This window comes from Dermacentor albipictus, chromosome 2 (assembly GCF_038994185.2).
Source record: "Dermacentor albipictus isolate Rhodes 1998 colony chromosome 2, USDA_Dalb.pri_finalv2, whole genome shotgun sequence".
Lineage (NCBI taxonomy): Eukaryota > Metazoa > Arthropoda > Arachnida > Ixodida > Ixodidae > Dermacentor > Dermacentor albipictus.
The window spans coordinates 97,453,116-97,525,204 of NC_091822.1; the positions used below are offsets into that span (position 1 = coordinate 97,453,116).

At 46.1% G+C, this 72,089-nt stretch overlaps 2 long non-coding RNA genes and 1 pseudogene across 2 annotated transcripts; all 3 read left to right on the top strand.

Moving 5' to 3' along the window:
• The first annotated feature begins 18,990 nt into the window (after positions 1-18,990).
• On the top strand, positions 18,991-34,273 carry LOC139055749 (putative nuclease HARBI1; annotated as a pseudogene).
• A 13,021-nt stretch (positions 34,274-47,294) lies between these two features.
• LOC139055484 (uncharacterized) lies at positions 47,295-50,214 on the top strand. Its single transcript, XR_011511792.1, has 3 exons — positions 47,295-47,587; positions 48,849-49,276; positions 49,359-50,214. It is a non-coding gene; the product is annotated as an uncharacterized lncRNA (long non-coding RNA).
• Positions 50,215-57,515: 7,301 nt separating this feature from the next.
• Positions 57,516-58,948, top strand: LOC139055485 (uncharacterized). The gene is made up of 2 exons (XR_011511793.1): positions 57,516-57,576; positions 58,779-58,948. It is a non-coding gene; the product is annotated as an uncharacterized lncRNA (long non-coding RNA).
• The last annotated feature ends 13,141 nt before the right edge of the window (positions 58,949-72,089 follow it).

Below are 72,089 nucleotides of genomic sequence, written 5' to 3' on the forward strand. Positions count from 1 at the left end.
TTTTTACATTTATATTAATGAGCTGCCTGATTCTGTTCTAACATAAGACTCTTTGCAGATGACTGCGTTCTGTACCGCATAATTTCTAATGAGTCGGACTTCCCCGTTCTCCAATCTGACCTAAATAAACTTTTTTCTTGGTGTGATACATGGCTTTTGAAAGTAAGCATTAACAAATGTAAAGCAATGAGGGTGTCTCGAAAGATTACCCAGTCCATTCTTCGGGGCTATAATCTTAATGGTTGCCCTCTTCAGTTCGTCGACAGCTACAAGTATTTAGGCGTCCATATCACTAATATTCTGTCATGGCAGAAGCATATCCACCATGTCATTAACAAAGCTAATAGTTCCCTTGGTTTTCTTCAGCGGAATTTTTGCCTCACTCCTGTTCCGTTGAAACTACTACTATATAAAACACTTGTGCGTTCTAAACTCGAGTACGCTTCATCGGTATCGCACCCGTACAGTACCTTGTTAACACTGTCCATAGAACTGGTTCACAACCACTCAGTTAGGCTTATGCTCTCTAACTACTATCGCTTAGCCGGCGTTTCTCGCATGAAGCAAAAGCTTGAACTACCTCTCCTTTCTACTAGACATCAAATTTCCTGCTTATGCCTGCTTCATAAAATATACTACACTAATAATGAGCTAAAAATGACACTTTTTTCGCCACCGAGCCATTTGTCATTCCGTATTGATCCCCGAATGAAGGTTGGGGTGCCTCAGTGTAAAAGCAATGTATACCACGAAGCTTTCATCCCGAAAACAAGTCAAGACTGGAATCGCCTTCCCGCATCCATCGTCACTATCAAAGACCATGATGTGTTCAAGTAGGCTATCTGTGACCATGGGCTGCCTCATTGGCTATTTTTTGTCTTTTGCCACTCCTCCCTGTAATGCATGTACGGCCTTGAGAGTGAATAAATGAAATGAAATGAAAGGCTGCGGAGGGCAAGAAACATCTGTAAACATGGCGGAAGGGATATGCGCCAAGTACCGCGCAATCGGGTTCTCCGCCGAAGTTGTCCGTGCAGTAAAATGCAGTAAAAATATACTCTTGAAGGTGGGGCCATGACGTGAGGATCTGACTTCACCAGCGCGCACCCCTCTCACAAACACTGGTGGAGGAAGGCAAAAGTTTGTTTGGTAATCCTAGTTCCCGTGGTAGGAGAGAGGAAAAAAAACTTGGAGAGGCAATGGCAGGAAAGGGGCATGACGGAGTTGCTTGATTTGGACAGCTGTAGCTCCACTATTAATTGGTTTTTTAAACATTAGTGGCCACGCGTTCCAGAGACAACCATCTAGTTAGAAAATATTTTAGGCTGGAAGGTGGTTGGCCCTTTAAGCAGGTTTCTTTTACATTGAGTACTATGGGAAACAAACCATATGTCTCGCATTGTTCGTCTTATCAAAGCATTTATCCTGACGAAGTTCATCTTAATGGGAGTCTACTCTATTTGCAATTATCCTCTCTCTGAAAGGCTGTTTTAAGCAGTGTTAACATGTAACGTATGGGTGCACCTGGTGGGCTCAAATAATTTTTAGGGGTACTTCTGTTAAGAGAAACAAATGTTCCGGTACCTTGAGGTTTGTCTTGAAGGGGTGTACTCTATATACAAAATAAATGACAAGCCTGCAGTCAAATGGTAGGTTGCAAAAGATAGTGATAGCACAGAGGTGCTTCACTCTGTTGTAGAGCAACCCACAGTTCACTGCAATTAATGTCACCCCTTTAGAAAAGTTCACTTTGTAAATATTTTTGCCTAAGGTGGATATGGGGTATGCAGCACAATATCAGTACTCCAGCTTGCCTAAGGAGAGCAGGAATCCTCAAGGCTGTGTTTGTTTTCAACTAGTAGCAGTCATTCTTTTTAGATTTCAAACTGATTACGTGCACTCCTGCTTTGTGTACGTTAACAAAGTAGGGAGACGGCAGGTACCCCACTTGTGCATCAGTTTAAAACAATCTGATGTGCTTTTGTTTGTTTGCATGTATCTTCTGCAGAGTACGTTGGGAAATTGCTTGAAATTGTTGAAGACCTTGTGAAAAGCAACAGATTTGGCGCTGCGCACCTGATTGCCCTACCCCCTGTGCCACCACCTCTTACAAACCGTTTTGAAATTGTGGATAAGGTAGTTCTAGTGCAGGACCACCTTTTACGGTTTCCACCAAAAGAACACTACCCCAGTGGCTTGGAAGACACAGATGGTGAGAGTCAGTGATGTGGTTACACATGGACGAGACAATCAATGTCATCTATTTCTAACAAGTATTTGTAGGAGTTAACGTCCTAGAGTGACACGTGCTGTGGGGATGCCATGGTGAAGGGCTCTGAATTAATTGCACGCAGAGTGTAGAGGTATTGCAAAACGTGAGATGTGACGACCACTGTATTGCCCCGAACGTTTTTAATGTTTGTTCTTGTTCAAAGCCACGGGCATGCGGCTTTATCATATTTTTTGATGAAACAAGCGGCTAGGTTTACATCAAGGGATTGCAGTCATGCACAAGCGGTTCTGTATTGTTTGAAATTGTTGTAGTTATATTTTCGCCTTATCGTGAATACCCTTTGCCAGCTTTAAATTGAGTGCAGCAGAGATTCCGTTCTTCAACAACCGGCAAGCATGTTTGTTGCTATCATGTACGACCGCCGATTCCTTCAGCTCTTCATAGGCGCAATTCAAGTCACTGGAGTTTCTTAAGGAAGCGTGCCATGCCTGCTGTACTATTATTTGTCGCCACTGCGTGACCCCTGCTGGAGATGTGGTGTACCCGTTCATGCTCCAGATGCCCCCTACAAGTTGTTATACAAGCCCTTTCTTGTGCAGCGCCAGAGAGCACTCCGATGCTGATGCGCTCTCTCGCTCCCTACTGACGCCTAATATGGCGTCTTTGTCAGCTTCCTCGTCCACACTGTCACCCTTGACCGTCACTGACATGCTCACAGAGCAGCGAAAGGACCCAACACTTGTAATGTCCCTTGACCACCTTGCCGCTCCATCTGATGTCCCTTCGACACGAGTGTTGCATCGCCAACCAACCCACTTTTCTGTGCAGGACAACATTCTATATCACCACAACTACATGCCAACCGGTTGGAAATGGCTCCTTGCTATACCACGTCACATGCGCTCTAACATCTGCGCATCTTTTCACGCTGATCCCCTAACCGCTCATGCGGGCGTCCTCAAAACTTACACAAGGTTGCGTCAGCGCTATTATTGGCGAGGCATGTACAACTTTCCGCAAAAGTATATTCAGTCTTGTACTACATGTCAACAAGGCAAGACACCTACCCAGTGCAGTCTAGTGAACAGGACGTCTGTTCTTCGTGTTTTCGTTGTTGGGTGCCAGAAACCTAACTCAGACTTATTTACGTGAAGCTTATTACTCGTTCCTGCGTCCAACAAGCGTTGCCAGTGGCTTCGCAGTTTGTTTCTGAGGAAAGGCTTCATGTCTGTGGCAGGGACTGCAGCAGAAGCAGCCGCTACCATGCCCGTCTCGTCCGTTCGACCTCGTCGGCATCGACCTCTACGGCATGTTTCCAAGTAGCGGGTGAGGAAATCGATGGATTATTGTCGGCGTAGACCACCTTACTCGCTACGCTGAGGCTGCAGCTCTGCCAGCAGCGACCACCCATGACGTTGGTTTTTTCATCCTTTGCAATTTTGATGATGTTTGGTGTTTAATGGCGCAAGGGCCAGGTGTGGCCAAAGAGCGCCATGCTATTGTTAATGAGTTCGCAGTGGACAGATGGGCTCTGTGATCCTAATGTGCCATGGCTGTAAAGGGGCCTAAAAGTGTTGACGCAAATTCAATAAAATGTACGGGTAAAAAAATTATGGGAATGACTATTGACGTGTACTATGAACATTAGAAGGCATTGAGAAAGAATGATGCAATATATAAAATACGTGAGATGCTAGAATGTCTGGAGCACTTCTGCCTCACCAGAGCCCTTGAAAGCCAAGGACCTAGAGGCATGTGCTATACAAAGAACACTATCGTAGATGTATCCTCTTGAAAGAGGATGCACTACGGAATAATGGGCTTGTCACGTGTAGCACAACATCTTTCAAGTAAGCAAGGACTTCTTTGGTCTTAAAAAGCGGTTCTATACCAAGAAACATGGCCGGATGCAGAGGGACGTGATGGCTGTATGCAAAAAGAAAATGTTTCCTCCTGTCTCTCTCGGCTTCCCGGCACTACAGGAAGGCGTGGAGGACAGAAAGCCTGTCGCCGCATCTACCACAGGTTGGAGGCTCGTTACCAGTCAGGAGAAAGTTATGAGTGCCGAACGTGTGTCCTATTCTTAGTCTAGTGAACAGGACGTCTGTTCTTCGTGTTTTCGTTGTTGGGTGCCAGAAACCTAACTCAGACTTATTTACGTGAAGCTTATTACTCGTTCCTGCGTCCAACAAGCGTTGCCAGTGGCTTCGCAGTTTGTTTCTGAGGAAAGGCTTCATGTCTGTGGCAGGGACTGCAGCAGAATGAGTACCCCCCGATGCCGTTCATTTGGCCATCTCGTCAGCAAGCAGATTTCCCTCGATTCCTCTATGGCCAGGAACCCAGCATATTAGTACATGTCTGTGTGATAAGTAGACGTTACATAAGTGTCTGTAAAGTTCATTGAATACAGGATTTGTATGCGTTTGTAAAGAAATTAGTGCTTTTACAAGACTTAACGTGTCTGAGAATATTATTGCTCTGTCAAGTTTCAGTGTGTTTATATATTTTACTGCAGACAGTACTGCATAGGCTTCTGCAGTGAAGATACTTGTTGGGGGTTCAACACGTCAGATTCAGAAAGAGAGTGACCAACAGCAGCGTAGGATACGCCAGCATGGGATTTGGACGCGTCTGTGTAAAATTTGTAGCAGGAGTACTTCGATGGAAGCTCTCGGAAATGCATGGCAATTTCAAGCTCAGGAGCGTGCTTCGAGACCTCTACAAAGGATGTATCGCATTCTATCACCTGCCACTTCCAGGGCGGTAATAGATTAACAGGAACCATTAGGCGATGTTCGAATATCCGGACATCCATTCCTTCACTAAGTTCTGTTACACGCAGTGACAAAGGAAGTCTCATGGAGGGTCTGTTACGGAAAAGTGTTTCACACGTCAAGTCGTTTACTCACACGTCAAGTCGTTTCGGCCACAGCTCTGCGAACTGTGGCCGAAACGTTGGCGTTTGAAACATCTTAGGGGATTTGGCACATATGGCCTAACGGAGCTTGGTGTACCCGGCCTCTACAGACTCGGGCAGAATACTTGAGCCGAATGTGAGTATAAGGTGTTTGGTCTTGATCTCTTTGCTGTCACGCCTGATCTTAATTCTTTTAACATTGATAACATTCTGGTCACTGAAGCCCTCCAAGGGTTCATATTCAGTGAGCTCCAACAAGTCATCGTCCAAGACAACACCGCGGCTGGTGTTCATCGTACGGTGCGGGGTTGCAATTACATGGGTTTCCTCAAATTACAGTAGTTTTGTCAATTTCTCATATTGTTTCTGATCGTCGAGCTCCAAGAGATCACCGCTTGCCATCCTCGACGCCTTATAACCTGGACCAAAGATTTCAGCCAATGTCTTAGCAACAAGGAATGGTGAGACAGTTCGCACTGGTTTAGTTTCAGAGTGGTTTCAGAGTGGATCACGTGAAAACGAGGGAAAGATTCTTTTTGCCGACCAAAAAACGAATACTTCACCGGTGCGCCCTCTTTTCTGAGGGCGATCAGGAAGCGGAGGGAACGAGGCTGCCATAAAGGAATTGAATTTTTGGTAATAACGCCAGCCACCCACCGTGGAGTCCTACAAGGGGACGCTACAGGGAGTGTAAGAACAAGTCCTGTAAATGCCAGCTGTACGTCATCATCATCATCATCATCAGCCTGGTTACGCCCACTGCAGGGCAAAGGCCTCTCCCATATTTCTCCAACAACCCGGGTCATCTACTAATTGTGGCCACGCCGTCCCTGCAAATTTCTTAATCTCATCCGCCCACCTAACTTTCTGCCGCCCCCTGCTACGCTTCCCTTCCCTTGGGATCCAGTCCGTAACCCTTAATGACCATCGGTTATCTTCCCTCCTCATTACATGTCCGGCCCATGCCCATTTCTTTTTCTTGATTTCAACTAAGATGTCATTAACTCGCGTTTGTTGCCTGACCCAATCTGCTCTTTTCTTATCCTTTAACGTTACACCTATCATTCTTCTTTCCATAGCTCGTTGCGTCGTCCTCAATTTGAGTAGAACTCTTTTCGTAAGCCTCCAGGTTTCTGCCCCGAAGGCTGTACGTCATCACTATAACCAAATATGAAATAACCTAGGTTGGCTATTCACAGAAGGTTAACCCTTGCTGCCTGGAAAATTGGCAGTAAAGGGAAGCCAGGAGAAGACAGGAAAGGCGGAAAGTGAGAGAAATACGAAGGCTGGAGGGAGAGAGAAACAGGAAAAGGCAACTACCCGATTTTCCCTGGGTGGGTCAGTCCGGGGGTGCCGTCTATGTGAAGCAGAGGCCAAAGAGGTGTATTGCCTCCGCTGGGGGGCCTTAAAGGTCTAAACACCCAGCATCAGCTCAACCCCCGGGATTCCCCTTTCCCCAGACAGGGCTAAGCCGCGCACGGCTACACGCGGGAGGGTCCAACCCTCGTGTGTTCGGGTACGTGGTGTCGCAACACACCAAACGCCCGCTGACGCAGACGCCCCTGTGGGTCCGCTGCAATTTTGTTCTTCGCCACGGTGCACTCCGAGAACTACCGAGTGATAGAGGCCGTGACTTCTGTCGGAGGACGTCCAAGCCCTCCTCACTGAGTGCAGGATAATTCACCACAAATCAACCGCGTACCGTCCCCAAACCAATTATCTGAGCAAACGGTTCAATCGCACACTTGGCGACATGTTGCGGATTTACATTTCATCCGATCGCTCCAACTAGGACACCGTACTCCCTTTTGTTACGTTCGCCTACAACACCGCGACGCAAGCGAATACCGACTTTCCCCCCTTTTTCCTTGTGTATGGCCGTGAGCCCTCATGCCCTTTGGACACGATACTGCCGTACCAACCTGATGCTACAGAGTGTACTCCGCTTTCAGAACTCGCCAAATATGCTGAAGATTGCCGTCAGCTGGCACGTGCCCTGTCTAGTGTGACTCAAGAATGACACAAGACAAGACATGACCGTACTCATCAACCACCACACAACTTTGCTCCTGGTTCGCTTGTGTGGCTTTGGATACCAGCTCACATTCCTGGCCTTTCTTCTAAACTCCCGGCACGTTATCACGGTCCATACCGTATCATCGAGGCCACTTCACCGGTCAACTACATTGTCGAGGCGCTCACTGTGTCACCAGACCTGCGTCGTCGTGGACGAGAGAAAGTACATGTAAACTGCCTGAAACCGTATTACGACCGCTCATCTTGTCCGCGCCCTGAGTCGCCAGGATTGCTATGCTTCGATCCCGGGGCATTGTAAGGAAGCAGACACTCCCCTGTGTATGTTCCGACTGAAGAAAAAGACGAAAGACTACGCCGTGATCGCGAGCGAGCCCCATGTTACGGACAGCCCTTGCAGTGCCTTTACCTAGCATTCCACAACGTTGTGAACGGTAATACACCTCGTCGCAATACATACAGTGCTTTCACCGAGTACAGACCACAAAATCGAGCCGGAAATTACAGAAGCAGTAGCACTGATGACAAATGGCACAAGATAATGTGATTAATAAAGAGAAAATCAGACATCCACCCGTTCGTAGCAATTGCTACAGAGGAAACCCATACGGGTTCCTCGAAAGAAAAGCCTCGCAGTGGAAGAATAATTTGTCCTAGTCACGGACTCGAACCCGGGACTACCGCCTTTCCGGGGCAGCTGCTCTACCATCTGAGCTAACCAGGTGGTTGGTAGGTGCAAGAGTGAAGTCGAATTTGTCAACAAAACGAAGCAAAGACAAGAGTTTGACCTAATAGTTCTGCAAAAACATGCAAGGTGGAGTGAAGTAATTAATAAAGGGGAAATCAGACATCACCCGTTCATGGCAATTGCTACAAAGGAAACCCATATGGGTTCCGCGAAAGAAAAACGTGGATGTCTGATTTTCCCTTTATTAATTACTCCTCTCCACCGTGCGGGTTTGCGCAGAACCATTACGTCAAACACTTGCCTTTGCTTCGTGTTGTCGACAAATTCGACTTCGCACTGCCATCTGCTAGCCGCCTGGTTAGCTCTGATGGTAGAGCGGCTGCCCCGGAAAGGCGGCGGTCCCGGGTTCGAGTCGCGAACCAGGACGAATATTTCTTAAACTATGAGACTTTTCTTTCGAGGAACCCGTATGGGTTTTCCTTGTAGCAATTGCTACGAACGGGGGGATGTCTGATTTTCCATTTATTAATTACTTCTCTCCACCTTGCGGGTTTCCGCACAACTGTTACCTCAAACCCAATGTAATCTCAAGAATCTGCGTAAAATTATGGCTGCTCACTGCAGAGGTTTTTCTTTTAAGCACAAGGTGGCAATTGCACCACTCGCAAGGCACTTAATTGAATTGAGAAACTCCCTTCCCATGACCAAACGCCCATATTGATCATCATATGCGAACTGGAGTTCACGACGAGAATGGCTGAAGAATACATCACACAAGGAATTGCCAGCCCAACTATGACGTTACACTGGGTTATCACGTGGAAGTTTGTCATTTACTGGAAAAGAAAACCACAGATCTTGGCTTGTATCACAGCAAAACCTGTTACTGTGTGTGTTGATTACATGTGACATCAGCTTATGGTGAAATCTCTCATGTGAAATGTGCTCACTGCTTCTTCGTCTATGTGTCACTATTTCCTTTGTCATTTTCTGTTCTGTGCATTGCCACAATGTTTTGCACTCCCAATAAGTAATTATTGTTACATATTTTGGCTTGTATTAGAGAACAACATATTACTGTGCATGTTGTGTACATGTGAAATCAGCTCATAGTGAAATCTGCTCTGCTGCAGAAGCCAGAAGCAATTTTCTAGTTTTGCTTTGGTAGCATGGAAAGGAACTAACTTTTAGTAAAAACTGTAGCTACATATGAAGGACTTGCTCATACTAACACAAAAATTTGTAACATGTCCTTCCCGGCACCTATGAAGTCACTTCCCTAGCCTACAGTTAAATGCATGGGGCCACGACAAGATTGTGATGCAAAGAACTGCTCATTCAATTCATGTTCGAAAAAAGAAGCCGAGAAGCACCAATTCACAGCAATTTAATAAATTGCAGAAATCAGCCACTATATTTAGCCCTGCTGTTTACCAGTGCATTGAGTGACATGCCCATTACTCCTACCTTACATAAGAAAAGACTGGTTATAGTTCCTGTGACACATTAAGTTTCAAGCAACTGCAAAGTCACAGAGCTCTCCTTTGTTGTATAAGGAAACCAAAGTTGATAGTTTTATAGCAAGGCGATTACAAGTGTGGGATAACTGCTTGAAATGCCTGAAAAGCAGTTTGGGTGTTTGTCAGAACATTGATTATAACTCAAACATGTACAATGTACCCTCACAGCAGTCATAACTAGAACAGTGGTGAAGAGAAATGGAGGTCTTGGTTGGGTGGAGATGCGATTTACCGGTATGAGACACAGGGTCCTGTGGGGACAAATGTTGGGTACACTTGGGAATGTTGTGCAGGACCCACATTTTGTGACTGGTGAATGCTCTTCAAATGTGGGTGCGTTGCAGTGCTGCAAGAGCAATGACGAACAGGCCGTCAGCATCATCATTGCTAGTTTGCTTTCAAAAGCGTGTGGTGCCCTCTGTCTCAGCGCCTGAACAATGCGGTTCTGATACAGTAATTGTTTCATCAGAGACCTGGAACTGTGCAGAAAGTGGACCACCTGTTTGGCTGCTGTCCTCTTCTGTGGTCACTTTCACAACCTCATCATCCAGCCCACATGCCTAACTAGAGTGGGTTGTGCAAGAAAGGGACAGATTTCTCAAACTTGGCTCCTGGAGCCAACGCTTCGTGCCGTGTTCACTTACAGCAATATTCACAGTTCAATATTCAATATTCACTCACAGTTTGGAATATTTGCGATTTGTTTCGGCTGCTGACAATTACACATTGAAGTCAAGTGGCTAAATGCAAAAGAGCCACTTACACATCTCCTTTTATTCTCGTCATCGCTGCTCGAGCTAAGACTACTGTGAGGATACAGCTTGCATGTAATTAGCCAGGGTATATTTCGCCACTATCGAACCACATTCTTTTTTAGATTTCTGTTCCCTTTTTGTTCATGTTGGAATGGAGTTGTGACCATCATGAATACAAACATCAAATAAAGTACGGTTGAAGTGTTGGCATTTATTTGTGGCAAAACAGACAACTTGACTATTATTCGGGGTATCTGAATCCTGCGCAGCGTGCTGATGGAAAAGCATTTCTTATTTCACTGATGACGCAGCTGGGCAATACTCTGCGATTACGACGGCCAAGCCAAATCCATATCCAGCGGACGAACTGCCTGTGGGCAGTATAACTGTATTTCCTATAACGAGAGACAAAAAAAAGAACAGATTATCAAGCATCTGGGACTGAGCTAGCAAGGTGTCACCACAAGCAAACAAGTGTCCTAATCGCACAGTCCTTATTAAGCGCACCCTTTTCCAAATGCTGACAGCTGGCGCTGCTGGGCATGGTAGACCTTGTATAATGGCAGGATTTGTTGTGAACGGTAGGCAGCAGAAAATAAAGAATGTATGGTGCCTCTAATGCCCATTCCTAATGTGTACGTATAAATTCCCGGATTTGCGAATAAAAATTGTAAGTTAGATGGAAAGTAGGCTTGAAATATCTGCATACTGGCAAGTAAAATTAACATTGCTGCTAAGCGACAAACCTTGCATCATTTTTACCGCTCATGACAACTGCAGTGGCAAACTATGCAACTATGGATGATCAGCCTGCTCTCAAATTCATCTCCCGACCATGCTGATCTCTGCAGAAATTTCGCGTTCCAATATATGTATCGGGTTTGTAACATGAAGCTATACTGCTGTAGTGCGCACAGATATAAAATGTAGCTCATCTGTGATGTTCAGCACTGCGTAAAACAAAAGGAAATATGTTATTAACATACAAAGCCAAGCTGCTGTATCGTTACAGCACGCGCAAGACTCGCCATGCGCCCGTGATAGCTGCTGCTGCACGTCAACTCGACACGCGCTCACGATCATAAAAAAAAACTCATGCACTGGTACGTACGCGTGGATATCAGGTGCGTTGACCAGTGAAGGTCGGTCCTCTCTCAAGGTGTAGCATGCGACCTCCAAAGCATGCACGTTGAGGCACGCGTGCACAAAAGTGGGGTTGTCAGTTATACACTTGGCCCCTTCCGGCACACCGGCTGCCACCTCCGAAATTTCGCGGCAGCACACCGATTCACGGTTTGTTTCCATCGGCCGACAACGACCACAGGTGCACATGCAATGAACATACATTTTATCGTTTCTCGTAATCTAACATACATCATGCGTACTTAGAAAGTCTCAGAGTCAGGACGGCATATGGTACAGACTCGCAAGTAAATATGACCGCAAAGTTCAGAACATATTGCATCGCTATTTTCGATATAAGCTGTAGCTCCCGATCAGCTGTGTCACAGTGCTCGGAATAAATATTCAGGAGAACAATTGCCGACCACCAGCTGTCTTGAGCACAATGGAGTTCAGAGCACGACAAGACAAAGGGCAGAAAACCTAGCTTACGTGATATGGGATACGCCATCTACGTTCAGAAATATAGGCAAAGCCTACAAAAACATAACGAGCGTATCTTACCAGTCAACGTTGCCACTCCGCTCAACTTCCTGCTCGTGAACGGCAGGCATGACATTCTCCTCTTCTTCATCACTGGCAAGCGGATCGAATCTAAAATGGTTTTCTGGATTTCGGACCGCGCTGTTTTCGTCACTTTCACTGTCGCCATAACACAACAAGTCTGTGTCCTCGTACGACTCCGACTCAGAGGAGGACGTGCTTTCGGTGAAGTATGATTCGTCGGACATCGCGACATGCACTTCGATTCGCCAGTTGTTTACCTCTGCTGGGAGAGCACGCGTACGCGCGAGCAGACGACGCAGCATCGTTTTAAGTCACTATTTCTTGTGGCCCACGTGACCAAGCCATGTTGAGTTTCCTCCCCTGTGACGTCATAGCATCATCATAGCATCCCCCGGAGCCCAGAAAGCGAAACCGACATCGCTCGGTATAATATTGGTATTAAATTATTTATCGGATATATATGAATCCCGCCGTGTGTATCGTGCATCCCTGAAGCATGACTCAACGTTTGAATCAACAAACGCATGAACGAAAATTTTGATGTCTCCACTCCTTTAAACGAACCTGAGCCCACAAAAACAAGCTACACTCCGGCGTAACTACAGGGACAGGATATGGATTGATTGAATCTGGTAAATGGCTCAAGCAAAGTGGGAGGCCGGACCAGTTGGTATGCGATATGGATATTACCAGCGTGAACGCAGACACAGAACACAAAAAGAAGCGACAAAAAAGGTGCTGACATCCAACTGGCAATTTTTGTGTGTGCTTTTGCACTGGTTATGTAAAACACGGGTCAAGTCCGCCGGCTATTTATGCATGACTCATTGATGGTTCTAGTCTAATGAAGGGTGCTCACGTGCATTCAAAAATATACACCACTATTCGCGTCGCGCATATGTAATCTGATCACAGACAGTTCAGTGACAACAGTCGAGAATATTCCGAACACATGCAGCTCTGTCTAGGGCCGCGAGAGATAGCTTTAACAATGAACAGAAAGCCAAAAGCTGTCACCGGAAAAATTGGAGAACGCTTAAACTTCGCCTTCAAGAGTGTAACGCGATAGCGTTAAGGCTCTGTTATAGACAAGAACGGCACCGAGAGCGGCGCTGCTGCGCCGGCGTTGAGAGCGCCGCATGCGGAGCAAAATTCTATTAGCCGGTGGTACCCCTCTCCCATCTCTCGTTCGCGCCGCCTTGATTGCCTCCTGCACTGCGCGTGTTTGGGCACGTTTCGCGCCGCGCGCGGTGTGTGCGCGTGGACATTTCCTTCGAAGGGCGGTGTACAGTCTCTCTCACATTTAGGGGAAAACTCGAAGCGCAGCAGCTGGCGCAGATGCTCGAGGGGCGGGATCTTGAACGGCGTCGTCTGCTACGGCGGCGCACGCTGGCCGCATTGTCGAGAAACGTTCTACTGTCAGGTGCAGGGCGCTGATCACATCGTTACTGCGTGAAAGGAGCCGGTATTCTTTGCTAAGCGTTGCGCGACGCCCACTGATACGCCTCGAATGTAAGTTCATCGCTGCATGGCAGTCATAGACGACGTACTGATTCCATACATTCTTGACTGCCCGTTTCTGGAAGGCGACTATATATTCTAACGCGATAGGACGCCGATCCACACTGCTCGTGCTGTGCAAGAACTGCTAGAAGAGCGCGCAGTCACTCTCTTGGAGCGGCCGCCTCAATCCCCGGGCGCCAACATCATTTAAAATGTCTGGGGCTCGTTGAAAGTATCGCTGGCGCAACATCCCCTCTATCAGTCGCCCGAGTATAGGCTTCGATCCACCATCGTCAGTGACTGAGACGTGCAGCGAATGAACACATCCCTGATCAAGTCATTCTACACTTCACTGCCTTCCAGGATGAGCGCTGTCATCGCTGCCGCTGGGGACATGACGAGATACTAACTGAAGTTCCGAGCGTGACGTGTCCAATTCCCCACCGGCGGGCAGGGTCTGTCTGGTGTAGCGAATGATTATCGAGAAAAATCACTTCCAGCTCATTGTCTGAACCTAAAACGTTCATTTAATCGTGTCCGTTTGTTTCACCGTGTTCGACTCCCATTGTTGAGTGCTTCGTTTTCCTTTCGAGTCAAACAAAGACTGAGTACGTTGCGCGTACATCTTGGTGCGTTTTGTCGCTGCTCATTACGGTAGCACACACAGTGAAGAAATATACGTGCACACGCTCAGTACTCCGGCCCTTCGAAAGAACAAATGAACCATGTTGTCAAAAGAAGTTTGTGGAACTCCATTAGCGCCAATGAAGGATCAGAGTGTGGCGACGCACAACGTTTAGTAAAGAATATCAGCTCAGTTCCCGCAGTACCGATGAAATCGGTGCATTGCCCCTGACAGTACCACGCTTACCGAAAATGCGGCCAGCGCGCGCCGCCGTAGCAGACGACGCATATCACGACACCGCCCCTCAAGCGTGTGCGCCTGCTCGAGCTGCTGCCGCCGCACGACTCCATTGCTTGCCGCATCGCGATGCAATACGTTCCGAGTTTTCCCCTTAGTGTGAAACAAACTGCACACGATATATTTGCCTTTAAGAAGATCGGTACGCTTGACGATTATTTTTATGGCTGCAATGCGGCGAAAGGGCAGCGTCTGCTTAACCATGTAAGGGTCGCTGAGCAGGTAATTGGAAACGACATCGTATGTGCCGCCGGAAAAATCGTCAGCACATACGATGCGGCACATACATACGGCACCTACGAGCTAAAGTCATTTTTGCAGTTTCTCACATTATGTTTGCTACAAATCCGTGTTGTCTCTGATGGCGACAACGGACTTCTATCGACACTGTGCGGAAATAAACAAGATATATCGCTGCATAGCACAAGTACGACATGCGCACACAACTTTAACTAGTACGTCCCCTACAATATGGAATAGAGGCAGCAATGTAGACAGCTTGGTCATTTTTAACAGTACTCAAGAGACGGAAGTTGAAAGTATTATTAATCATTCCTGCTTCAGCAATGCCGGCGCGACCAAGACGCGGGTGTGTATCGTCCAGTAACCCGATCGATCGGTGCGATGGTGAAGCGGGAATGAACTCCGGTCATGTTCAATGCATCATGCACATATTCAATTTCTCGGCACGCGTGAACTTCGGCCACTGCTAGCGCATACAACAGACGTGGTTTCCATTCTTAGACAGCGCACACACAAACGAAACACGAGAAAGAAGACAGGACAAGCACTCGTTGAACTTAAAGTTTTTATATGAATAAAAGGATTATGTACCGAGTAATTATTAATTTCACGTGGGTTAGATATAGAAACCGTCATACACTCAGGGGTGATCAATAAACGATCTCGCTTCGTTTGCCAGATGTTTACTTCGCTCGGCGCACCGCAGTAATCCATGTCTGTCGTCTGCTTCTTTCGTACCATTTTCTTGTGAATCGGTATAATTTCACTGGTGGCATCAACCTTTCCATGTTTACATTGCTGTCGTGACAGTTAACAACACAATAATAATTTCCGGTCATCCGAAGAGGCGCCGTCGCAAACAAGAGACGTTTCGCGCGCAGCGCGAACTGAACGCGGGCGCGACCGCGAAGGGAAGCGGCGATGGAAACCTACACTTTCTCGCGTGCAGCGAGCGCGAGAAAGCCTTCTCGCGTGCAGCGCGCGCTCAGCCTGGCCTCCTCTGGCTCAGCGCGAGCGAAGGGAACCGGCGGAAGCAAACCCCCGGGGGATTGGAAACCGTGCCGCCAGGGGAGAAACGAGCGCTGGCGTCTCGGGCAAAACTTGGCGTGCGCTCGTCTATTAGCCCCGAGAACGAACACGGGCGGCGCTGCGAGCGCCGCTCGCGTGACGTCAGGGCACGGACTCGCGCCTGTCGTCTGCTACAGTTCGGGCGTTGTCCGGGCGCTTTCTGCGGTGTTTTCGTTTGTTCGCCCTCGTTCTCTCTGCTTGTATACTTATGGTGGTCGTCTCAAATATATTTTTACGACTTCTTCCTTTGCGAACATTTATTCAAAGAGCTAATTTCTTAGACAACAATGCAGCTCTCGAAGGCAACGCTACAGTGCCAGCCGAAGCGACGCAGACCAGACCAGCCCATTGCGAGTTTTTCATACGCGGATAGACAATCGCAAAAGCATAGCCTATAGGAATCCAGTTATGATACCGGTGCCGCGGTGCAACAAGTATGTCACAAAGCTGGCTATATATGACTTCTACAGCAGTCACGTTGATTTTATTCCGCTAAAACAGGTTTGCTCACGACGAGTAGTTCATGGTATAATATCGAATTTTTGCATTTCCTCACAGACACGCTCGGCAGTAGCACGGGGACTTGACTAATACTGGAGCTTAGATTCTACACGCCTCACTTGCTTCTTTACCTGCTTCTCAACATTAGGCGGTTCTTCACGTGTTTATTTTTTTAAGCGGCGGAAACTTGAAGTAAAGTTAATGAAGGCTTACAGCTATTTACAGAGTACAAATAGGAATGTACCAATATATATTCCCTTTTCCGTGCTACACGTTCAACTCACCTCTATGTTAAGCGTTTGTTAATGATTAATAATGTATGTTATGTTCCTCTTTTTTTGTCTATGTTATCTAGTGTATATCATTTATTTATTTCAATGCCGTAGTGTGTTTTGCATTGTTATTGTGGAAATATTTCACTGTTCTTTCATATATTGTATAACTGCAATGTTTTATGGCCACTATATAAATGTAATTTATATGGCGCTTGATGTGTTACCCCATGCAGCCATATTGTACCTAAGGGGGTGAGGTTACCTCAAGCTGCGTCTGTGCGGCTTTTTTCCCTCATCCACCTCCATTTACCACTTCTCTGTACATGTGTGTGTGTGTAAATGAAAATTAATAAATCAAATCAAATCTAACTCACTCGAGAAATTTACTGGTGCTTGTTGCTTGAGGAATATACATGACGAATCTGTTTGGCGAACTGACACAGGCTGCTCGGCCCAATTTTTTTAGTGAAGCATGCCTGCTGGACCGCATAGCTGCAGCCAGAAAGAAGTCGAAGCGTCAACGACTAGTAGTATGGGACATATTCAAGATATCGAAATTCCCCCGGTGGAGGGTCAGAAATCAAGTTAAAGTATATGCAAGGCTTGTGGTGCTTTCTTTATGAATGTTCGCGATTGTATTGGCGCAAACTTAATTTAGCCTGCAAGGTTCTCTTTTATGTGCCGACGAAGCGAATTGTTATTCGTTTGTATAATTAAATAACGCTGGATCGAGACATCGTGAGACAGAAGGTGCTTGAATTTTCCTTTTGTAGGCAATCTAAGCTGCGGTGTAGTAGCTCGAGAATACTTTAGCCATTCCAGTTGGCGCTGTAAAAAATGCTTTATGGTTTTAATTCGAAGTTGTAGTGAACTGATGGGTTTCGCGAACATAGCGTGCCTCGCCATACGGACAGTCGTTTGCTACCGTTACGTGATCAGGGGTATGCCATATTGTCGATAAAGGCTACTGAGGGCCACTATGAAACATTTCATCACTTTCAATTGAGTGGCTCTCGATCTTAACAACGAAACTTTTCTCTCAGGTGATTGCTACTATGGTGTTTGTGAATTAACTATGTAAATACTCTACATGACGCGCCGTCGTGTTAGCAGCCATGAGCAATTCGTTTTTTGGAGGCCTGTTTCAGAGGGGGATGAAAGTAGCAGCAAACTTTTTCATAAGAAATGCGCGCCTAACTATTTTTTTACGCATTAATGAGTGGCCATATTTGAATAGAACAACACACCAGAGTAATAGGAATCATGATGAGAGCTTCGCTGGGCAGTGTCTTTCTAAAATCAGATAACATGTTGACGCCAATTACCAAATTTTTCTTCCACGTAAAATGCAATGCCTCTCATAGCTAAATACTGAAGGAATGTTAAATGTTTAGCGAAGCACCATACACAAATTCGCGCGTTGAACTTGCAGATATTCTTTTTTTAGTCAAAATTTACCGATAGACACGGCGCATATATGCATTGCAAAACCTAGTAGACCCCTTTAACGCTACTTAGCTTGCGATATCCAAGCCGCAAAGTTTCTCGACTCATACGCTTTTGAAGAAGAAACTGTGCTTAAGGCATGGCAGCTGAAAGAAGCCGACGTATTCTTCAATTCGTACGGCTCGAGCCACCCATACCCCAAGCATACACGAAGGGAACGAGCGCGCGCGGTAGCCGAGCGAGCCGGAGCGAGCGGCGTCCTGGCCGTGACGTCACTCGCGAGAGGGCGCCACTCCTAATTCTCGGGGCTAATACTCCGACGTTCTCGGCGCGCGCGCGAGCGGCGGTTGCGGTCGGATACGTCACGTCGGCGACGCCGCGCCAGGCGCAAGTCCGGCGCTCTACACTGCAACCACTTCCGACGCGGCGCAGCTGCCCCAGCTGGAAAAGCGCATTAGCAGTTAATGCGCAGAACGTCGCGCCACCTGTCGTGAACCCGCGAAACAATTTCACTCGCCATTTGGACCTGTGCCTGTGAAGTGTCTCCCTCGTTTCGTACAGATTTCACGCGCGTTTTTATGCGAAGCATATTACGAGGGCTCAACCCAGCTCCTCAGGCGCGGCGGTGACCATGAAATCACGTGACACCGTGACGTCACGACAGAGGAGAAGTGGCTTTGGCTCAACTCTTGCAAGACGGGCTGGGTGGGAATCGAACCAGGGTCTCCGGAGTGTGGGACGGAGACGCTACCACTGAGCCACGAGTACAACGCTTCAAAGCGGTACAAAAGCGCCTCTAGTGAATGCGGTGTTGCCTTAGAAACGCGCTGTTTCTAAGGCGTGCGTCTCTTGCTCAGGCGCACATTTCGTTGCCGCGCCGAACGCTGCTTTGCTCGACGCTCACCGCGTCCAATGCGGGGCGCGTAGTCGCTGCCCTGTAGCCCATTGTCTTACACCCCTTGGCGGGTCGACGGGAACGCTGTCGCGTTCCACTCTTGAAGGCGAAGAAGTAATGCATGAGTTGTTTCTTCGTCTAGCCGAACCAAATATAGCCAAGCAACAGCAGTTCACCAGGCTAAACAGTGGTTCAACAACTAAAATAAAGGCTAGTATGCTTCGCATCCTGGGCTTAACCTTACCTAAGCCACAGCCATTTTTCTCCCTCTTTGTGATCTGCTTCGTATTTGTTCTCGGCGATGGCGTGGACATACCCCGTACGAAGGAACATTATTCTCCGTTTGTTGGTACATCGTCTGCGTCGCAAGAGGAAGAGGTCTCTCTACATAAGAGAGATCTTCGACAAGCGTCCGGAGTACGGCGAGTACCACCACCTCGTACAGGAGCTGCGGCAGAGCGATCCTGAATATCACTTGAAGTATTTCAGGTAAATGAAAGCGAGTTACATAACACCTGTATTGCTTTCGAGATTGTGTAGCTCGAGCACGCTGAAATATGTTGTGCCTAATTTTCCTGCATTTCTTGAACGCAGGATGACAAAGGCATCGTTCGACAAGTTGTTGAGCCTTGTCTACAACAGGCTTATACACCCTCGAACGCACAGGAGGCCTATCTCTCCGCCAGAAAGGCTTGCGGTGACACTGAGGTAAAATATATGCTTTTCATAATTTCCTAGAAATTAGAAAATGTGGTGTTGGTGGTGCCGAACATTTCACCTGATTACAGAGATAGTGCGGTGGCGAGCCGACGTACGTGCATAGTGTAGTTACAAACATTACTTTCTTTTCTTCACATCTGCTTCAGAGGGCACATCGTATAATTTTAAACGTATTGCACATTTTTATTTTTATTCGCTGATCTTCAACATACCTGTAACAAGCTGAACCACAAGGCTTGTGAGCTGTGTGGACAAGCTAGCTTTAAACAATCTTGGCGCCGTGGCCATAGAGCAAAGAAATGCTGCGAGAACTGCATGCCGTAGAGAGTCGAAAAAAAAATTGGAGGACGCTTAAGCTTCGACTTCAAGAGTGGAACGCGACAGCGTTCCCGTTGACCCGCCAAGGGGTGGAAGACAATGGGCTACGGTGCAGCGACTACGCGCCCCGCATCGGACGCGGTGAGCGTCGAGCAACGCAGCGTTCGGCGCGGCAACGAAATGTGCGCCTGAGCAAGCGACGCACGCCTGAGCCTTAGAAACAGCTCGTTTCTAAGGCAACACCGCATTCACTAGAGACGCTTTTGTACCGCTTTGAAGGATCGAACTCGTGGCTGAGTCATTCTTCTTCCGGCTACCGTTCGGTGCGGACGCGGAATCATGTGCTCCAGCGGAGCGGAGATAGCGGCCTCTGCAAGTCGCTGAAACAGGATTGAAGACAATGATGGTCAGGACTACGAGATCATTTTGCCTACATTGCCCACCGGACGTGTTGTGGTTAATACTGTTTTTTTTTTCACGGCGACGTACGGGTTAGGCCCTACAGGGTTGAGGACTTCCGCGACGCCCTAGCCAACGCTGGTGCGCTTCCCGACGTGGTAGCGTTGGGGGCGTACCAAATCAACCGTGTTTGGGTGGTGACTCTCAACACCACCGAAGCAACTAAGAAGTTGGCCGCTCTCAAGGAACTGGAAGTAAAAGGACGCCGCTGCATTATCTTCGATCCAGCGATCCAGATAACCAACAGGTGAAACTACGGCTGCACTGGATGTTGCACGGCGTGGCGGACGACGACATTCGGGCGGCTCTCGCTGCTTACGGCAGCGTATCCGAAGTGACCCGGGAGCGATGGCATGTCTCAGGCGTCAAGTAGAAAGGGTCCACAACGAGGACCGTGCTCCTGAAGCTGAAACCCGGTTTGAAGGTTGATGACCTACCTCACCAGCTACGCGTTGCAGGAGAGTTGGCCCTTGTGGTGGCGCCTGGGCGGTCTAAGCAATGCCTACGCTGCCGTGGTACGGGCCACGTTCGACGTGAATGCAAGGTGCCACGGTGCTCAAAATGCAGACGCTATGGTCACGTCGACAGCGATTGCGCCCGCACGTATGCGGTGGCTACGGAGCCGGCATCGCAAGACAAGTCGACGGAGCTGCTGATGGACGTCGACGAGGTGGAGAAGGCAGCGAAAGGAGCCGAGGAAGGGGGCAAGCCAGCAGGAATGACCGACCCGCCGGGGCTTGCCAGTGGTGACACAAGCACGTCAAGCAACGGAGAGACGCACCCCGATGAGCAGGAATTGCCTGCCACCAGTGACACAACCAAGTCAAGCAACGGAGAGACGCACCCCGAGGAGAAGAAATTGCCTGCGTCTCGGGCGAAGGCGTCGGAGAATGGGAAGAGCGTTCCGGCACCCAAAGTCGTCGAACCAGCGAACAGCTCGCCGAACGCTGACCTGAGCGGCGGCCGTGCAGTCAGCGTCTCCGCGCCAGCCAAGCGCCCTTATGGCTACACCGGTAACGAAGGGGATAAGGTGGCAGCCACCAGCGTCGAGGAGCCGCCTGCAAAAACAACTCAAGCCAGGCGGGCCAGTCTCCGGCAGCGACCTAACGTTTTGTCTGAGAGGCGAACCGGTGAGACCGCACCAACGCTGCAAGGTTCGGAGCCTGCACAGGGTGGCTCCGGCATCAACGATGGCGTCTAGCCACGCGCTAGACGCGGAGGGTAAGCACCATGCTCTCGGCCTTTTCACTTCCTTGCGAAAATGGCTCCTGCATCTCCGTGGAAGGTAGCTACACTTAATGTCAGGGGCTTGGCAGGAAAGAAAAAGCAAAGTCAGGTGTATCGGCTTTTAACGGAGCACGACATTGATATATTGGCCGTGCAGGCAACAAAAGTTCACGAATAGGAAGAGACCGCGAGCATGGTGCGACGTTTCACGTCTAGATTCTATGCTATTGTAAGCCATGCCATTCGCACATCTGCTGGTTGTGTCCTTTTTATTAAGAAGTTGCCGGCTCTGGTCGTGCATGCTGATTTCTCGTGCTTGTCAGGTCGGTGTGTTGCTGTCGATTTCACACTCAGCGATACAGAATGGGGTGTTTTATGTTTGTACACACCAAATGTTGTGGATGAAAGGGTCGATTTCTTTAGAAGTGTTGAGCAGCGTCTCAGCTTCGATAAACAGCTGATTGTCATGGGTGACTTCAACTGTGTCCTGAGTGCTTGTGATAAGACTAGTGAGCGGGGGTTCAGGGACGCAAGTACTGTGGTACTGTCGCAAATCATAGACAAATGGAACCTTAGGATGTGGTATGCAAGGCGCGGGTGGTGTGAAGTACACACATTTCCAGCGTGCAAGTCATGCCCGTCTGGACCGCATTTATGTAACGTTGGACGCGATTCCAAAATGCAACAGTTATCAAGTAGTGCCGGTGTCTTTCTCAGACCACTGTTTAGTAGAGTACGGGATTGGGGCAAAAAAACGTGGCAGTGCTTTCAGCTGGGAACTGTGGAAGATAAATAACAAGCTGATTAAAGACGATGCTTTCAACCTTGCGGTAGTTGAAGAAATCGGCAAAATAAAGCGGAATAATGAACTGAAAACTTGGCAACAGTGGAAGCTTTGTAAGCAACAACTTAAAATAAAAGCAATAGAGCGGTCTTGTTCTATGGCGTACGAGGAGAAACTAACTGAACGTAATCTAAGGTCTATGCTTGCAAAACTGCTCGAGAAAGAATGCGAAGCGCCTGGTAAATGGATCGATGACATAAGGAAAACGACACAATAAGTTGAAGTGATAGAAGAGGAGCGTTATCGTGGTGCGCTGGTCCGGGCGAGAGTGGAGCATGTAGCTGCTGGGGAGACGCCGTCTAAACGAGCGCTCGGAATTGAAAAAGCCCACGCTTGTCGAAATCACATAGGCAACATAGAATGGGGAGGCGTCTTATCGGATGATAACGAACATATTAAGCGTGCATTTTTTCAGTACTATCAGGCGTTGTTCGCTTTACATGTTGCCGATACGAACATGTTTAACGATAAGTTCCTTGGGGCACTGCCACGACTCAACGATGAGCAGAAGGATAGGTTAGAGCTGGCAATAACCGAATCAGAGGTAGAACTGGCGATAGACAATTTAAATCCTGGTAAATGGCCAGGACCGGACGGGTTAAGCGCGGCGTTTTACAAAGCTTTTAAGCGTGGAATCGCGCCAATATTGACGGTAGTGTTTAATGAAGCTTACGAAATTAACGAATTGCCTCCGTCTTATGCAGGATCACACACTGTCTTAATCTCCAAAACTGACGATGCAGAGAAGTTACGACAAGTAAGAGCGTACCGGCCAATCGCACTTACAAATGTGGATGGCAAAATTTATATGAAAGTTTTAGCGCGAAGATTACAGTCAGTAATCCAGGAAATCGTTGGACCGCATCAAACATGCGGGATTAAGGGACGATCTATTACGACTAATATTCACACAGCAAGATGCCTGCTGGAGTGCTGCGATATTACAAATAGCCGCGTGGTCATCTTGCAACTAGACATTGAAAAAGCTTTCGACTGTGTCGCGCATGAAATTTTGCTTTGCATACTAGATCATGTTAACGTTGGTTCTGTTATTCGCGAGGGTGTCGCCCTGGCGTATCGGAACTGCACGACGAGATTGATCGTTAACCACAGTCTGGGGGCCCCCATTAGCGTGCAGCGGTCGGTACGCCAGGGTTGTCCCCTTAGCCCTCTTTTGTTTTGCATCTACATAGAGGCGATGTGCTTAAACATCGTGAAAAAACAGGCGATTCCTGGCTTTCGGTTGCAAGCAGCGGAAGTCAAGCTGTTGGCATATGCGGATGATGTGGCGGTTTTTTCAACCAGTAGGGAAGGTGTATCTGAGGCTATTAAATGTGTAGAGAACTTCTGCCAAGTCACAGGCAGCAGAGTGAACTTAGCAAAATCACTAGGGCTCTGGCACGGAGAATGGCAATTGACGCCCGACCGCTTTGCAAACGTGTCCTTGGTTACGACCCCAACGAAGTACTTGGGAGTACCTCTAGAATGCTACCGTGATAGCGCGACATATTGGACAGCGCAGACGCATGATACACGTGGAAAGGCGGAAAGGTGGAAAGGAACGCATTTATCGATTTTTGCTAGAGCCACCGTGTGCAATCTGTTTTTTATTAGCAGGCTGTGGTATGTAATGCAGGTGTTACATTGTGCAAGGCTCAATGTACAGAAGCTGCATCGAATTTTCGCCATTTTCGTGTGGGATGCGCAATGGGAAAAGTGCAGCCGAACATATTTGTTCAGAGGAGTCAAGAATGGTGGATTTGGCCTGGGACACCTTTTTTTGCGGCAGATCGTTAACAGGTTTCTTTTCCTTCGTGACGTCAGCGATCCTTTTTTGCGCACCGCATGCCAAGTAAGGCTCGGGCGCGCGTTGCCAGAATTTGTTGTTTCAACCGAAACACTCATGGGAGGCATTTTTGGATATTTTAGAGAAGTTGTCGCAAGTGTACGATTCCATGCAACGAGGTTTTCAAATTAATATTTATCTACTGTCAAAAAGAACAAAATTGTACAAGGATTTGTGTGATGTCGTTCTGCCAGAGCCAATGTACAGAGCCTTGTACAGTGGAGGCCCTGGTAGGGACGTGTTAAAGAGAGTTAAGAAAATGCAAGTTGCGCCAGGGGTTAAAACCTTTTTTTTAAGTTACACACTGGAACGTTGCCAGTAAAAATGTTTTTACAGGAAAAGGGCTTATTTCTTCCATGGGGATCTCACTGCCTTATCTGCAAACAACTAGAAACAATAGATCACGTTTTTCTTCATTGTTGGGGAGGGGTATTTTTTTGGGACGTACTACAAAGAACGTTAAAGAAACAATTTCCCCTCGACCCTCATGGAATACGGTATCTACCCATTGCTAACGAGGATGGTCTTCCGTTTGGTTTAATTAAGTTAATTTGCCTCCACAGTATTTGGCGCTCTCGAATGGCAGGATACTTCTGCGATCCCGACGCATGACCAACGCGAATTCATTTCCGTGAAACTGTGCATCGGTTTGTTGAGATTTTGAAGGCCGGTGGGGATACTCCCGAGTGGCTGTCAAGGGTGGAGCCATTGATGGCTCTAAATGAATTTTAATGTGGTGAAGCCAGCCTCCCACCAGTCTGTTTATGTCAATACGACGTGTTTATTGTATCTTTTATGTTTTGTTTTATGTATTGCTATTGCCGTTCTTTCTTTGTCAGTCAGGCAATAAAGAAAAAAAAAACTCATGGCTGAGTGGTAGCGCCTCCGTCTCACACTCCGGAGACCCTGGTTCGATTCCCACCCAGCCCATCTTGCAAGTTGTTTTTTATTCATGAAGTGCCTGCTGAGATTTATCGCTCGCGGCCAACGCCGCCGACACCGACGCCAACGACACCGGCTTTTCTGCGACACGAGCTCCTTAACGCTGTCGCGTTGATATGTGGCTGGACAGATGACTTTAAAAATTCGATAAATCGGTGGTGTGTGTGGCCGCTACTGGGTAGAAAAAGTATTTGCCACGCTCGATCATGTTGCTCGCAAAGGGCTCCATGTAAAATGACACCCTCTCGCATACTTTGCCGTGGAGTCTCCGTATTTATAGGCCCATCATATCAGCTCAGGTTCGGTTTTGTGATAGAAAAAGCACCGGCATTCCTTGCTCTGCTGACAATGACTATTTCTTCGTTTAAAAAAACTGATATGACATTGTCTTACCCATGGCTTCAACCTCTCCATTGACACTGCCCCTCAGACTGTGCTGGTTTAAAAATCTAAAGGTGCATTTCGATTACTGACTAATTTATTCCATTTTTGGCACAAATAATGTCCGTCGCAGCTAACACTTCTGTCCCGAAAATATTTTTCCTATTTGAAGTTCCCAATTTTTCAGAATTTCGAAAAGTTCTTAAACATCCGTATATTTGCTTTCCTGAACTTCCCCATGCGTTATATTTAGGCAAATACAGTTCTACGTTATTGGTTTCTTTTTGCTCAGTTGATTGCCTATATTTCAGAAATTCTATAGTAGGCCGACACACCGACAAACCATTTCTGTTACTATGAATGAATGTGTGGTTTTTATTGGCGCAAGGGCCAGGTATGGCCAAAGAGCGCCATGCAAGTGTTAATGATTTCGCAGTGGAGTGATGGGTTCTATGGAGTTGACTTGACGTGGCTGTAAAGGGGCCTAAAATATAGTCGCTGTATAGTGCCTAACATGTACGTGTCATAAAATCATGGCGATTAAAAATGACGCCTACTATGAGCATTGAGGGGCATTTCAAAATAATGATACGATATTAAAAATTGCATAAGTTTCTAAAATTCACTAGAGCACCATGGCCTTGTTAGAACCCTTGCGACACAAGGGCCTGGAGGCATGTGCTATATAAAACAACTATCACAGCGGCATCCTCTGGAAAGAGGATGCGCTACGAAATTATTGGGCTCATAACATGTAGGACAACCTCATTTAAAAAATTGAGGACTACATTGGTGTTGAAAAATGGTTCCTTACCAAAAAACATAGCTAGGTGAAGAGGTATGCAATAACGATATACAAGAGGAAAATGTTTCTCTTTCAGATTCGGCTTTGCGACACTCCAAGAGGACGTGGAGTACGGTCAGCCTCTCACCACATCGACCACAGGTTGGCGGTTCATCCCCAGTAAGCCGAAAATTGTGAGTACCAAATGTGTGCCCTATTCGTAGGCCGCAGAAAAGGACATCTGTTTGCCGTGATTTTGTTGGCGAGGGCCAAACACCTAACTGTTGCTTTATAACGTGTAGTTTATTGTTTATTTCTGCGTTCCACATGCGTTGCCAGTGTTGTCGCAGTTTCTTGCGCAAGAAAAGCTTCAGATCTGTGAGAGGAACAGCAGCTGTAGGAAAAGTGTTTAGTGATGTGTGTGATGTGGCCATTTCATCAGCCAGTACATTACCCTCGATACCTCTATGGCCAGGTACCCAGCATATCACTACATGTATATGTGATAGATAAATACTGCATAAGAGGGAGTAAAGTTCAATGAAAACAGGATTTTTAAGCTTTTGTAATGAAATTATTGCTTTTAAGAGACTTAGCGAGTCTGTGTATACAATTGCTCTGTCGAGTTTTAATTTCTGTATAGGTTTTACTGCAGACAGTACTGCATAGGTTTCTGCAGTAAAGATACCTGTTTGCGGGTTCAATAAGTCAGATTTAGAAAGAGAGACCAACAGAAGCATAAGATACACCAGCATGTGATTTTGACGCGTCTGTGTAGTATTCGGAGCAGCTGTACTTCGATTGAAGTTCACGGAAATGCATAGCGATTTCGAGGTCAGGTGCGTGCTTTGTGACCTCTACAAACGATACGTCACAGTCTATCACCTGCCACTCCCAGGGCGGTAATAGCTTAGCTGGAGGCATTAGGCGATGTTCGAGAACGGGGACATCCATTTCCGTGCTAAGTGTTCTTTCACGCAGTGAGAAAGGAAGTCTCATAGAGGGTTTATTACGAAAAAGTGTTTCACACGTCAAGTCGTTAACAGTTTTGAAACACGGATGTTCTTTATAGGAGCACACATTGAGAAAACAGGTAAAGCTGATGTGCGTTCTCTGAAAATGTAGTGACCACTCGTCTGACTCTGCATATAGACTTTCCACCGGGCTCGTTCTAAATGCGCCAGTGGCCAGCCGGATTCCTAGATGATGAACGGGGTCTAACATCCTTAGCGCACTCGGTGCAGCAGAGTGATATACTACGGCACCATGATCTAATCGTGATTTAACTAGGCTCCTGTAAAGATTTAAGAGGCGCCTCCTGTCGCTAACCCATGTAGTGTGGGATAGAACTTTAAGTTCATGGTTTTTAGACATTTTTCTGTAAGATATTTCATTTGTGAAATGAAAGTGAGCCTGGAGTCGAGAATAGCACCTAGAAATTTGTGCTCTTTCATGAAGGGAATTTGTTGTCCACCCAGTTCTACAAAGGGATCAGGTACCAGGCCTCTCTTTCTTGTGAAGAGAACACAAGAGCTTTTGTGCGGGTTGATTTTAAATCCATTTTGGTCAGCCCACTTGGACACCTTGTTTAAGCCCTGCTGTACCTGTCTTTCACGCGCTGTAAGGTTGCAAGATTTGAAACCTATCTGTATATCATCTACGTAGACGGAATAAAAAATGGCCGGTGGCAGTGAAGGACGAAGTGTGTTCATTTTAACGATAAAGAGAGTGCGACTGAGTACTCCTCCCTGGGGTACACCTGTTTCCTGTATAAAAGGTCGCGACAGTACGTTTCCGATTTTCACGCGGAAGCCACCATCCGACAAATAGCTTTCAATTATGTTCAGCATATTTCCACGGATGCCCATCTCCGACAGGTCTCGCAAGATCCCGTAACGCCATGCTGCGGCATACGCTTTTTCCATGTCAAGTAATATCGATAGGAAATACTGTCCATGTATAAATGCATCGCGGATATTTCCTTCAATTAACCCCAGATGATCGGTTGTCGACCGCCCTTCACTGAAGACACACTGATAAGGATCGAGCATATTGTTGAGCTCAAGGAAATGTATAAGTCTGCGATTTATCATTTTTCAAAAATCTTACAGATACAATTTGTAAGAGCTATCGGACGATAACTTGTTGCCAAGGAAGGGTCTTTTCCCTGCTTTAGAACAGGAACCACAATCGCTTCTTTCCCTGTGGATGGGAGGTATCCCGAAGCCCAAATAGTGTTGCATAGTGTAAGAAATGTAACTTGTGCGTCAGTATGTAGGTTTCTGATCATGTCATACATGACTCTGTCAGGTCCCGGTGCAGTGCTTTTGCATGTGTTCAAGGCAACTCTCAACACGGCAATACCGAAAGGCCGGTTATACGGTTAATTCTACCTGGATTTATGTATGATTGGCTTACGCTGTACTATTTCTTTATGTTTAAGAAAAGATTGGGAATAGTGCGTTGAGCTCGACACTCGCTCAAAGTGTTCCCCAAGTGAGTCTGCCTGGTCTTTCAGTGTATCGCCCTGTGTGTTTACCAGAGGGAGTGAATATGTCGCCCTCTTATCCTATTAACCTTGTTCCACACTTTGGCCTCCTCTGTATAGGAGCTTATACTCGATAAAAACTTCTCCCAATTTTCTCTTCTAGCCTGTCGGTGGGTTCTCCTGCCTTGGGACTTTACCTTCTTCAAGTTAATAAGATTCTCCGCAGTGGGAGAGGCGCAAAGCAACCCCCACGTTTTGTTCTGTTTTTACTAGAGATCCTACAATTGTCGTTCCACCACGGGACACGCCGTTCGCATGCCAGGCCATTTACTTCTGATATGCATTTTGATGCGGCATCTATTATAAAGGCTGCAAAATACTCAACAGCAGCATCAATTCTTAACGAGGACATGTCATCCCATGATATACTAGTTAGGGTTCGGAATTTCTCCCAGTCAACTGTGTCAATCTTCCACCTAGGAGCCTGTGGTGTATATTCGGTTTCTTTAGGTGATCTTAGCAGCATGGAGAAGTGATCACGTCCGTAAGGATTGTTGTTAACTTCCCATTCGAGTTCAGACAGTAGTGACGGGGAAACTAGGCTAAGATCAATTGAAGAAAGCTTTTTGTTTGCAAGACAGTAAGTAATATGTGGGTGCCTTCTTATTAAGCAGATACGCACCGGAAGAAAAAAGGAACTGTTCAACGAGACGACCTCGCGCACCGATACGAGAGTCTTTACACAGGCTGCTGTGTGCATTGAAATCACCCAGAACATAAGGTTCTGGCAATTGATCTCTAAAGGACTGAAATTCATGTTTGCTTAGTTTGTAATGAGGGGGTATATATAGCGAGCAAATAGAGATAAGTTCGTTTAGCAGTACAACTCGAGCCGCCACTCTTTCAAGGGCCGTTTGTAGCAGTAAAGTCTGACAGGAGATACTTTTATGAATAAAAATGGCAACACCGCCTGATGATACGACAGCATCATCGCGATCTTTGCGAAACTTGACATACGGTCGGAGAAAGTTTGTGTGTTGTGGTTTTAAGTGTGTTTCCTGTAGACACAGCACTTTTGGATTGTGTTTTTGGATAAGCTCTTGCACGTCATCAAGGTTCCTAAGAAGACCTCTGACCTTCCGTTGAATTATTTGTGTATCCATATTTGAAGTAAATAGGTGCTGTGTATACGGAGACAGAAGTATTAATTACAGTCATTTGAGAGATTAGATTACAGAGCTCTTTCGAGGCCCTGTAACCGGGGTTTTGCCCTTTTTGAAGCGTTCGAGGGAGCCTCGCCGCTCCTTAGGCGCTTGGTGCGCCTTCAGGATAGGTGTAGTGTCCATTGCCTCTTGTGAGGCGCCGGACACGTGCTCTTGCAAGCGAGAAGTTTCCCGAGAGAGTCCCGCCTTGGAGGGCAAGACCCCTGCGCCTACCAGCCCGGAGGTCGATGGGGCTCCCTGAGGGATTTGGCTGCGCCGGCTGTTGCCAGCGCTGGGAAAGGCCGGGGAGGTTGGGGCAGTCTCGGCTGCGCCCACCTTCGGGGTTGATACTCCCTTCTGCTCGGTTGGTGGAGCCGCGCTAGCTGCAACCACCGTGGGGGCATATGGAGTAACTTCCGACTCCCTGCTTGTGGGTCGGACAGCCGCCGGAGGCCGTTGTGACGCTGCCCCCTGACGCGCCACTTCGGCAAAGCTTTTCTTTGGCAGGTATCCTACCCGCGTGCGTGCCTCCTTGAATGTGATATTTCCTTTTACTATGATCGTTACGATTTCATTTTTTTTCTTCCATGATGGGCACGACCGCGAGTACACGGCGTGCTCCCCATCACAGTTTACACAGTGGAGAGCGTTCTCACAAGTTTCAGTGGTGTGTTCTTGGGCACTGCATTTAGCACAAGTTTGGCGGCCTCGGCAGCTCTGCGAGCTGTGGCCGAAGCGCTGGCATTTGAAACAACGGAGTGGGTTTGGCACGTACGGCCTAACACGGAGCTTGATGTAACCGGCCTCGATTGACTCGGGCAGGACACTTGAACCAAAGGTGATTATTAGGTGCTTGGTTTGGATCTCTTTACCATCCCTTCACATCTGAATTCTTCTCACATTGACAACATTTTGCTCACTGGAGCCTTCCAGGAGCTCAGCCTCTGTCAGCTGGTGCAAATCATCATCCGAGACAAGGCCGTGGGTGGTGTTCAGAGTGCGGGGTGGAGTTACTCTCAATGGAACATTTTCAAATGATAATAGACTGGGGAACTTCTCGTGTTGTTTCTGATCATGCAGCTCTAACAGGAGATCACCACTTGGCAGCTTTGATACCTTGTAGCCTGGACCAAGGACATCAGTTAAGGACTTGGAAACCAGAAAAGGGGAAATGTTTCGCACTTGTTTATCGGATTTTTCTGAGTGGATCACATGATACCGTGGGAAGTTCGGTCTTTGACGTCCAAGGAACTGGAAAATTTCATCGGTGTACCCTCTTTTCTGAGGGCGATCAGGAAGCGGAGGGAAGGAGCTAGCCATAAAGGAATTGAATTTTCTGTAATAACGCCAGCCACCCGCCATGGAGCCCTACAAGGGAACGCTACAGGGACTGTATGTACCGGTCCTCTAAACGCCAGCTGTACGTCATCACTATAACCAAATATGAAATAACTTAGGTTGGCTATTCACACAAGGTTAACCCTTGCTGCCTGGAAAATTGGAAATAAAAAGAAGCCAGGAGAAGACAGGAAAGGTGCAAAGTGAGAGAAAGACGAAGGCTGGAAGGAGAGAGAGACAGGAAAAGGCAACTACCGATTTCCCCCGGGTGGGTCAGTACGGGGGTGCCGTCTATGTGAAGCAGAGGCCAAAGGGGTGTGTTGCCTCCACCGCCTTAAAGGTCCAAACACCCAGCATCAGCTCAACCCCCAGGATCCCCCTTTCTCCAGACACGGCTACGCCGCGCACGGCTACACGCGGGAGGGTCCAACCCTCGTGTGCTCGGGTACGTGGTGTCGCAGCACACCAAACGCCCGCTGACGCAGATGCCCCTGCGGGGTTCTGTTACTATGTGTGGCCCTTGCAGTGTTTGTGAAATGCGATGTATTTATTTTCAAACGAGCCTTATAATGATGTTGGTATCAATTAATTTCAATGTAAACATAGTTATGAAAATATTTCAATAAGTAAAGAAACTGTTCCATTAACACATTTTCCAGATTCCTGGCTACAGGAGGTTCCGTGAAATATACTGCCATGAGTTACCGAAGGCATGGATCGACGGTGTCAAACATTCTGAAAGAGACACTGCCAGCAATCTGGGACTGCTTGAAGCCCTTTGTGCTTGCACGTACAAGTGAACAGAAGTGGCGGAAGATAGCAGCAGAGTACAATGATAAATGGAATTTCCCGAATACTATAGGCAGCATTGATGGAAAGCACTTTGTTATCAAATGCCCCAACAACAGTGGGTCCGACTGCTAGAACTATAAGGAGTTCTACTCATTACTTATGCTGGCTGTAGCAGATGGTAGTTATAGATTTATTATGGTGGATATCGGAGCACAAGGCCGATTTTCCTATGGTTCTTTTTTCAAGAAGAGTCCCATCGAGACTTTGAAGAGGGAGCATTGGGGCTCCCTTCCGGAATTTCCAAGTGGCCAGTGTGTTTGGTTGGAGATGCAGCATTTCCATTGCGCACCTACCTGATTCGGCCCTACCCTGGTAGGAAACTAAATGAGGCAAAAAAAGTCTTCAACTACCGCCTCTCCAGGGCACGCAGATGTATTGAAAATGCTTTTGGCATTTTAGTGTCATGTTGGCGGGTTTTTCTTGGAAGTGTGGAATGTGAGCCAGAGCTTCTCAGTAGCATGATTGGGGCTGCTGTCTGTCTGCATAACTTTCTGATGACAGACACTGCATATTGCCTTGATGGTTACGGTGATAAGTCATGTGGGAAAACATTGCATGATGGAGAGTGGAGCCATGCTATCACCCAAATTGGAACCCAGGCACTACCATCAAATAACCGCCCCATTTCAGCTGCCATGGCAATGAGGGACGAAATAGCAGATTATTTCATGTCTGCAGAAGGTTCATTGCAGTGGCAGTTGAACGTTCTCAGGCGGTGCTGAAATCCCAGTTCTCTCCCTTCATCTTTTGTACCCCTACAGCTTCTAATGGTTAAACTGCACCATTTTGTATATATGTATATATACACGTATTTGCTTCTTATTTTTCAGACGTATTCTATAACTTTTTCCTCTTTCAGCGTCATAACAAGTACTTTGGCACCTGTAATTATGTACAATTTTGCCCTTACTACTATTTCCTTTCTTGAGCTTTTTTTTCTATTTATGGTGAAGAACTACAAGTTTTATAGCAGTCATATGCCAGTGATTTGTCTCACTAAAATTGGCATATGAACTGTATTTTACATGTAAACATATGTATTTTTTTCTGCATTATTAAGAGAAGGGGAACCGAGGGGCTCGATTTTGTTAATCATGTGTATATGTTCTTTTTTTCTGCAGTGTCACTAAAGCTAACTCCATGTGCTTCTAAACAGGTGTGCCTGACAGGTTAACTTCAGGCCCTCTTTCTGTGCATGTCATTTTGACAAGAAGTGTACATCACTGTGTTACGTGAGCAGGTTGCTTAAGTAGCTACAGCATGTACATAAATAGGAAACATCACATAGAAGAAATGAAATTTAATAAAACGTTTAGAATGAAGCACAAAAAAGCAAGATCAATTACATTTAACGAACTATTCATACCAAGACTTATTTGTGTACAACAGATACAAAATGCTACAAGTGCAAGAAAAAAATGCAAGAACACAGAAAATTTCTTTTGGATGTGATATATGTGTGTTCTTTGCAACTGCCAGTTGGCATTTCCCTTGTCCTTTCTCTGTTACATGTAGATATTGCATTGGAATAATCTGTATAAATATTATTTAATGGCAGTAAAAGCCCTGAAATATGTGGGAGTTAGGAATGAGACATTCATCGTCACAGTGGAATTGAACATTGCAGTCTTATCCTGTGCGCTACTGTCGGAACAAATGCAGCTGTGCAATAGAGAAATGCTGTACTTTCGGTACTATATGATGCTCAATATACCTTGAATGCAACAGAAATAGAGTACTTCATTTAGTGCACAATAACATGAGAAATAAGAATGAAATATGTATCACATATTACGAAAAATGCCCATATTCGAAAAACAAAATAGTAACGCAAAACGAGCGCATGAAATAAATATTGCACTTTTCTGAATCGGCATGCTGAAAATGCCACACAAAAGACAAATACAACTCTTGATTTAATGCAATAATGAAATCTGGCATAGTAATGGAATACACATGACTATCAAAAACAAGTACCCGTAGTTACACACTATGTTGTGCTCAACATCAAGTTCTACCTCGGATCACGCAGTACAGTGATTAAATAATGGATCTGATTAAGGCATTGACCCAGTCAGATGTTGCTCTGGTTTACCCCTTCATAAGGTGCGAGCTCGGCACATCTATCACATGCATACACAAATAGTAAAACTGCACTCAGAATGACTAGAAATGGAATGGCAACTTTCAGGCCATTTCGACTGCTGCTTTTGTATAATAAAAGGAGTACGCATTTGTACCAATCACTTTGTAAAAAGTCATCAAATGTGGTACGTATCCATACCTAAGTATTTTTGTTGTATAAGGAAGCTTGCATTGAACTTGAAGATTGCTTGAAGAAGTATTGAGCCAGCTAACAAAAAAAGGCTGAAAAGCTCAACAGGTTTTGCAATAAACATTTTGCTGCCAATATGAGCCTTGTCAAAGAGTACACCCGCACATGTAAAAACACCTAGAACACCAAGGAGGCCCATTACTGAAAGATAAAATCACACTGCATAGTGTATTTGATTATTGGGGAGTATTCAGCGTGCTAAAATATGGTACGTAGGTGCCCCCTTGTCCATTCATCGGCACTTGAGAAGAGTGGGATGATTATGGCCCCACAAGCCATGAACGGTTAAATGAAGTGTCACTGAGTATGCAAAGGAAGTGGGCTATGAGGACGCAGTTTTGTACTTCGTGGAAATTAGGTTGAATATTGCAGCGTTATTATTTGTACTATTTTATCTCACCATTGGTTAACAGCATATCACAGCCTACATCGCAGAATATCACAGTCTACTCATATCACATCACAACATATCACAGGCTTATATCTCAAGAAATTATGCAGTTCTGGAGAAGAAATGAAAATGATAAAATTGAGAATTTTGTATTCTTTTTATGAATAAGCCAGGTATTAAAGCGTAGCACTTGTAAAAAATCAGCAAATATATGAAATAGTTAACATAAACAAAAGCTACATGCACACCTCCTAAGTAGTCAATTGGCACCTAAATAGAAAAATGGGGCTATAAACACTGCATTAATTAACTTTCAGGTTAATCAAATTCTTCTTCCGCTTCTGCAATGAGCTGCCTAATTTTTACTTATCGTTTTGATGCCATTTTACGTGGCAGCTTGTCCAAACTTAGGCCTATAGACAAACCAAACGCCTCATTCTCAGACATTTTTTTCTGAAGTGGCCCAAAAATTCATCTTCGAAGCTGTCCGTCTTTCTTGTCTTTTTTTTTGCTTGGATGGGGCCTCACCATATCGCTTAAAGTTACCAATATTGTTGGTACTGCCAATGATGGCGGCGTTGTTTGTGGTGGTAGCTCAGGTGGGGCATCTAGAAAACTGTCATCTGCTGATGGTGACGGTGGTGTGGTGCACATTTCTGTCAAGATGCTTTCGGCGGTCTCACCAACATCATCACTGCCCGAGTAGGAAGGGGCTTCCATGCTGCATGTAGTTCTGCAGAGAGAAGGCTGACAGTATTCGAGGAAAAACAGGTGCGCAAATGTAAGGCCAAACAAAATTGGTTTTGCAGCTATTTTATTTGGCTGCGTCGCTCTCTGAGAATGCTGAAGGCTGCTTTGTTTATATAAAGAGAATAATATCGCTGTAGACACTTCAGAAAAAAAAAAGTTTTAAAAGTCGCGTGCACAATCGTAGTTAACCCGAATGAGACAGGCAGTTCTGTCGGCGTTATCAGTGTTCAATTTACAGTTTTGTGCAAAGACTAAAGCGATGTGAGGAAAATAGCGCCCTGAACATTTCGTAATAAAAAGAAAGAAAAAGGCAGATGCGGCCAGCTCCAGCAAACTCACGTGTCTCAAACGAACAGAAAAAAAATTATAATGATACGCATTTGAAAAATGCAAAGCGCGAAGTGAATCACAACCGCGTAAAGAGCAAGGTAGGTTTGCTTCACTGAATAACAGCGGTGTCATGCGGGGAACATTTAGGAAAGGAATAAACGTATGATTACAGAATACAGCCACCAAAGTAGGCAAAACACTAAGCAGCAATGAATGTTATCGCAGAACTCTGAAAATGCATAATAACTCACTTTCTCGGACGGCCGCAATTTCTGTAAAAGGCCATCGACTCAGCGAACTCCCATGCTCGCCGAGAAACATAGCTGCTGCCGCTCCTCTTTGTCTGTTCAATCGCCTTCAATTCCCGTGTGTAGCGGTCCCTCAGCCCCTTCCAGAGTTTCAGACACTCTTCAACTAAAACAGGAAAAGCAAGGCATAACAACAAACGGTGATTGCATACCAGGTTCGGAAAAGTATCCACTTTTGAGTATGTAGACAAAGTATGAGTACGTAAACATCGACGCACCCATCGAGAGGCCGGCGAACGAACGGATCAGCTCCCAGGCATTGTTTTTGCGATCCACATCGCGATACTCTAGCCGTATCGTGTCATAGACACAGGGATGCTGCAGTTCGGCGTCCAAAAATCTCTCGATCACGGAACCAGAGAAGTCCACCACGTTTCCGTGAGAAGCGGCCATTTTGTACTGGCGGTGAGTAGCTACGGCGACGAGAGAGGGCGCTCGGTGCTGACGTGCTCGGCGCAGCCGGCGCGAAATGCAGACGGCTCTATTCGGAGCCGGACGACGTCCAAGCGCGTCAGGTGCCGCCGGTCACGTCGGCGGTCGGGAGCCGTCGGACTGTAGAGGGTGGCACTTCAGCCGACGTAACGTCGCCATGCTGCCGCGCGCACGCTACATCGGAGTATATCTGTCCCTTTATCGCACCCCGTTCGCACAGCCCACTCATTCGCTCAGCATGCTCTTCAGTCACACAAAGACGAAACGTGTGCCTGAACAAGCGGAACGAACCAAAGAACTCGGTGTCTCGGACGGAGAAACGATCTGCGCGAGCCAAACGTCGTCATCGGCACGGACAGCCGGGCCGCGACGAGCCATGAAGGCGGACCCGATCATGGTGCTGACGCCTCGATGGGATCGTCCTTTATGTCGCTTGGGAGCACCACGCAGACGCATGACTCCTCGCCAGCAGCACGGCACATATTGCAGGGGACGCTTTCCCACCACACGCGCTACGGCGCAGCGATCACGTCAGAGGCGTCCCGCATCGGACGCTGCAATAGGTATGGCGCCTAAAGCCCCTCCATCCACGCGCCACCGCCGGCGGTGGCGCGTGGATGTAGGGGCTTTAAGTCAGACTGGCGATAGAGACGAAGAAGAAGTGCATCGCATCAGCAACCACATCACGCGTGGCAGTTCTTTTAGTGCTAGTATTCCCTTTGTGTAGCGCAAGGACGATGATACGCGCAGGAGGTGGCGACAGGCCTGCGGCTTCCTCAGCAGGCAACAGGAAGAAAGTCCCAAGCCGTGGGCGCGGGGAATAGGGGCGCGGGGAAAGCGCCGCTTCGCTTGGTATGCCACCGAACCGCCGAGCAGAAGAGCAGCCGGTATCGAACGAGGTGAGAACATCAGCGCGATCATGCCGACTCCTTCGGACGAATTCGCATAGCGTGTAGTGCACGGTGCGGACTATTTCCTCTCGGTTAGTAAAGCAGCCTACGCGGAAACAACCCGAATCACGGGCAGAGATACGGGTCAGTGTGAGTGGGGGAGGGGGTGAAAAGGGGGCGAGAGATTTGGTTGCTTGCTTACATTCTCGCTTTCAGTTAGTGATTTTCTACGCCCGTATCTTCTTACGGATTCCTTGGCTCATTCCAGGCACGTGCGGTAGGTAGATTAGTACGTGACAAAGTTACTGCCTCGTTTTTTTTCCTTTTTCATGGAGGCCTTACGCACTTTGGCAATCGATGTAAGCGAAGCTGTTATAACTCGAAAGGGCGAAATGACGTATCTATACTAAAGACCTGTAGCGGAATTTCACTGCGGACGCGCTTTCGTGAACCAGGCCGGCGAAGAAACGCGACAGAGCACCACATCGGACACTTCGCATTGTACTAGAGCTTTTACTAGATTCTCATACTAGGTACTAGATAGGTACTAGATAGATGGGTACTAGATTCTTGTACCTATACCTTTATTGCACTGCACTGCCGACTTGTGTTTTACTCGTAATATACGTGCTGAATGTATTATTGATTTGTCTGCCTTGCTGTGTATGTATGGTAGGTTTGTCATTCTAGATTTCTGCGTGTTCCCTACGTGGTGTTGCGCGGGCTTTTGTATTGCGCTGCTCAGCTTCACATACGGTCAGGGGCTCAGTAAAGCTCAGTTGAGCTTCTTTTTTTCTCTAATTAGCTCCGCTTCTTTGAAGTGTTAATAAGTGGACTGATTGAGATTGATAAGTCCCGAAGCGAGGATGGTTCACTATATTATTTGTCCATTGCCCCTCTTCTTTAGGATCCTAAACCAAGCAAGCAAAAGGCACCGTGTCAAGCCGAGGACCTCAAACGACCGCCTTTTAGGCCCGCCGGGAGGTCAGGCATACCAGAGCCTTTCGTGGACGCTGGCTTCAAGGCTCGACACAAGGCCTATTACAGGAGGGTGAAGGCCCTCCAGCGGCGAGCCGCCACTCGGAAAACCATCGTGCGCCACAACGTGGCCAATGCAGAGGACGGGAAATCTTTCACGCCTGAAAATTACCAGATTGTGTTTAGGGCAGAGACTTCCGCAGCTCAGTACTTGTGGGACGGGCGAAGCGTGCGACAGCAGCACCGCCACTTCTCCAGTTCAACGCTGCCCACATGCAACCTCAACCAAAGCTGCGAAAGCCATCTGGTGCCTAATTTGAATTTCAGCTTCACTGGGGTTGTGCTCTGCATCATTTTGGCCACTCTTGCGGCAAAGATATTTGCCTATGCCTTGCGTTAACAGATGGAATGCTTATTCACCAAATCACAAAATACTTTCAAAGTCAATGATTTCTCTTGTGAGCTTCTCTTGCATGAAGGACACAACGGTGCGTCCTCTGAACAACGGTCCGCATTTACAGGAATTGCGATGAATTGCGAACCACTCGTCACGTGCATTTTTTGCATTGTTATTGCGTTCTCTATCATTAACGCCCGTCTGCCCAGTATGCTTCCTGCCAGAAGAGCACAGCTGCTTCCTGAAGCCGGTGTAAGAGCACACATACACTGAAAAAAATGTTACACCATTAAGGGTTTTTTGCTTGTCGCATGCGTAGCGCCCCGACCACTAGGGTTTTTAGGTAATTTTACAGAACGCGACAACAAGCTCTAACTAGATGTGCGATGAGGGAAAGCGTGGTTGAAAACTATGTAATCATTCTGACCGCCTCCGGCGCACAGAAATAACCGACAGCAGAATTTGAGAGCGATTGCTTTGAATCGTCATTAAATGCACTTTTCATGTCGTCTGTCACAGCTATCATCATTTTGTCTTGAGGGAAAGACTCGGCAAACAAGACATCATCAATGGTTTTCACCAACGATTCGATCTTACCCCTTACACGTGAAGGTGTTAGCCATGGGAGAACCGAACACCCTTTAACGCGCTTGCGCGTATTTGACGCCTATCTCGCCGTTACAAGGAGCCGACATGCGTGCGGTCGCGGCTTCGCGCGATATTTTAGTTGGGCGTCCGCAACCACCCACGTGCGCAGGGCAAGGTCAATTCAAATAGGTCGTGAAGCTTCGGGCGAAAAGCGGTTCAGCACAAATTGTCACCGACATCGTGGGAGCAGCGATTGAAACGCGACTATATGCTTGGAGGTAACAAACATAGGGAAAGAGAAAAGCGTTTATTTTTTTTTAATTCAAACGAGGCACAGTTTTGTTCATTCAACGAAAATAAAATTTCAGGTCAATATTATATATTGGTGACGAGTCCAGAAAATACAGGTTTATTTAGTTTTATTACTATTAATAAATAAATTTATTTTCAGCGCCCATTCTTACAGGGGCCGTTGACAACGCTATCACTCGCAATGTAATGCACCGCTTGAAATGTGCAGAAAGGCGCGCTCGTAAAGTTCAAAAGTTGAAATACGCCCCCCTCACATGTCGTGCTTTTTTTTTTTTGCTCGACGATTGTTTGATGACACCCGCCGTGCTTGCTCAGTGGATATGGTGTTGGGCTGCTGAGCACGAGGTCGCTAAAGCCCCTACATCCACGCGCCACCACCGACCAGGTTACCGCCAACCTACCCTCCTCCTCCACGCTCCTCTCCCAATCACCCCCTCAGCTTCCGGCGTCAAACGGAACTTACGTAGCTTCAGCTTCCTGTTCCGAGCGGAAGTGACGCTATGTTTTTTAGCGTTGCTTACTTTCGCGTCTACGGAGAGGCTTTAATTGCACCAGCTCCGGTTGAAACTTAATGCGATTCCATCCAAAAACCACCGCCTATTGTAATCGGCGATCTGGTCGTGTTCGCTGCTTCGCGTCAACCTGCGACGGGTTGTGCCACGAGAGACAACGTACAGTGGAGTGTAGTGCCTGGGTGCTTGGAGACCGCTCCCGTTTTTCGTGCATTTGGAAAACAGCGACCGCAAACTACTACTTCAGCGGAATACAACAGCTTGTCCCCTTTGAATTCTTCTTGTTTTGAAGCATACATCCCCTCCAGCCAGCACGTATGGAGGGACTTTAGTGAAGGAGTTCGCGACGCCAATTTGTACGGCAGACGCATAGAGTTTATGATGTTGATTCTGAGGTTGAACTTGTCTCGTACGGCAGGTCGAAGGTAACGAACGTCCCAAGTGCGTGCACTGCGTGAAGAACTGCAATGACGTGAAGCTATGAAATATAACAAGTTCAAATTTGCGTGGAGGGCATTCAGTGACATGGTGAAAACAAGTGTGCTTTTCTTGTGCGATATGAGTGGAAGTGTGCAGTGAATTGGTGCGTGCGCGCATGTTGTAACGCGTGCAAAGGTGTACGGCGAATTGTGTTCGTGTGTTGTGCCCCAGCCCATGGCTCTCCGCACTTTGTCAGAGAAAGGGGACGACAGGCAAAGCGTGCGGGCGCAGCTTACGCAAACAAGCACGTAGATGCCCACGAATGACGCTTGGTGGAATGGCTAGAGCGAGCTACTCAAAGTAGCACCGGTTGCTAAGCACGGGCGTCTCACCATCGTCTGCAATCACAGTGGAAATTCTCGCAGCGCAACTCCAGGAAGCGCAAACGCCGGAACCGGAAATCTTAAAACCGGACATGCCGGAACCGGAAATGGCGGAAGCGGAAATGCCGGAACCAGGTTTGGTGTGAGGGGAAAAGGAGGTTGTCGCTACTTAAGAAAGCGGCGGTGGCGCGTGGATGGAGGGGCTTTAGATTGGATTAGACCCAAAGGCAGCTTCGGCAGCTGACTAGCACGTTCGGATCCAATCCATAGTTTAATTCGAGAAAAATGGCGCTTGCGTTAGAAACTTCGGTTGTTGCGCTGGCGTTGCTTGAGGAGGAAGGAGAGCGGGTTGAGGTGCGAAATGCGTTTGAAGAGATGACAGAAGGCGAATTCCGGCGTCGTTTTCGTTTCTCGAAAGAAACGGTGCGTTGGTTGTGCGGTGAACTCGACCCCATCATCGGGTGCCAGCGAGCCAGCGGAATTTCTACTGAGGAGAAGGTGTTGTGCGCGCTGAGGTTTTTCGCAACTGGAAGATTCCAGCGGGGCGTCGGCAGTGAAGAATTCATCGGCCTGCCGCAGTCGTCCGTCAGCGACACTATCCACGAAGTGGCAAACGCCATTACTGTCGTTGGCAGGCAAAAGCGATGGGTGGACTTCCCCCAGACGACAGCGGCGAAGGCCAGAGCAAAGGCGGCGTTTGCGCGGCTCGGACGGATCCCCGGTGTACTCGGCTGCGTCGATGGCACACTTATCGCCATACAGCAGCACCAAGGCCTGAGCCCCGGGGATACACAGAGCTATATGTCGAGGAAGGGTTTCTGCGCCATGAACACCATGATCGTAAGTATTATTCTTGCATTGTATCCTTAGTGATATATTTTTGTTTGTTTGTGTCGCATTAATTTTTCATTTCACTCGGACTGTTGCAACAGAATGTAGTAGGAGCGGTATTCTCGATCTATCAACAACGGGAATTTATTCCTTTTGAGGGTACATCGCTATGGAAAAGTGACAAAATCTTGCGGTGCGGGACACACTGCGGCTCAGCGGTCTCCACAGCGCATGAAATTGACGTTGCTCGATGGCGGAGTATCCCCGAAGCCTGATTCACCATTTCGATGGATTCAAAACGCCGCTCCTGCTGGATTATGCCGTAGTACTCGCTGTCCTGTGCTGCCGTCCAGCACGTGTTTAATGATGGGCGCTACATCTTGCAGTACATGTGCCATTTAATAGCACTAAAGGAGCTTTTATTCCGGTTTTGTGCCTGCAATTTTTCATGTTGGAGGTGTTGCGGAACATTAGCTGAAACACGTAAGAGTAATGTGGGTAAACGCGGGGGTGCCAGCAAGTTGTGACGTTCCGAGCAGTTAACAGGCGGGCTAGTCTTTGACAGTGCCCTGACGAAAACAAGTCCGCGTGTTGAAACTAACTACGAAACGAACCATGTCCGACCGAGATTTGTCCATAGCAGTATTCGAACAGTCTGTCGCAGTGTGCGGATATTCAATTAGGTTCATATAAGAAAGTGCTTTAGAGTACTTGTACAACTGTTTGCACTAATTTTTAATCTGCAGACATGCGATGCAGACCTCTGGATTGAAGACATCAACCCCTGCTTCCCGGGGTCCTGTCAAAATTCATGGGTGTGGCGTAGGAACACTCTCCGTACATACCTTGAAGCAGAACTGCGCCCTGGTGAATGTTTGCTTGGTAAGTGCTGCAAATGTGCGCCACAATGAAGTAGATATCGCTTAAACAGTCACCCTACCCTTGCGCAGCAGACTCCGGCTATCCCTTGGAGCCGTGGCTCCTGACACCAGTGCCGGGGCATCCAGCTGGCAGCACCCCTGAGGGCCTCTGCAACAAGGAGCACACCGCCATGCGCAATGTTGTGGAGAGGTGCATCGGGGTCCTAAGGAGCAGGTTCCGCTGCTTGCAGCGTTACCGGACCCTGCTCATCAACCCCGATCGAGCGGCGACCATCACTGCCGCTTGTGCAGCTATTCACAACATTGCCTTGGCGGCACGTTAGCCTGCCCCGGAAGAGGAGGACGACGACAGTGACGTTGCTCCAGCTGTCAAGCAGACTGCAGATCTGGTCGACCCGCCAGCACCACCCATGCGGGTCCCACAACCGCGGGAGCTGTACCTGAGGGGCCAGCAGCAGCGCAACCACGTGGTGAACCTTTTTCAAGGACCACGCGGAGTGCATACTGACCACCTCCGGAGGGTACGCCGCCGCCTGCTGCGACCTCGTCGGCAGCAGCCAATGTAATGCTGCAACTGCTTGGTACGTTATTTTTTTTTTAACAGGTGGGAAAACAAAGTGAAACAAATGCTGTCTGTATGCCAATGTTTACAAACACACTATTGGCCTGGGCTCATTAGCCACGGTGAATTTATTAGTCACTTATTATCAAGTCAACATCAAGCAATACAATGCACTGTTTCCTCCCCAGAGCATCACGCTGCGACTCAGTTTACTATGTTCTCCAGTCTGGCGTAATATTTTTGGCATGATAACATCTTGTACATTAGCTACCCATCTCAATGAAACCATGTTCTTTTAGTTAATGACCCTATGGCTGCACAAGCTTGTGCACAATGCCATCCTGATGAACTGTGCATATTTTTATGCATCTCATAAGAAGCATAACATAAGCGCATATGCCATGTGCTTCTTTGTTGTCCTCTTTAGCACACAATAGCTTGCTATCCTTCCTATGAAGTATGTTGCCTAACACTTATGCACAAGCAGCGGCCTAACTGTGAATGGGAAATGGTGTCGGAGTTTGTCACCGAGCCAAAGTGACCACCCCACAAACTGGTGGGTAGTCCGAAAAAGCTTGTTTGAATCGGGACTGCAACGCCGGCAAGTGGGAATACTGGATCATGCTTAAAAAAATTAAAAGGGTGGAGACATCAAAATTTTCGTTCATGCGTTTGTTGATTCAAACGTTGCGTCATGCTTCAGGGAGCACGATACACACAGCGGGATTCCTATATATCGGATAAATAATTTAATAATAGCATTATTATACCGAGCGATTTCGGTTTCGGTTTCTGGGCTCCGGGGGATGCTATGACGTCACAGAGGAGGAAACGCAACATGGCTTGGTCACGTGGGCCACAAAAAATAGTGACGTAAAACTATGCTGCGTCGTCTGCTCGCGCATACGAGTGCTCTGCCAGCAGAGGTCAACTGGCGTTTCGAAGTGCATGGCGCGATTATTATAATTATTGCGAAGAGCGACAACAACGGTAAGAAAATATTGCGGCTTGTGAGAGTCGGTGATTCATTCCGAAGCGCCGTAAGCTTTAGCTTCGAAGTGAACCGGAAAAGGCCTAGCCACGATATCGGCGGCGCCGAACGATCAGAGGCGGTGAAGCTGCCGTCGGTGCACAGAGTGACCACTCCTCGGACGCTGATTGGCCGCTTCGCCGTACGGCTGCCGCACAAATGGGTCTCGGGACCGTGCTCTCTACAGCTAGAAAATCTCGCCGTTCGCGAGCAAAACCGCCGTCGCACGGGGGCCCGCGAACGGCAAACGGTGATGATGATGATGTGTGGTTTTTTGTGGCGCAAGGGCCAGGTTTGGCCAAAGAGCGCCATGACAAGTGTTAATGTTGACGGTGTATTATGAAGATGTGACTTGGCTGTAGAGTGGCCTAAAAATATTCGCTGTAAAGTGCGTAAAATCTACGTACTATAAAATTATGGCGATGACTAATGAATACTATGAACATTAAAATCCATCGTACAAGAATGATGCAAAATATAAAATGTATAAGATGGTAACATTACTTGGAGCACTGCTGCCTCGCCAGAGCCCTTGAAAACAAGGGTCTAGAGGCATGTGCTATACCAAGCAGCTATCACAGCGGCGTCCTCTGAAGAGAGGACCCGCTATGAACATGTAGGGCTAAAAACATGCAAGACAACATCTTTCAGAAAACTCAGGACTGCGTTGGTGTCAAATAAAGGTTCTTGGCCGAGTAACATAACAGGATGAAGGGGGATGCGCTGCCGGTAGGCTAAGGGAAAATGTTTCTTTCTTTCACATTCGGCTTCCCGACACTCCAGGAGGACGTGGAGGACGGTCAGCCTCTCCCCGCATCTACCGCAGGTTGGAGGATCATTTTCAGTGAGTAAATAGTTATGCGTGCCAAATGTGTGTCCTATTCTCAGACGACAGAATAGGACATCTGTTCGGCGTGATTTTGTTACAGAGGGCCAGAATCCTAACTTTGGTTTTATCACGTGGAGCTTATTATTTGTTTCCGCGTCCCATAGGCGTTGCCAGTGGTTCCGTAGTTTCCTCCGTAAGAAGGGCTTCAGATCTGTGACAGGAACTGGAGCAGTGGGATTAGCAGAAGGCCGTACAACTGACGTGGCCATCTGGTCCGCCAGAACATTACCTTCGATGGTCCTATGACCTGGCACCCAGCATATAGTCACATGCTGGTTAGATACATATGCTTTACATAGGACGGAATAGAGTTCAATTATAACAGGATTTTTGTGCTTGCAGAACGATATCAAAGCCTTCACAACACTTAGGGAGTCCGTATATATAACTGATTTTTTGAGTTTTGATTTCCTTATATGCTTCACGGTCGACAATATTGCGTAGGCCTCTGCCGTGAAGATACTAGTTTCCGGATGCAGTACGTCGGATTCCGAGAAGGATGGCCCGACGGCTGCATAGGACATCCCGTCATGTGACTTCGATGCGTCTGTGTAGAACTCCGTGCAGGAGTGTTTGTGCTGGAGTTCCCGGAAATGCATTTGGATTTCAATGTCTGAAGCGTGTTTTGTAACTTGCATGAAAGATATATCGCATTGTATGAGCTGCCACTCCCAAGGAGGTAGTAGCTTGGCTGGATGCATTAGGGGGAGCTCGAGGAGTGGGACATGCATTTGATCACTAAGCTCCCTCACACGCAGCGAGAAAGGCTGTCTAACGGAGGGACGATTGCGAAAGAGTGTAGCATATGTCATGTCATTGATGGTATTAAAACAGGGATGTTGTGGATTTGAGTGGACTTTCAGAAAATATGTTTGGCTAATGTATGTTCTCTGCAGATGAAGTGACCACTCATTTGATTCTACATATAAACTTTGTATGGGACTCGTTCTGAAAGCGCCTGTGGCCAGTCGGATTCCTAGATGGTGGACCGGATCTAGCATCTTTAGCGCGCTCGGGGCTGCAGAATGATAGATCACGGCACCATAGTCTAGTCGTGATCGAATGAGGCTCTTATAGATATTCATTAGACACTTCCTGTCACTACCCCACGTAGTCTGGGATACAAGTTTCATTATGTTCATTGTTTTGAGACATTTTTGTTTAGGATATTTAATGTGGGGGACGAAAGTGAGTCTGTAGTCAAGTATGACACCCAGAAATTTGTGTTCTTTGTTTACAGGTATCTGTTGTCCACGCAGTTCTATGCAAGGATCTGGGATAAGTCCTCTCTTTCTTGTAAAAAGAACACAAGAGCTTTTGTTAGGATTGATCCTAAATCCATTCCTGTCTGCCCACGTTGACACTTTGTTCAGGCCATGCTGTACCTGTCTCTCGCAGACTGCGAGGTTACAAGATTTGAAAGCTATTTGAATGTCGTCTACGTAGACAGAGTAAAAGATGGCGGGTGGTAGTGAAGCACGAAGCGTGTTCATCTTCACGATAAAGAGGGTGCAGCTGAGCACGCCTCCTTGGGGTACACCCGTTTCTTGCGTAAAAGGACGTGAGAGTGCATTGCCGACTTTTACCCGGAAGGTACGATTTGACAGATAGCTTTTGATTATATTAAACATATTACCGTGGATGCCCATTTCTGACAGGTCTCTTAAGATTCCGTAACGCCACGTTGTGTCATACGCCTTTTCCATATCGAGAAATATCGATAGGAAGAACTGTTTATGTATAAATGCGTCCCGGATATTCCCTTCAACACGCACGAGATGATCGGTTGTGGAGCGCCGTTCTCGGAAGCCGCACTGATAAGGATCAAGCATTTTGCTCTGTTCAAGGAAATGAATGAATCGCCGATTTATCATTTTTTCGAACACCTTACAAATGCAGCTTGTGAGGGCTATCGGGCGGTAACTTGCCACCGAGGAAGGCTCTTTGCCTTGTTTCAAAATAGGGACTACAATGGCTTCCTTCCACGCGGTTGGAAGGTACCCTGCATCCCAGATGGTGTTGAAAAGTGTAAGTAGTGTAAGTTGCGTGTCATTGTGTAAGTTTTTGAGCATTTCATATAAGATTCTATCAGATCCTGGTGCGGAACTCTTGCATGCGCTCAAGGCCGCTTTCAACTCGGCAGCACTAAATGGGCAATTATAGGGTTCATTCTGTCGGCATTTATTGATGAGTGGCTTGCATTCTTCTATTTCTTTATATTTCAGGAATGATTGCGAATAATGGTTGGAGCTTGATACACTCTCAAAGTGCTCCCCAAGTGAGTCTGCTTGTTCAAGCAGGGTATCGCCTTGTGGGTTTACCAGGGGGAGTGAATAAGTTTGTCGTCCTCTTATCCTGTTAACCCTGTTCCAGACCTTCGATTCCTCAGTATAAGAGTTGATGCCCGATAAAAACTTTTGCCAGCTTTCTCTTCTTGCCTGCCGGCGGGTTCGCCTGCCTTGTGATTTTACTTTTTTAAAGTTAATAATATTCTCCGCAGTGGGGGAGGCGCGTAGCAACCCCCACGCTTTGTTCTGATTTTTACGTGCGATCCTACAATCGTCGTTCCACCACGGGACACGCCGTTTGCAGGATAGACCATTTACTTGTGATATACATTTAGATGCGGCATCTATTATGAAGGCTGTAAAATATTCGACTGCAGCGTCAATTTCTAGCGAGGACATGTCATCCCACGAAATACAAGATAGAGTTCGAAATTTTTCCCAATCGGCAGTGTCAATTTTCCACCTAGGAGCCTGTGGTGGATATTCCTTTTCTTCGGGTGTTCTAAGCAGTATTGGGAAGTGGTCGCTTCCGTAAGGATTGTTGTTAACTTGCCATTCGAGTTCAGACAATAGTGACGGGGAGACTAGGCTAAGATCTATTGAAGAAAATGTTCTGTTTGCAAGAGAATAGTATGTCGCTTCCTTCTTATTCAGTAGACAAGCACCAGAAGAGAAAAGGAACTGTTCAACAAGACGTCCTCGCGCATCTATACGAGGGTCGCCCCACAGGTAGTTGTGTGCATTGAAGTCGCCAAGAACCAGATAAGGTTCTGGCAATTCATCTATAAAGGACTGAAATTCATGTTTAGTTAATTTGAAATGTGGGGGTATATAAAGCGAGCAAATAGTGATGAGTTTGTTTAGCAGAACAGCTCGCACCGCCACTGCCTCAAGGGGCGTACGTAGCTGTAAAGATTGACATGCTATACTTTTATGAGTGAGAATCGCCACACCACCCGATGATGCGACGGCATCATCGCGATCTTTGCGAAACGTGACATACGTACGGAGAAAGTTTGTGTGTTTGGATTTTAAGTGTGTTTCCTGTAAACACAGAACTTTTGGATTGTGTTTATGGATAAGTTCTTGAACATCATCAAGATTCCTAAGTAGACCTCTGACATTCCATTGAATGATTTGTGTATCCATATTTTAAATTTAATTGGTGCTGTGTTTACGGAAACGGAAGGGATGTCTTAGATTACAGAGCCCTTTCGAGGCCCTGTAACCGGGGTTTTGCTCTTTTTGAAGCGTTCGAGGGAACCTCGCCGCTCCTTAGGCGCCTGGGGCGCCTTGGGGGTAGGTGTAGTGTCCATTGCCTCTTGTGAGGCGCCGGACACGTGCTCTTGCGAGCGAGAAGTTACCAGGGAAGGGCCCGCCTTGGAGGGCAAGACCCCTGCGCCCACCAGCCCGGAGGTCGATGGGGTTCCCTGGGGGATTTGGCTGCACCGGCCATTGCCAGCACTGGAAGGGACCTGGGAGGTTGAGGCAGCCTCGGCTGCGCCCACCTTCGGGGTCGATGGCCCCTTTTCCTCGGTTGGCGGAGCAGCGCTAGCTGCAACCACCGTGGGGGCAGATGGCGTAACTGCCGACTCACTGCGTGTGGGTCGGACAGTCGCCGGAGGCCGTTGTGACGCTGCCCCCTGACGCGCCACTTCGGCAAAGCTTTTCTTTGGCAGGTATGCTACCCGCCTGCGTGCCTCTTTGAACGTTATATTTTCTTTTACTTTTATAGTTACTATTTCTTTTTCCTTCTTCCAGGAGGGGCACGACCGCGAGTACGCGGCGTGATCCCCGTCACAGTTCACACAGTGGAGAGAGTTATTACATGCTTCAGTGGCGTGTTCAAGGGCACTACATTTCGCACATGTCTGGCGGCCTCGGCAGCTCTGCGAGCTGTGGCCGAAACGCTGGCATTTGAAACATCTCAAGGGATTTGGCACGTACGGTCTTACACGAAGCTTGATATACCCGGCCTCAATTGACTCGGGCAGGACACTTGAATTGAAGGTGAGTATTATGTGTTTGGTCGCAATTTCTTTACCGTCTCGCCTCATCTTGATTCTTTTGACGTTTATGACATTTTGTTCACTGAAGCCCTCCAACAGTTCAGCCTCAGTGAGCTCTAGCAAATCATCATCGGAGACAACGCCACGGGAGGTATTCATCGTGCGGTGCGGGGTTACTACTACTTGGGTCTCCCCAAATGATACAAGTTTAGGCAGTTGCTCAAATTGTTTTAGGTCGCGGAGCTCCAAGAGGAGGTCACCGCTAGCCATCCTTGACACCTTATATCCTGGGCCAAAAACTTCGGTAAGAGACTTAGATACAAGGAACGGGGAGATTGTTCGCACTTGCTTAGCTGGTTTTTCTGCGTGGATCACATGAAAACGGGGAAAATTGTGGACTTGGCGTCCGAAAAACTGAAAAACTTCTTCGGTGCGCCCTCGTTTGTGAGGGCGATCAGGTAGTTGAGGAAAAGCATGTTCCATAAGTAATGTTGGGTTTTCGGCCGCGATGCCGACCACCCACCATGGAGCCCAACAGGGGGACGTGACAGAAGTTGCTGCTAGAGAAACCCTGCCAACGCCAGCCGTACATCGCTGCTATAACCAAATACAGCATAGCCAAGGCTGGCTAGCTACACATGGTTAACCCTTGCCGCCGGGAAACTAGGAAGTGAGGAGAAGTGATGAGAAGACAGGAAAGATGAAAAAGGCGAGAGAGAAAGACGAAGATTGGAGAGGAGGACAGGAAAAGGCGACTGCCGATTTCCCCCGGGTGGGTCAGTCCGGGGGTGCCGTCTACGTGAAGCCGAGGCCAAAGGGGTGTGTTGCCGCCGCCGAGGGGCCGTAACGGTCCAAACACCCGGCATTGGCTCAACCCCCAGGATCCCCTTTTCCCCGGACACGGCTAAGCCGCGCACGGCTACACGCGGGAGGGTCCAACCCTCGTGTGCTCGGGTACGTGGTGTCGCAACACACCACACGCCTGCTTGCGCAGACGCCCCTGCGGGGCGGCAAACGGCGTGCGGCGAGTTTCCGTGCCGGTAACGTGGACGGGCCTTCACATTGAGAAAGGCCAAGCGAAGGAGAGACCGCTCCGAGCTGCCGAACTATGCGACGATGCGAGGAGAGAAGCGGACAACACGAACACCGCATATCCTGGTCGGCCGGGTACTGTTTTACACTGAAACGTGCAAAGGCCCGTCGGCACGGCAACTCGCTGCACGCAGTTTGCCATTCGCGGGCCGCCGTGCGGCGTTCGTGTTGTCCACTTCTCTCCTCCTGTGTCTGTGTCTGCACGCCTTACCCCTTCTTTGCATTAAGAAAGGATTTCTATATGCCTGTAGCTCGGTCGCTCGGCTCAGCAGGCTCCGTAATCGGCATTTCATCGCTACTCATCATACGTCACGTTTTTGTGCTGGTGTGCTATGACGTCAATATTTTCGTTCCTCCTCTGTGACGTAGTAGCTGCCGCGCTAGCGATGGGTCTCGACTACGAGAAGGAGTTTTTAAGGACTTTTTGGAGCTGAATTAAAATTATTTTGAAATGTTTGCAGCGTCCGATACCTCGTTCTGGGTGTCCTTGCATACGGAAGCAGCCTACAACATGCTTTTTATAGCCTCAAAATTTGGTGTCCCAACCCCTTTAAATGCACGACATGAGCGCCATCTTAGAACTGAAATTGTATCAGAACTGCGCGATATAATATAGTTGAGTAAAAGAAAGTTGCCCTTACTGTAAGGTAAAAAGAAAAAAGTCATTTTTAATATACGTACAGAGGTTAACAGGCGTCTGCCTCTCCACTGCACAGACACATACACATAGCACAACAAAGTCGAAGCAATATACAAAAACAAACGCCCGCAAGTATTTCAGAAGTCGCGACACAAAACCTAGTGCACAGTCCAAGTTCTTAAGTGCCCTCATGTGGAATGCGATATTTTTGAAAGTATACAAAAAAGGCAACCTTTGGTGCTTGTTTAAACATATACACAACAACCTTCCCTGCAGGTTTAAAACTATACACAACAACCTTCGCTGCAGGTTTACACCTATACACAACAACCTTCGCTGCAGGTTTAAAACTAATACACAACACCTTTTGCTGCAGGTTTAAAAGTATACACAACAACCTTCACTGACGATTTCAAAAAATCTGCACTGCAGACTAAAAAAAAAACTGCAACAGCCTTTGCTGCAGACAAAAAAAACTGCAGCAGTCCTTGCTGCAGATAAAAGAAACTGCAGCAGTCCTTGCTGCAGATAAAAAAACTGCAACAGTCCTTGCTGCAGATAAAAAAAACTGCAGCAGTCTTTGCAGCAGATAAAAAATATAGCAAAATTTTAAATTATTGTGCAGGCTGCCGCAGTGCCGCTGCAATGGCCCGTGAGAGCGCCCCCACGCTGCGCAGCTCCTGCAAAGCCTGGCCCTGTTGCTGCAGGATGGCCTCCAGGGCTGTAGCCTGCTTCTCTGCAGCCTCCCTGTGGAGCCTGGCCTCGGTTGCCAGCTGTTCGAGGGCGACAGCCTGGCGGGTGGCCGCATCCCGGAGCACCGCAATCAGCTGGAAACGAAGAAATATGTCGCCAATGTCACCTCGGAATTCTTTGGTACCGACACTTCGCTGGGAGCTTCTGTTTATGGAGAGTCTCAGCGTGCACAACACATCTTCTCCGCTGAAAATCCGCTGACCCAGCGGCATCCGTCAATGGTGCCGAGTTCTGCGCACAACCGATTCCCGTTGTTTGGGCAGACCATAGTGGTGTCAGAATTCATTTTCTGTCACCTCCTCAAAAGCATCTCACACCTCCAAGCACCTCTTTGTAAGAAGAAACCAAACAGCCCTTTTCAGGGCTACGTACCAGTTTGCCTGGCGAGCGATTGTGCAGTAGCAGCCATTCTCTGTCCTGTATACTGCTCCAGCATGCAAAACATACCCCAACCAATGATCGAAGAAGGCGTGCATATGCAACATTATAATTGCAAAAATGTACATTTGTACTTGGTGACTATGCTGAGGATTTAGTTCATTACACACTTAGGTTTGGTTTTCTGTAGGAGTGTGCAAATAGTAAATGTTTGGTACGAATTAATTTTGAAGAAAATACCCGATAGAAAGACACTCCATCGAATATTGTAGAATAGTAAATATTCGTCCATAAATTTTCTTATGTTCCATTTGCCCAGATTCACCATAATGTTTGTGTTTAATTTCAAGGCAGAATGGCTGTTTATTGCACTTCAAAGTTATCGAAGAAAAGTTCTCGGCTACATCCATTTGCATCCTATCTCTTTTTGAGATATATCCGCAGTGCACAGAAATAGTATCAACGAACCGTGTTGGTTTGCTGCTGCTGCTCACTGCTCCGGGTGTGCAGTTCCACCAGGCGTGGGAGGGCTTCACGGGCACCCGCCGGCGGCACTCGGCGGTGCCTTTGGCGTTGTGGTGCTGAAAACATACAAGTTATGCTATTTTTTTCACAGCAGAAGCCTATGTAACTCATGTTTAAAAGGAGTGACATGGTAAGAAGCATCACATGCCGATGGGTGATTCCATTAAACTTAATATTGGTACAGCTAACAGGACAGGGGGACTCCAACTTACGAGCTGGAGCACTCAGGCACTCCTGGGCCGCATCCTGCTCGGCCACACCACCGGCACCGCGTACAACGCTCTGAAAAGCCCGTTCAAGTAAGACACTGCTTTATGCACACCGAGTGCAATAAACGAAAAAAAAAGAAATGTGATGTGTGCAAATTCACCTGCAAGCCACTGATGCCGGGCGTTTCGCCAACCAAAACTGTAGGCTGGGCGGGCAATGGCTGGGTGGGCTGAGGGCGCCGGAAGTCCCCAGCGAGAGCTCGCGCCTGCAGACTCTCATCTGGGGGGACCAACTGTAAGCATGTGTTGAGAATGTGTCACAAAACTTCTCTGCACGCATAGCGATGTTTGTACCAGCAGCTACTAATCATAACTGATACGGTGTAAGCCTTTAGAAATTCATATTTTCCCCGAACCATTAGGGAATGGAATTACTTCCTGCTGCGGTGGTTGCCTGCGACACCATCAAATCATTCTTAAAGCTGCTGAAAGAAATTGTGAAATTACCCGGGTACATCCCTGCCCTCCTTTCCTTTTTTTCTTTTCTTTTCGGCTTGTCCTTCCACATAACTGAACGCACGTGTTTTCCGATGCTTCTGCCACTGCTACACATTTTTACGCACTACCACATTATATTTGTCTGACAGGATGTATGTTGTGTAATCGTTTGCCACGCGTGGTATACATATATTATTCTAGTTTAGTTTTTCTGTCTCCTAAGTGTTTGTCAACTTGGCGCTAAGAGCAGTTTAGATTTTCTTCTGGAATAATTTCACATTGTTAGCGCTAATTGCTACGTTTTCGCAAATGACACGCTGCTTATATTTTCAAATTCAGTGCTACTTCATTTTTGCTCACGCTTCACACCTTGTACTCAGTCTTGCTCGTCATGTATGTAACCACTCCTGCTTAAGGCCTCTAACCAGAGGCTGGCAGTAATCTTGAAATAAATAAATAAATAAATAAATAAATAAATAAATAAATAAATAAATAAATAAAATGATTGGTTGAGCTATGGATTGATCTTAGCTGGCTAGATAGCACACGTACAGTCCTAGGTCTGCTTCTGGTTCTCATGGCACAGTTTAAACCATGTTCAGCTGTGTTTGCTATGTGCTACCTATTCCATAGCGTTTTTTTTTCTTAATTAAGAAAAGCCTGCAAAATTTTTCATTACTTTTTGGCCTCACGTAGTGCTTACTGCTATCACAAAGTGGCAAATATACATAACTCATGTTGCATGCAAGGCTCACTCTAGCAGTACCTTAGTGACTGCAAAGAGAAGAGCCCCATCAGATTCGTGTGAAAGTCACATTCAGAATGGAGGTGATTTAGTTTGTTCACAGCATGTCTGACCAGCACTACTGTGATTTGTCAGCAGCAGGCTGCACCTACCTTAAACATGTTGCATGCTTTTTCCTAAACTAATTAAAGAGTTTGACAGAAAGTATTCGGTTGCAGATGCAATGTTTTCATGTTACTTTCAAGCCTTGCATTGCCATGGTGACCATCAGATAGCCTAACAGGTAATGCTAATTGTAATAAACATTTAACCAAGGAGAACACAAATATTTCAGTTTTTTTCAGGGCGATAATTCGCACATAATGGTAGTTTATAGTTTAATCTGCATAGAAGCTCATTTAGTTAAATACTTTTTCTAACAACTGGGACAAAGCTCTTGCCACATTTACCATGGCACATTATACTTTTATAGCTCCTTATACAGAACAACCTGGATTAAACCCGAAAGCTTCAAGTAGACATTCATTGCTTAGTCTTCTGGCTTAAGTAAGCATCCTTTGCTGATTAGTTTGCTAAAGCTGCACATTGTTTATTTTATTCATTTCTTTTTCCGGATACACCTGCGCAAAATCTCCGGGAGCGAGTGTGCCATACCTGAAGAATAGCCTTTCCTGTCTCCTCTCCAGAGAAATAAAATGAGTAGGATGCCTTGTTTCTTACTATTGCGCTTGATGAGCATTACTCGACAACATGAAGTCATTACACTGAGAACTAAATGCAATGTAAATCCCATGATAAACAATGCTATGGAAATCCCACAGAACGACAACGCCATGGAAATCCCATAGAAATCCCACCAAAAGGCAACGCCATGGAAATCCCATGGAAATTCCACAAAAAACAACACCATGAAAATCCCATGGAAATCCCACGAAAAAACAACGCCACAAAAATCCCATGGAAATCCCATGATAAACAATGCTATGGAAATCCCACAGAACGACAACGCCATGGAACTCCCATAGAAATCCCACCAAAAGGCAACGCCATGGAAATCCCATGGAAATTCCAAAAAGAACACGATGAAAATCCCATGGAAATCCCACGAAAAAACAACGCCATAAAAATCCCATGGAACTTCCACAGTTTTTCTGTTGTACGCATCATGAAATATCGATGGGAAACCCATGGATTTCCAACAACATTTTTTGAAAGGGAATGGCATGGTAATTGTGAAAAATTACGCCATTAACGTTGTTTCTCGCTATTTTGAGTAAACGGTTTTGTGTTCATTAAGGTCTTCTGTTAATTTCAGAGAGGCAGATCTCGTAGGACCGTCCATGCGAGTCGTAGTTATGAAAACAGCACAGCTGCTCACTAGGCCGGTTTAAGGCACACAGTATCGTGGCTATATGTACTGGCAGCGTTGCTTCATGTGTGTCGCGTGTATGTTGGATGTCATTCAGAGTTCTGCTTTGGCGTTTGCCAAATGTTTATGTGTGTCATGATTTATGTGCTTTCATTGACTTTCTTCTTTGAATTTGACGTGGTCTTGTGCGTATTTCAAAATTTGAACAGTAGCCTCTGCATATAGAAGTCTTCATGCGAACTAACACGATACCTTTGCTCCCGTTGCACCTCGAGAAAGCTCCGTCCAGTGCAATGTAAAAAAAAATGGCTGTGGCTTAGCTAAGGTTAAGCCCAGGATGCGAAGCATACTAGCCTTTATTTTAACACGACAGCGTTAAGGAGCTCGTGTCGCAGAAAAGCCGGTGTCGTCGGCGTCGGCTCAGGCGTGGTGCGCTTGCTCAGGCGCAGATTTCGTTGTCGCGCCGAACGCTGCGTTGCTCGACGCTCACCGCGTCCGATGCGGGGCGCGTAGTCGCTGCGCCGTAGCAAAGCCACCTAGAAACAGTCTCTGTAGCACGCCGCAACCTTCGCTTCTCATTCCAACGAGCAGCTCTGTCTCCAGGAGTCATCTCACCTCGTGTGAGTGTCTAGCAGAGGCAAGCGCAGCTGCTTATATACCGCCGCGACTCCGCGAGCGACGGCGCGAGTTGGAGCCTTGTTTCTCCTCTGTCGTGACGCCACGGTGTCACGTGGTATTGAAGGCGACACCGCCGCGCCTGAGGAGCTCGGTTGAGCTCTCGTAATATGCTTCGCATAAAAAAAGACAGGAATGAAACTCCCATGGTTCCACGCGAAAATTCTGCTCGCGCGGAGTAAAAATTCTACTCCGATCATACGGTGCATAATAAACTCCCAACCGGCGGGTCGCTAGAGGACAAGCAATATACTCTCACCTGGTGGTTATTTCCGTTTACAGTGTAGCGTACCAGGGAGTCACAATAATCCCTGTCACTGAGCAGATCACCGTATCCGCTGTAAGTCGGGACTGCCAACCGTACAGCGGGGAGCGCGCATTTCGGGACAGCCGAAAGCGCCTTAACTGCCCCCGGAGTGACGAAACATTTCGCCGGGGTGTTGCAACAGTGTCTGTACGCCTGCTCCAAAGGGACCCGTTGGCGCGTTAGCGGCGTGGTCGACCAAGGGTGAACAGTCATCCTGCTCGATTAGCGGCGCGGTTTCCACAGGAATACCGGCCGACGCGCCGCCAGCCCCAAAGGAAAACAGGCTCCTAGCGGGGTGCGCCCGCTGTCGTTCACAGCCGCCACTTGAGGCAGCTGTACAGTCGAGCGCGATTTGAAAGTTATCGTGCGAGCGTCAACCAGCCCAGCACTCCAGGCACCTGGCGGCCGGTTTCGGGACAGGAAAAATCATGATTTCGCACACTTCTCTCCCTCGTTCGCTGTTACATACAACAACCATCACCCCGCGACAAACTCACCGCCCTTTCTCTCTATTCTACGCTTTCCATTTGTTCCGATAAAGTGTGGACTTGGTTACCTCGTATCTTCGCGGGCTTAAGCTAATGTTCTTGGTCACACATTCTTGGCAGTGTCTGCTGTGCCCGGGGCACAGCAGACGAAAGGTGCCCGAAATGTCTACGTTCACCCATGACGTCACGTCCGCTATAACCCGTGATGTCACATCCGCTCATTGTCATGGCGTCTGTCTTACGGAGCCGGCTGCGCTGCGAAGCGGTTCGTATTCCGTGCCCACTTAGAGCGTGAGTAATTCATCTTTCCACGCTATATGCGTGTAATAAAGGATTGGGGCTGTGAGCTGTTTGATGCGTTACCATTAGGTACCTTGTGCGCATATTTTGCCTCATAGCCGCGTCAAATTGCCGCCGGCATGTGGAATGGGCCGTGACATCTTATATGGAGCTGCTCATGTGAGTGGTATTGCCTCCATCAGGATCGTCAGTGCGTGCACAGAACCATTCAGTAGTCTGATTCAGGGGAGGGTGCGCGTAAGAACGAGGACGTAAGAAAACACTGGCATGACGAGCTGTTCCGTCAGATCGCGTTACATCGCGCTTTTTTTCTAAGACCATCTCGCTCGAGCGAGAGGATCTTAGAACAGCATTACTACTGCTTTTTTACAGCTTTGCTGCGGCTCATTTAATCATAACCTGCATTCTTTTAATAATACAAATGGCATCGCTGCGCGGAAAAGCGTCTCTTGAAGTTTACAAACAAGAGCCAATGCCGCCGTGCCTGCTGCATGCATACACGCTTACCAACGCAGCTACGACGCTGCACTAGCTCTGCTACTGCGTGATACAGGGTCACTGTGATAAGAAAATTAAAAAGAACAAACGAAATTAATGCAGAAAATGTCAAATGCTGCCAAGCGTGATAAACGGACCTGCCTCGCTAAACGAGTTGAATAAATCGGCGTCCTGAAGTCAGCTTCGCCGCGGTAGACTAGTGTTACGCGGTGAAGCATGTCAGAACTGAAGAGTGACCGCTTTCACCGACATATATAATATGTGTTCCTTAATGGTGTACGCGTGCACCTGCCGTCTCCTATTACATTACGCGCGCCGAGGCGCCTAAGTGTACTGGCCGGCCTTCGGCGCTATTTCGGACGTGGCTGTGGTGCTTTGAACCGTTGGTTTGTCGACCTCGTAAGCCAGTTAATGTGTACACGGCCATTTTTTTCTGAACTGTTGATTTCTTCCATCTTTCTTGTGTGTGAAAAGGTGACAGATACACAATATAGGGAGAACGCATGCACTTTCATATTTTCTCGCGCTCAAAAAAAGCCGGAGGAATAAGGTTTCTTCACTGTGCCATAGAAACTATATGTTTGCTCTCAAAGGTAATTCTGATTCATTGGATATGTTCCTGTGCTGTGTTTATTTTCTTGAGTGTGCTTTAGTTTTTGCACGTTAATGTTTCAAACTCGTTTTTATTTTCACAGACTGAACATCCCACGTCTTGGTTTGACTCCCTGGTACAGGATACTTGCACTTAGCATGGAGTGATGAAGCAGAGCAGTGTACTTTTATTAAATGTGCAGATTTTAGCAGTATAACAGCCATTCATTAAAAAAAAAACATGTGTGCTGAAAATAAAGTGTTCTTACCCACATTCCTCGTTGTCTATTTATTTATTTATTAATACTGTCAACCCTCATAGAGGGTCATAACAGAGAGGACAATACAATTACATAAATCAAATATGGACAATGTCAGTGTACGTAAAGTTGCTTAACACTTGTCAATTCACAGTGAATAAGATGTTCACTTGAATGCTGTTCAGCACACTTCTGACATTTATCAAAATACGTACAATGAATATCAAGTTGCACATATCACTTGGCACTTCAAAACTAAATCGAAAACTCCCATAAATATGCCTTAGCAGCATTTTTAAAGTCGGTGACATCTTTTAGGCTAACAATAGCGTTTGGCAATTGGTTCCACATTTCTATCGCATCCAGGAAAAATGAGTATCGATATGTATCACTGTTGGTACGGTCCGGCTTCATGACGTAGTCGTGGTTATTTCGCGGGTATCTTTTGCCTGGAGCATGTAGATATTTGAGCTTATCAATCTTAAGTTGATCCTGCATTATTTGATAAAGCACCTTAAGCCTATATTTTTTCCTACGTACCTCAAGAAGATAGAAGTTACAACGCTGTAACATAAGCGTGACCGATTCCTTCCTTCGGTATGTCGAACAAATAAAATGTGCCGCCAGACTCTGTATCCTTTCCAACTTCCTCTTAAGCGTCACTTCATGGGGACTCCAAACAACGGCTGAATATTCTAGTATCATCCTAATGAAGGCGGTGTATGCAATAAGTTTTACATTACGCGATACATGTTCCAGTTTTTTTTTCTCAGGAAATATAACTTTTGATAGGCAGTCATGCAGACGTTATCTATATATCGGTTCCATGTCAATTTTGCTTGTATTTCTGTATTCTCATCAGCAAAACCACTTATATGGGGAACTGATCATGATAAGTGCTCATGAGCATTTTAAAGAACAGCCTTGAACCCTACTCATGTACTGGTAAAATGTATAGATGCAGTGAAATTGAAACAAAAGGCAAAATAGCAAACATGATGCAGTATTTGTCAGACAATTATGTCAGCAATCTTTGCATAAAACAATTTACTTAGAGCATACTAGCACTACAAAGTACCCATCTTTCTTGTTAGGCATACATTACCACAAGCTCTTTAAATGTGGTCACAAGAGAGATGCTGGCTTTAATGAGGAACTATAGAGGTTATAGGCAGCCATGAAAATGTATTAAGAAATAATGCAATGCATAGCATTTACTCAGTTCAGAGAGCTTCCAAAGTTGCCATAAGGCCTTGATAGCTGTGGATGAGGGAACAGTTGTAGTCCAATTGGAGTATGAGAAATGAACATTAAGATCGAAACAAGTAACAACTTGTAATGCAATTAAAAAATCTTGCTATACCTTTAAAAAGACAGTGAAATAAAATTAGTGTGACAATTTCCTTTTACTTCATTTAGGTTCAATATACTTATTTTAGTAACACAAAAAAGCAGAGGTGTGAAGCACGTAAGAAAGATACTAGTCTGTTTTTATATTCTGCCTTCTCTAAATTCAAAGTTCAGTAAAGTTATCTCAGAAAGCTACAGTAAAGCCATTGCATCTGCCTGTATGGTGTATAACAGCAGCAATCGCCAGCCTAACTGCTTGGGTTTACAGTGCCTTATTTGTATTGTATACCTTTTAAGTGCTGAGCTATAGGAAGATCGATTAAGGTGGCCGACATGCTGAACCAGTAGTTTACTGAGTAAAATACATGGAGAAGGGTGGAAAGATGGGACAGAGCACAGGGGATGTATTCCGTGTCCACCTAGTGGAAATGTCCATTTCATCCGCTGCTGAAGTTCTGATTGGCTGGGCTGGGGTATGCACGAGAAGGAGACATGCTTCCCCAGCTGATTCAGCAGAAGAGGATATGGAAATGTCCACAAGATGAATACTTACAAAGCTATTTAATAAAGTACTTCTGTAACCAACATGCCTGCTATGCCATCCTTCCTTTCAATGTCTGTCTTAGTAAAAGTGTGAAAGAACCAGGTTTGTGCATAAAAAGTTTGCCTGAGGGTGTGTGCTTTGAAGCCCGTAGTGGTAATCGCAGGAAACGGGGGTGGATCCAGAGTAGCACCAAAGGGCAAGCCTTCATCGAAACAAATATGGAGGAAAGTGACTTCATGCTCAAACTTGTCAGCTCAGAAGTTTGCCAAGACCAAGTGATGTCAGAAGCTGATGAAGCCTACATGGTTAATGTATAACCGCTAAGGCCAAGATTATTTAGATACCTTTTATGAGGACTACGTATTTACTGGAAATCACAAAATAATGATATTAGTGCAGAATACCTTCCACTAGGTGTGACGTCCTTGAAAGAACGAAAATGTTTGAGTTGTACTTGTGTGGTGCATTAAGGTACATTAAAAAAAAACCTCAGCAATGGAAACAAAATGCAAAGAGTAGTATTCGAAATAAATTGCCACCTCTTGAGTGCTAGATGAATTCAAATAATAATAATAATAATAAGCAAATGAAGATCAAGCATACAAGATAGATGCTTCGGCTCCCACTTGAAAGCCTTGTTCGCAAAGATTGTGAACAAAGCTCCAGTTGAACCAGTTCTTATTTTTCATTTTTATGGTTAGCATCTAATTTTAAACTACTTACCGTGCCTCTTTTGACCAAACCAGACAGGCTGTCCTCAAACTCTTCACTACTTCAATGCAAATAATTGGAGGTTGGCAAATACATTTTTCTAATAGGAATAGTAGGTAACGAATAGTCAAACACTGATGCATACAGTTACAGCAGGCATACTTATCTTGGAATTAAGCACCATGCTTATATTGTCTAGTAAAAAAACGACAGCTATCAAGGAAGATTAGGATTATTTTTAAGCAAAAGCAATTATACCTCATATACTTGAAGCAGATGTAGTGCTTCTCAAGAATCACGTCCAAACTGCACACACTAAAACATTAAGCTGGGATATTCAAAAACACAAGTACATGTTTTGCTCGCCAAGTGACTTTTAATGTGCTCAATTACGTAAAGTGTGCTATTATATGATTAATGTAGTTTGCTAATGTAAAGAAAGAACAAGCCAAGATTTCTTGCTTCATATATATGCGCTGAATCAAGAAAGTAATTAAGGAAGAAGAACACCAGAAATAAAAACAAATATTTGTGTGCTTTCTGGCATAAAATAATTCTCATGTAAGCCACATACCTAACTTAACTTACAGCTGCATCACATGAAGGCACTTTCTAAGAACACACATGCTTCATGATCATTCACTGTGTTAGTGACTCCCACTGAAGTAGACTGAGAACATATCTGGGCATTACATTCAATAGCTGATGTAAAGTGAAAAGACTGCTGCTTGTAGGTACGAATGAACCAAGTGAATAAGTAATTTAAGTTCTCAAACTTCTAGTAGTAAGTGTGGCAGCACTTAAGAAGAACATATTGCAACTAAAAATTGCAACACATTATGAAATAGCTGAAATAGCTAGGGAGAGTTTAATAGACCAATAAACAGGAAACTGCAAATTCCCAACATTTCTGAATACTTTTCTTCACATGTACTCACCTCATAAGTATGACTTCCCTTAATGCTCGAACCTCTGCCTTAATTTCATAATTCCCCATTCTCGCTGCTTCGCTCATGCTGATTGACATCTAGCACAAAGGTTGGCAAAAGTAGCTGAGCATGTGCATGTGTTGTGAGGCAAGCTGCCCACATCTGGTAGCCGCATGCCAATTTCTCAGAGTAGATGAAAGGGAAGCCTTGAGGGTAAGCCATAGAGAAGACGGATACCTTGGTTCAATGATAACTGAAAACACCAACATGGAAAATTTGGACAGCCCACAGAATCAGCAGAATTGACATAGTTTGGAAAAACTGAAAAGATGCATTATGATATTTATGTTAAACAGGTTCCAGTCAAGTTGAAGATTTTCACTGTCTAATAAACTTATAAGACAATACATGACCAGCAATACTGTATGGAACCTAAACAATTTTAATAATGTCACCTAGAAGTCAGGATGGAGAAGTAACTGAATTGAGGATGCTAAAATGGATGAGGTGGAGGCAGATTGTGAAGACGTCTTAAAAAATTAACATTCAACACACTTAAGTTGGCAAAGATTGGACTCAATGTTCAAGAAGAAATTGACTAAGATAATTGATTGGTATACATACATGAGAGAGCAGCAACAATACAGCAGAGATAACTGTCATGCAAGAGGAAAGGATGTCAGTCTAAAAATTAACATTTGATCAGAAGAATGGTTATACATGGGCTCAGGGTCACGTACAATTCTGTATGGTACGCATGATGTCAGAGCTGCATCACATAAGGAACTATGGCCTTACGTGCCTTGATTATGAAATGATGTGGGCCAAGAGTGGAACAAGGATAGCATCAAGAGGGGGCCTCCTCCAAAAGGAGAACGGTAGGGAAACGGGGCGAGAGAGATTTTCTACGCAACACATACAGAGTCATATGAGTCATAGTCATAGAAACCATGACCCAAGGAGCTGCACAACAAGGTATATAAATTCAACCCTCTATACAGTTAAGCCTCAGTATAACGAAATTCTCGATATAGCGAAGTATTTAACTTTTCATAACCTCTTCTCCATTGAACACCATGCATTTAGAGCCTCAATGTAAAGAAGTGTGTTTGTGTGCAATTTCAATATAACGAAATTTCGCTTCTGCCGCAGAGGAGTGCCAAGACAATCAATGGTAACTTCCGCGGACGCAGATCGTCAAATGATTGAATTACAAGCGGCTGCTTGCAAACGCACCTCTCAAACTGCGTGCAGCCCGACAAGAACAACAGCGTGGAGCCGCATCATGTTCCATATAAGTCCAAGTGCGATCAGATCCTATCGCGCCCCGCGCACTTGTGCTTTAGGTGCGAGGGTGAGACAAGAAAGATGGTGGCTTCGTAAGGTCGGCCTTCCCACACGAGCAATGGCAAAGTGGGGAAGGAAAGCGAGCTCGCTGTAACGCGATCAAGCGCGCGCGAGGGGGCGGAGTGGGGGGGTAAGTTGGCGCGCGTCTCGGCCATTACTGCGCGTGGCTGTAAACGCGGCTGAGCGCATACGCAGCCGCGCACCCCGCTCTAGAGGTAATCTGCTGCGTGTGGAAAGAGCGGACATGCCAAGACGGCGTGGCATCATGTAGGCTGTTTTCCCGCACGTTTAGTATTGAAGGTTGCGCAATCTTGAGTTTTGATGACCCGTTGGAACGAGAAGCAGACGAAGCATTCGCTCCCAGCTGCTGGCGCTTTTCATGATAGCGTCGTCGCAGTGCGACCGGGCGACGCTTTGGGGGCGGAGTGCACGCGAAAGCATATGGCGTCACTTAATTCGTACGTACCGCTGATGTGAAGATATCAACGGGGCATGAAACCGTATCATTCATCACTGACTCCTATATTCGTCAAAATAAAATGTTTTCCCATTCAAACTTGCTTTTTTTTATTGCCTAATAATTCGGAAAATTGCATGGCCCCTTGCCATGCAACAAAAATTGATTGGCGACTGTATTCATTTGCATAATAGATCGAATTTCAATACAAGGAAATTTCTATATAACGAAGCGAATTGCCAATTTTACCTACTTTGTTATATCAAAGTTTAAATGTATAAAGAAATTACCTGTTCTCTACACGGGGGCGGCATGTGGGCTTGTTCGTTGATCATCATGGAACAGCATGTAGTGTAGCGCAGCAAAAACAAGAACACAAGAAGAAATGAAACACAGAAACAAGTGCCTAATTATGTCTGTGTTTTGCTTTTTCTTGTGTCTTTGTTTTCGTTCCATTACACTACATGACATTCAATACTTTCACTGTCACATTCATGAGCACTGAAAACCTAGAATCAACTAATATCTTGCCCGATTTGCCATAATTAAAAAGAAAAATGTGGGTATTGTAGCATGGTCTAATTGAGTTCTGGTGATTTTAGTATCACTGACATATAGCTTTTAAAAATGTTTAATCGTTTCTTCTGTTAAGGCAGAGTACATGCTCAACTGCTACAATAAGTGTGAACGTAGGCAAAAACGACATTTTTGGCTCTTGCATCAATTTTATGGCATGTTGCGTGATCTAATCAACTGGTTTCAATTTGACGAATTTCTCGATTTAACAAAATAAAACCTCACATCCCAATAAAATTTATTAACTAGACTTACTGTACTTTATAACCAAAGTACTGTATAACTATAAGCAGCTACAGCTGCCATGCGTGGCGAGCAGAATTGAAATGAAATTGCTTTAGTCGAAACACGCCGAGCGCTGCTGCTAAAGTACGCTCCACATGCATTGGGCGACTGCGGGAACCGCGGTACCACACGCAGTTATTCAAAGCAGCACATAAAAGTGCCGCGGACTCAAATTGGTTAGTAAATGCATTTGGAACTAGTCTTTCGATTACTCAATTGATATATCAACCACACACTCGCATAGTACGGCCACGTGGCAAACGCGACCATGCGGACGCTTCACTATGCACGGATCGGCTGGTTGCAATATTGGGCACTCTATGGGTGCATGTTTAAAGCACAGCGTTTTTTGCCTATCGCGTGATCATTGCGGGTGCTCCATGGCTGAGTGTATTGCATGGTACAGAATTGGCCCCAGTACCAAAAGTACACAGGTAGGGTGGTCCGTGTAGATGAAGCGTGAACGCGAGCTCAACATAACCACGTCGTCATTATTCTGTAGCGATTATTTATGCGAAAGTGCCAAATGGCCCATTGAGCAAAAAAGCCGGCGTCTGTCGTCTCAGCGAAACAGCACCTCAAATCTCATTGGCTGCGACCACGTCACAAGCGCACCTCGACGAAACAGAGCGGGTGAAAGGGGACACCTGCTGTCGCTATAGTGCACCAGGTGTTGCGTGAGGGGAGAGGGCGTCGCCGCGATGCCACGTCATCCTTGCTCTCGCAAGTCGCCGCCCGGTCCGTATTTCCACCCTCCACTGGGCTTAACTGCTGCGCGTGCCTGCCAGCCTTGGTGGCCACTGCTGTTTCCTGGTCTCTGGTCATGCAGCATGTCGGTGGCATGCGGTGTTGGCACCGCAGGCTGCTGCTGCTTGCTAGCTCGGGCCCAATTTAGCTCTAGGGTGCATCACTTGCAGCGTAAAACTCGAAGGACTGCTCAGCGGCGTTCAATTGGGCATTAATGCTTTCGCAGTCACAACTCAGATAAGACATGCTTAGCTGTCTTCATATGTTTTTCTTTAGTTGCCAAGTGGATGCATCATTGTTCACCATTCACAGTCTTCAATCTGTCGTCATCATTGCATTGTCATTTCAAATTATTTGTAATATCACGCCGTCGGATGCTGCCGCCTTCACGCTGTGTAGTATATACGCAGTCGTTGCCATGCATGAACTCATCATCCCAAAGTTTTTATGCCTCAATCGTGATGACTCTAGACTAGTCATCCCATTGTCGATCATGCCATCATTGTCACCGCATCAGCATCGTACTGTTGTCGGCATTCGACAGATGCATTACACAGATTAGCATTACCTTTTCAGCTTCTAGAACAGAATGCACATGGTGATCTACTGCAGTAATATTATGAGAGACACTTGGGCGGAACAATTGCTGGCCTCAATTGCCAAGCCTCCCTGTAACATCATTTATTTCAATCTCCATAATAATCCTAAATTGTGTCACAAAACTTCTACAACAAATGTCAACATGGTTTCCATAAGACCTTGTCTCTCATGAAAAACACAACTATATTGTCATGTTCACTAACTTGATCTCCTCCATTGAACTTAGTTCTTGCGTTGAATGGATGCTTTTAGCGTTTTAAATTCTGCTACGTGGTGCCACTGCCTCCTTCTCCTGAATAAGCTAACTTAATATTGATCCACATGCAATTACTAAAATTCACTGAATGCTTTCTTCATGACTAAACACAATTTTTATGTTAACAACCCCAATTAACAAATCTGTCTTTTGTCACTTCTGGCATGCCACAATGCTGGGTGTTTAGGACCTTGATTTTTCTCATTTTAGATCTCGCAAAGAAGTTAACGTAGAAAACTAAACTTTCTGTTGATGACTGTGTGTTTTGTCGTGAAACAACCAAACTCTGGCAGGTCTGTTTCTATTCAAACAGACTAAACAAATGGCCCACTGAGTAAAAAAGGCAGCGTCTGTCGTCTCAGTGAAATGGAACCTCAAATCCCATTGGTTGTGACCACATTGCGAGCATGCCTCTACGGAGCAGAGCGGGTGAAAGGGTGCATCTGCCGTCGCTCTAGCGCGCCAAATGTTGCGTGAAGGGAGAGGGCGCCGCCGCAATGCCACGTCATCCTTGCTCTCGCAAGCGGGCGCAAAGTCCATATCTCTCCCCCCCCCCACTGGGCTTAGCTGCTGCACGTGCCCAGTGGGGCAATGTCTCCACTATATATCTCTCTAGAGTGCCATCACTAGTTAAAAACCTAATATCAGTACCCCAGCAAAAAAACTGATAGAAATTTCTATAGCCTCTTAGGAATATGTATAGGTTGTACAGGTCCTTCTAAGAGTGATATATATTCCTACCTGACCCATAGAACTCTTTACCAGACTGGCAGGGAGCAGATAGATCTCACTGTGCTGCCTACAAGCCCAAATAGCATGATGTACATATCAGTATTTTAAACCCAGATAGAGATCATCATATGACATACAGAAATCTGATTGAGGCACTGATAAAGCATGTTAGAAATAGCACACATGCCGTTGCCCACACGCCTGAAGAGACGTTTTTAAAATGAACTGAATATACAACCCTGAATGCATTGCCTGTCACGTGAACAGATTAACAAACACAGTTGGGATATTGGAGTATCAAATAAAAATGAAGTGTGTAAACTGTGCAATTATCAAAACTTTTTACAGCTTGTATGCAGATATATTATCCTAAACATGTTTCAACATAAATTAAAGCACACATTCTTAAAGCACAGCAGCATTACTTAGCCTGTGAAACTACATTGGGGAAGTTGCATGAGAAAAGTATCAGTCCATCATTGTAGCAGGTGTGCTCCAGTTCTATTTATACAAAATTACATTTACAAATTTTGCGAGACGGATGTGCAACATTTAATGCATATCCAAAACAGGATTACTATCATCATCATCATCATTATATTTATGTCCACTGCAGGACGAAAGCCTCTCCCTGCGATCTCTAATTACCCCTGTCATGCGCCAACCGCTTCCAACTAGCACCCGCAAATTTCCTAATTTCGGCGCACCACCTAGATTTCTGCCATCCTCTAGTGCACTTCCCTTCTCTTGGTACCCATTCTGTCACCCTAATGGTCCAACGGTTATCTAATCTGCACATTACATGACCTGCCCAGCACCATTTTTTTCTCCTAATGTCTATTAGAATATCATCTATACCCGTTTGCTCTCTTGTCCAAACTGCTCTCTTTCTGTCTTTTAAAGTTATACTTAGCATTCTTCGTTCCATCACTCTTTGCACGGTCTTTAACTTGTTCTCAAGCTTCTTTGTCAGTCTGCAAATCTCTGCGCCATATGTCAGCACCCGTAAAATGCACTGATTGTATACTTTCCTTTTCAATGATAATGGTAAGCTCCCAGTCAGGAGCTCACAATGTCTGCCGTATGAGATCCAACCCATTTTTATTCTTCTGTGAATTTCCTTTTCATGGTCAGGGTTTCCTGTGATTAGTTGACCTGGGTAGACGTACACCTTCACAGACATTAGAGGCTGACTAGCGATCTTGAACTCTTGTTCCTTTGCCCGGTTATTTATCATTATCTTTGTCTTCTGCATATTAATCTTCAGCCCCACTCTTACACTCTCCCTGTTAAGGTCCTCAATTATTTGTTGTAACTCGTCCGCAGTGTTCCTGAATAGAACAATGTCATCGGCAAACCGAATGTTGCTGAGGTGTTCGCCGTCGATCCCTACTCCTAAACCTTCCCAGTTTAATAGCTTGAATACTTCTTCCAAGCACGCAGTGAATAGCACTGCAGAGATTGTGTCTACTTGTCTGACTCCTTTCTTCATAGGTATCTTCCTACTGTTGTAATAAAGTTTATTTACAAAAGCAAAACAAAGCACTTTCAAGACTGTGGATACGAACTGTAGCTCTAACATGTCCGGCTGAGTTTGTGAATGCCATAAATTAGACACTGTAACCAACGTGATTTCATTAAAGCTACTTTCTAGGCTAGTTTGTGCATACTAGATTTGAAAATTAAAACAACGCTAATGCATCCATCCACAAAGGAACAAGGACAAGACACAAGCAACATGACTACAAACATGACTAGGGTTTATTTTACACTCCACTATCTAAAGAATAAGCAAGCAACTTTAGCCACATTTAAACAAACACATAAGAGGAAGAACACAGACTGAAGTGCCAACTTCACCATGCCCATTTGTGCTCACAGATGCTGTATAGAGCACCAGGTCTGATTGGCATATGCTTTTATAATATTACAACTTCATGTGAAGCTATTTTGTCCAGACTATGCATTTTTGCATTCATCCCAAAAGTGTTGTGATATGTGACAGAACACAAGTGAGCTTGTGCAAAAAGAACAAACTGGCATGGCACACTGACAGGAAGCAAGGAAACAGGACAAGCATCGCTATTGGTACAAGATCTACAGCAATATATCAGAACATGACAATACAGCAATATCTTTTAAGCAAAAGTGAGTACAGATCTGAGAACTTATTCAAGTAAGAACATGGATTTACCATTTTTAAAACCACATTCATGAACAAAAACAGCTAAACATCAGTGCACATATTGCAAAATCAGAAGACACAATTCTTCACTGGGGTGCTAGTTCAACCACCGCACGTCGAAATGTGTAAAAGCAGTTAACCGGTGTAGCCTTCAGCACGTGAGAGCATAGAAGACTATCAGCAACAGGCTTCATATATAGTGTTTGGAGTCTGATTCAAACCGTAATACACTGTTAAAATAATATTTCAGAGTTTGCTTGTTTTATTCAGAAAAAAGAGAGTGTCTCGGTCATGCCGCCGCAGTTAATGGATAAACTTGCACCAGCTACGTTGAGTCAAAGCAGAAAATAAAGTGAGGAAGACAGATGTATGGTGTGAAAATGATGCTGTTGTATCAAGTAGCATAACTGCTCACTTCACATTCAGCTGCTTTCCATGCCTCTGCATACAGACTGAGAAGCTTTACCTCTTCACCATCTCCTAGTGAAGCACTGTTTGTTCACTGTGATCATCCACTCAAGGCAGTCACGTGGTTAAGTAGGGCCCTTCGCTACATGTAAGAACACCGACCCGAAACTGTGCATAAGTCCTGTAAAATATTGTCATTTTTTGGCTACTGCAGCTGTTCATCAGCAGCTGCATCACTACTGCCAACATGCAGACCATGCAATTCCCCAAGCACTTAATCAACAAGAGTACAATAATGAAGAGTGGCAAACTGGGCTAGCTGGTTCATTAGGAAAACAAGAAGCTAACGCGTGAAAAAATAAACACTAGAATTTTGATGGCTCTGGCTTGGTTAATATATTCAAACTTCAAAAAGCTGATTATTACAGAATGCCATAAAGTGTGGTGCACTGTTACCAACTGTTTTTTTTAAGCTATAACCTGTTATTACCAGACATTCATGTACCATGGCTGAAGACATACTGTTCATCGTTGCCATGTCTTGAGCATGGGAATTAGTCGCTTTCATAAAGGTTTCGTATAATCCATTCAAAAATATTGTTGTCTATTTCTATATACACATAAAGGCGCATAACTTCGCTGGGTGTTACGTAAACTAGTGGCTCCTCTCTTCTGACGCAGACTAAAGGTGCTTTGCACGGAGAATTTCAATAGGAAATAGTTTCTTGCATTTCAGAATTATACAAGAATTCACTCCAGTAAGAATTCTACAAATGAGAGAAAACGCACTTGAGAAGCTGACAAATGCACTGTTTTTAGTCTTTATAGTTCAAGTGTACTGGAGAGAGTGGAATGTTTGTTGGTTGATGACCATTCGCTAATATTCAGTGACACTTGTTGAGTCACAGCCACGGTTGTGGACTACAGCCTGTTTTTCACTTTCATCCAAGTTCAGGCACAGCTTTCCAGTGCCTAACAAAACTGCCTGCTGACCAGCTCTCCTCTCCTGTACACCAAAAAAACTCACTGCTTCTGGTGAAAGATTTAAACTAGCTTTAGCTGCCTGTAACTTTCGAGCAAGTACATAACATTCCAATATTTGCAAAGGAACATCATTAGCTCCGCTGACCGATTTCACAAGAAGTTCATTTCCGCCTTCAAATACAAATGAAGAATGCGACCAATGAGGTCCTAGTTTAGCCGCACATTTAGGAAGATGCAGGATTTGGTGTACATTGTATGTCATTGCACCCAATCCAAACAAAGACTGTGCTCTCACAACAAACTCCGAGAGAAGATCAGATGATCTCATTATGGTCATCTGAAGTGACGGTGTCTAGTAGAAGTATATAGACACCCTCCACAAGCAAACTGGAATGTCTGACATACTTATCTGGCAAAACGCCATGAAGGCATGGTAATGAATAATGAAGAACCCACCACTTCCATTCACTGGCTTTCCAGATTGTGAAGTCTAATAATCTTTGCGGTGTACGTGTGAACCAATTCGGTGGCTTGATTGCCAATAACCTCCTGTTTGAAAAGGCTAAACTTTGTTGTGAACCAATCTAAACATCTTTTCTCTTTTAAATGTGATCACATTTTTATTCTTTTTAAGCTGTTGTATGGTGTATATTTGTTCCAACAATCTTTCCTTTCTGAATCCTGGGCTTCATATTTGATTTATATGTATTGTCCTTTCTGATAACATAAATGCATTATTTCTGACTCATTTTTTGGGCAAATGAGGAAGCTTGCTTCTGCTTGAAGCACATTACACCTATACAACACACATAGATACTGATAGACTAAAGATCTGGCAAACTAATATGAATACACTATTACACTAATAAAAAGAATACACTAGTAGACTTGTACAAGCAGAATAGCACAGATACGTCCAGAATAGAACTGAAAGTAATTTTATCAGTGTATCAGTTGTATCGTTTCATAATGCAGCAGAAACAAACTGATTTAATTTTTATTAGGTTGCCCTATCAGATTTTTCGCTAGTGATCTTTCAGTGTA